At 53.5% G+C, this 59,347-nt stretch overlaps 1 protein-coding gene across 5 annotated transcripts; it reads right to left on the bottom strand.

Moving 5' to 3' along the window:
- Window positions 1-30,783: 30,783 nt before the first annotated feature.
- Window positions 30,784-58,985, bottom strand: LOC105477742 (histone deacetylase 11). Of its 5 annotated transcripts, XM_071092244.1 has the most exons (11): window positions 58,068-58,181; window positions 57,308-57,430; window positions 57,008-57,156; window positions 55,143-55,243; window positions 40,438-40,554; window positions 38,780-38,822; window positions 36,380-36,456; window positions 35,252-35,314; window positions 34,203-34,299; window positions 32,901-33,079; window positions 30,784-32,705 (listed from the first exon to the last, which is right to left on the bottom strand). In XM_071092244.1, the coding sequence occupies exons 3-11, from the start codon at window positions 57,072-57,074 to the stop codon at window positions 32,490-32,492; spliced, it is 960 nt and encodes a 319-aa protein (XP_070948345.1). In that variant the 5' UTR covers window positions 57,075-57,156; window positions 57,308-57,430; window positions 58,068-58,181; the 3' UTR covers window positions 30,784-32,489. The 5 variants fall into 5 exon arrangements, with proteins under 5 accessions (XP_070948345.1, XP_011732741.1, XP_011732739.1 ...); XM_011734439.3 differs by lacking the exons at window positions 57,308-57,430; window positions 58,068-58,181 and adding an exon at window positions 58,723-58,985; XM_011734437.2 differs by lacking the exon at window positions 57,308-57,430 and having other exon boundaries at window positions 58,068-58,222.
- Between the last annotated feature and the right edge of the window lie 362 nt (window positions 58,986-59,347).

Raw genomic sequence — 59,347 nt, 5'->3', positions numbered from 1 at the left:
GACCAGTCTCTTGCTCTCTCTGCCTCAGTTTCCTCATCTAACAGAGGGTGACCCCTGGCCTCCTCCATCACAAACAGTGCCCCTAGATGGCCAGCCTGAGGTTTCCCCCATAATTCCAGGCCTAGGGAGCAGGCAGACCCCAGACCAGACAAAGGGGCCTTGTTCACCGGGCTCTCTGGAGGAAACTTCCCCTCACAGCTTGGCTCCTGCTGAACAAAACCATATGCCAACATGTGGGAGGAGGGGCAGGTGGGCGGCCGGCATCCCAGCATCCCAGCACCCTTCTCAATGTCTGGGCTCCTGCCCAGAATGCCAGATGCCACGGACTTCGAGGAGAACTCCCTTCCACCCCTGCCCCAACCCCGGCTGCACCAGGCCCTCATCTGAGCCCCTCGTAGGGCTGCAGGAGCCAGGCAAAGCATACCCGCTTCCTGTCTCACGCACGGCTCATGCCAATCCGCCAGGCAGGCCCTGCTTTCAGGTCCGTTTTACAGATGAGAAATGAAGGATGCTTGCAAGTGGTGGTGTAAGCCCTTGGGCTCAGCCAGGAGGGGCAAAGGCAGCCTGACCCCATGGCACGGCCACCCCCAAGGCTCCTGCCTGAGACCACAGTGTCCTCCAAAGCTCACAGCAAGTGCCAAATCCCATACTGACCTCCCTCTAGAAGACTGGGCACAGTGCAACCTCTCTGCAGCAAGCCCAAGAATGGGCAGGGAGAGATGTCACCATACGGCCTGCCAGACGACTTCAAGGAAGGAGCGGCTCTCAACCCCACGGCCAACTTCACGCAGCCGAAATCAGCTCCATGCTCCTCCAGGCTCCCGCTACCACCTGCATCCCTTTGCAGAGACTTCAGTCTCCATCCTGCCACTCACGGGGTGTGTGACGTGGAGCAAGGAACTCCTTCCCCTCACCTTTGTGTTGTCACCTGTGAAATACGAACAAGGGTGGCGGGAGGATGGACAAGCTGAGGCTCCACCCCACTGGAACTGCAGAAGAGGCAAGAAATACAGAAAATAACAACTGTGGACAAAGAAGGGAAACCACGGGAATGTTTATCCGCCAGTGGGAGTTTCGGATGATGCGACCATTGTAGGAAACCGTTTGGCGGCAGCGACCAAAACAGAGCATATGTGCGTGCTGTGACCCAGAAATCTCCCTTCTCAGTTTCCACTCAGGAGAGCGTGTGTCCTCCAGGCAGGAGGTGCAAACAAGAAGATCCCCAGCAGGACTGGCCACAGCTCCCCAAACCGGAAGCCACTCCCCACCCACTGACAGTGGAGATGGGCAGGTGCGTCATGGGGCTGCCACACAATTGAATACCCGCAATTCACAACTACTCACAGCAAGGTAGATGTAGCTCACAGACACAGCTCAGAGCCAAAGAAATTAGACACAAAGGAACATACATGTATGGCATACACACTTTGTTCATTTTGTGTGAAGTTCCAGAACAGGCAACCCTCATCTATGCTGTTAAAAGTCAGAAGCAGGGGCCTGGCATGGTGGCTCACGCCTGTAATCTCAGCACTTTGGGAGGCCAAGGCAGGTGGATCACGAGGTCAGGAGATCAAGACCAGCCTGGCCAAGATGGTGAAACACTGTCTCTACTAAAAATACAAAAAAAATTTAGCTGGACTTGGTGGCGGCTGCCTGTAATCCCAGCTACTCAGGAGGCTGAGGCAGGAGAATCACTGAGCCTGGGAGGCAGAGGTTGTAGTGAACCGAGATGGCACCACTGCACTCCAGCCTGGGTGACAGAGCGAGACTCCATCTCAAAAAAGAAAGGAAAAAAAGTTATGAGCAGGTACCCTTGTGGTGGTTGTGCCTGGAAGGGGGGCACAAAGGGGACTGGGGGGCACTGGTCAGGTTCTGTTTCTTGATCTGTGTGTCAGTTCCACAAGTATGTTCAGTTTGTGAAAAGCCAGTGTGCACACACTTATGATACAGGCATCAGTAGCTAATGAAAGATAGGGTTGTGGTGCACTGTTCCCCCGGGTATGTTTGTTTTGTTCTTGGTCTCTAAAGGCATGGCTAGGGTAGTTCAGTGCCGACGACATCCTGCCCATCGTCCTTCAGCTGGTGCTGAAGGTCACCTGCAGCCTCATGGTTGGCTCCTGCACACACAGATGACTTCTCACCTACACCACTGGTTGCAAGAGCTCATCTGGCCCACGTTGACAGGGCAGCCCAGGCATGTCCTGAGTTAGTGCCTCCAGGAGCCCTTCTCAAGCAGTGGGGAGCGGGGCAGGAGGTCTCTTGCTGGGACAATTCTGAGCTGTGCTCTGCACTGTCCCTTTTGATCCTGGCTGGACTGAGCTCCAGCGGCTCCCAGTGATGACATTCATTAACATGCCTTTTCTTATTTAGAGACAGGATCTCACTCTGCCCCTAGGCTGGAGTGCAGTGGCGCAATCATAGCTCACTGCCACCTCAAATTCCTGGCCTCAAGCGATCTTCCTGCTTTGGCCTCCCAAAGTGCTGGGATCACAGGCATGGCCACTGTGCCAGGCCTAACACACCCTTTGTGGGCTTTCCCTGCCTCACACCCTCACTGTGTTCTCTGGAATAAGTTCCCAAATAATCTACTTGCACCCTAATCCTTGCCCCAGGTCTTCTTTCATGTCCCCAGATGTTAAGACAAGAGGGATTGTTCATATCTTGGAATCAGGAGGTGGGAATGCCAGTCTCCGAAGGAATCAGAACATACCACAGGGCCTTGGACAGGTCACCAGCCTTGCCTGAGCCTCTTGCAGGAGAATGAGGTGTTGAGGGAGCCCTTTCCTTTTGCAGGAATTAGTGGCCAGGACCCAAAGTTCAGGACCAAGAAGCAACCAGATGCCCACATTCTAAAGAGAGATAGCAGCCCTTGCCAGCACCCCAAGATCCTCTCCTCAGCCAGCCCTATCAGCTTAAATATGCAGACATCCAGGAAGAGAAGGGGAGCTCAGAAATCACCAGGCTTGAGAACTGTTGCTATGGGGCAGGAGCGGCACTTCCCTTCCTGCTCCAAAAAAAGCCAAAGTAAAGCCCAAAGCCCAATCTCCAGGAGAATGAGGGCACCTGCAAGGCAGGGAGATGGGCACCCCATCTCAGCCTGGGTGTCATCTCATGCAGCAGACCAGCAGTGCTGTCCTGGGCCCATCGGCACAGGGAGAGGGGAATTGGAGAGAGCTGCAGGAAAAGGAGGGGTGGCAGGGTTGGTCCCATGAGTTTCTGCAAGTTAAATGTCACCACAATAGGGAGTCTGGCATGGGCTGTCTCCCTGGTTCTGCACCATAAAGGTATACCCGGCCATGGGGGGACCACAGTAGGAGGGGACCCTGATGGGAGTAGGAACTGAGCTGGTGGGATGGGGTCTAGCCGGAGCCAAATGCAGAGGGGGCCTCTCCCAATAGCACTTCTGGAAGAATCACAAAAGCTCTGGTGGACAAAGGCCATACCAAAGGCATTGTTGGCGTTGATGACTGGTCAGTGCAGCCAGGAGGCTACAGAGACAGAGATTGGCCAGTGGAGTCAAACTTGGCCTCCTCCCCACTGTCTCCAGCCTCAGGGAAAGACAGGCCCCACCCTCCCCACCCCATCCCTGGTGCCTCAGTCTGCATCCATCCAAACCCAGTGGGGAGTGGAGAGCATGGAATTTGACAGAGTCTAATCAGGATTTTCAATCTGAGTGTACTGGGATGTCCCAGAGATAGAGATTAGGGCACACCAGAGTCCATAGAGCCCGGGGGACAGCACCGATAGAGGGAAAAGAGAATTATTTCCCTTTGTCCTCCCAGAGAGTTCAGGCTGCCCCCAAAACTGGTGCTGCTTGGATTGGGAAGCTGCCCTGCATGAAGAAGGAATGAGAGGGGAGCCAGGAATGTGGGGTTATGGGGAAGGGGAGTCTGGCTAAGGCACAGCCACAGGAGCCCCCCACTTACCCACCCACCAGGATGGCCGCTCTCCAGACTAAGGGTAGTCTCCATCACCCTCAGTGACTATGTCCAAGTGGCCGCTGGCCTCATGCCCAGGATCATTAACTCCCCTCCCCAGAGGACCCCCAGCTCATCCCCACCAGGGCCCAGGAAGCTTCACCCCACAGTCCTGGCCAAGCTCTTGGTCTTGGTGCCTAGTCCAGCTCAGATGGCTGAGCTGGTGAGCATGGCCAAGGGCTGGGTGGGGAGCAGGGAGGAGGTGGTTGAGCAATAGGAGGTCGTAAGTTTGAGAAAAGGAAAGCACAGGCCAGCCTCATGCAGAGACACAGACGCAGCACCCTAGGGTACAAACACTAACAAACCCAGGGCAGCCACTTCTGAAGGCAATTCATCACCCGCCAGCAGGAGGTATCCAGGAAGGCAAGTTTGGCTTAACCCTAGAAGAGCAAGGCATTTGGTTTACCAAGGTAAAGGAGGAAAGTGATATGATCACCTCAGTAGAGACAGGGAAATGGGTATAATAAAAGCAACACCAGGCCGGGCGCGGTGTTGTAATCCCAGCACTTTGGGAGGCCAAGGCAAACGGATCACCTGAGGTCAGGAGTTCCAGACCAACCTGGCCAACATGGCAAAACCCGTCTCTACTAAAAATACAAAGATTAGCTGGGTGAGGTGGCAGGCGTCTGTAATCCCAGCTACTTAGGAGGCTGAGGCAGGAGAATCGCTTGAGCCTGGGAGGTGGAGGCTGTAGTGAGCTGTGATTGTGCCACTGCACTCCAGCCTGGGTGACAGAGTGAAACCCCATCTCAAAAAAAAAAAAAAAAAACAAAAAAAAACAGAAGGCAACACCTTACAAGCTAGGAGTGGAAAGAACTGCCTTAATATCATAAAGTATATTTAAATATTTCATTTTCTACAGAAAATTAAAGATAGGGCCAGATGAGTGTGCAGGTCCTATTTCAAGATCAGTTTGCTCTTGCAGGCAAGTGTCCCTCAACACCTCTCATGCCAGGCCCATCACACAGAAATAGCAAGGAGTCCGCCCTGGTGGAACGAAATGTACCTGTCCTGCCTCAACAAGGCCTTGTCTTGTTACAAAGATGGCCGCCCCTGGGGTTGGGGAGCAAGGTAGAGCTGACTCAGTGCCACAAGCCAGCTTCCCGGCCTGCCTTTCCCTTCCTCAGTGAACATCTGCCACTTTTCTTTAAAAGCTGTGGTAAAATACACATAACATAAAATTTAGCATCATAACCATTTTTAAATGTACATTTCAGTGGCATGAAGTACATTCACATGGCCATGCAACCATCACCACCATCAGGCTCCAGAACATTTTCCCCTTCTCAGACTGAAACTCTGTCCCCATTAAACACTGACTCCCGTTGCCCCTTCCCCAGCCCCTGGCACTCACACTCACCATTCTACTTTCTGACTCCATGAATTTGACTCCTCTAGGGATCTCACCTAAGTGGAATTCTACAGTACTTGTTCTTTTGTGACTTGGATTATTCCACTGAGCATAATGTCCTCAAAGCTCATCCATGTTGCAGCATGGGTCAGAATTTCCTTCCTTTTTAAGGCTGAATAATATTCCATTGGATGAATAGACCATATATTTTCTTTATCCATTCATCTGTCGATGGGCACTTGAGTTGCTTCCTTTTTTTGCTGTTGTAATGCTGCTGTGAACATAGGGGAACCAATATCTATTCAAGTTCCTGCTTGCAATTATTTTAAACCATAGGAACCCTGGCTCCTCTCACTAGCTCAGACACTGGGATTGGGGAGATTTGCTGCAGAAGGACTGCTTTCAGTCCTTCTGAGGCTTGTTTTTAAGAAGGGGAGGGATGTGGGTGGGCAGCAGAGTCAGGGGCTGCATTTGTTGGCATCATCCACACGTGCAGCCTCAGCTTATCTTCACAGCAACCCTGATCTGGGCCACAGAAGCATTTTGCTTGCCCAGGATACTTTAAAACTCAGGACAGTTCAAGACTCTGTATTTTTTGCTTTCTGTATTGAAAAGCCAGTGGGTCTGATTTGGCCTGCATTCCCACAGCTGGAGCCACATGGTGGCCCCTTAGCCAGGGCCTGGCTTGCCACTCCCTGCCCTTCCTTGGACTCCTCCATGCTAAGCAGAGGGCCAGATACTGCTGGCCATCCTGGACTCGTTCTCCCTCTCTTGGAGACCCTGTGAGCAATGGAGCTCTTGAGCCTTTAGCTGAGGCTAGGGGAGTGGAGGCCATCGTCTTTCCATTTTTACAGCTGAGGAAACTGAGGCAGAGAGGTTAAGGAAGTGGCTGAGTCAGGACTTGAACCCAGGACTCTCAGGCTACAAGCAGACACCAAATGAAAACCTGGCTGTGGAAGCTGGGACTGGATGCTCAGAGACAAATGTACTGACTCATCCTCAGGCCCTCACCTGCATCCCAAACTGCTCTCTAGTTTGCATCCCAGACTGTAGCCAGGAAGGGTCTTCTGGAGGCATGCACCTGCCTACATTATTCCCCTGCCCAGAAGCCTTCCTGGGCCCCCCGCCCACCCACCTTCTGGATGGAGTCTGAATGCATCAGCCTGGCCTTTAAGGTCCCTGTGAGCAGGCTCAGCTGCTCTGCCTTCCCATTTCCCAACATCTGCCCCTCCAGCCAGACCACACCATCCATACCTCTGCCTTTGCAAATACTCTTCCCTCTGCCTTGGTGCCCTGCACTCACTCTTTCTCCTGGTAAACTCCTACTCACCCTCCAGAGCCCAGTTTAGGCCTTGCCCTCTGCCCTAAGCTTCCTCCATTAGATGTATTCCTACTCCCCTTCTCCTATGAGACTGAGCTCTGCAAGGGCAAGGAACATGTCTGAATCAGGCCTGAGCCCCCATGCCCAACCCAGAGCCTGGCACAGAGTGGGACAAATTGAATCAATAAATGGATAAAGGGAGGGATGGAGGAAGGGAAGGATGAGAAGAGATGGGTGGGTGGAGGAAGGCAGGAATGGATGGATACAGGGAGGAAGGGCTGGATAGAGAGAGGGATAGAAGGAAGAATGGATGCAGGAATGGAAGGAGGGAGAGAAGAATAGCTGGATGAAGGGAGAGAGGGAGAAATGGATAGATGATGGGTTGAAAGAAGGAAGGATGACTTGACGGAAGGAGGGCGGGAGGGATGGAGGGAAAAGGGGATGGATGGATGGATGGATACAGGGAGGGAGGGAGAAAGAGATGAAGAGAGGAAGGAAGGCGGGCACAGAGGGAGATATAGAAGGATGGATGGATGCGGAAACAGAGAGAGGGAGAGATAGATGGAGGGATGGGATAAGAGGGATTTCCTTACCCCAGTGTGTGGTGAGGCCTTTGGGGAGGCAATTAAGTCTTCATCTGACCCAGGGGTCCTCCTTGAAGCCTAGCACAGAGGTGGGTACACAGCAGGAGCTGCATGGAGTGAGGGGTAGCTGGAGCAGGGGTGCGCTGGAAGTGTCACTGGGAGTGGAGAGCGGACTGAGTGATAGTGGTGACTAGCCTAAGGCAGGGGCTGGGGTCCAGGGAGGAGTGGCCAGCCATCAAGAATGAAAAGATGGGGGTCATGGGGACTGGAGCTGTGCTTGGGGGTTCTAACAGACAGAGGGGAAGGGAGCATGTGGGATTGAGAGAAATGTCCAGATACCAGTGGAAAAAGCCAGAGGATAAGGCAAAACCTTGGGGACAGGAAAGTGAAGCCAGCCAGGAAGGAAGCCAAGAGAAAGGGGTGGGGACGGAGTAAAGGGGTGGGGAGGGGGGAAAGGGGTGGGGAAGCCCAGGAGGAGCCCAGGCCACAAGGGGCTGCAGAGAGGGCATTCAGTCAGAGTTCCTTCGCTTCCCTTAGGCCTCCTCTTCCATCCTGTTCTGCCCTTGGGGTCAAACAAATGATTGCAGAGAAAGGATGAAGGAGGTGAGGCATGGGCAAAATAGTTGTTATTTGCAGCTCCAGGGCAGTAGGGCTGTCTGCCAGCAGAAGCAGCCAAGGGTCCTGTTAACAGAGATGCAACGTGCAGAAAGTGGGAGAGGGGTGGCTACTGGCAGACTCCTCCACCCCAGCCTGTTGTGGCACCCCAGCCTCTGTTTGGCCCTCTTTCCCACCCCTGCTTCAGCTCCACCTTCAGCACCCCCTCCCCAGCCCTGCCTTGCCTCCCTGCCCAGACCTGGGGTTCAGAGTCACCTTCTGCGTGGCACACCTCAGGGTCTTGCACCCCATCCGGGTTCTCTCTGTGATTACTCTGACCCAGTGGCAGACATAGCATATTGGACACTCAGAGCAGGTCACTTTTACAAAGTTGCTCTTGGTAATAATCACAAAATGAAAATACCGTATGGATGAACTAAAATGTGCACTAACCAAGCAAAACCATTTCACTCTGCATTTGTTTCAGTGTTTTAAATGTTAAACCCAAATAAAAACTTCATGTGGGCACAGAGAAAGAACTGAAATAACTCAACTTTTGTTTCTTTGTCTTTCTTTTTTTTTTTTTTTTTTTTTTTTGAGACGGAGTTTTGCTCTTTTTGCTCAGGCTGGAATGCAGTGGCTTGATCTTGGCTCACCGCAACCTCTGCCTCCCAGGTTCAAGCAATTCTCCTGCCTCAGACTCCCGACTAGTTGCAGGCATGCGCCACCACACCAGGCTAATTTTGTATTTTTAGTAGAGATGGGGTTTCCCCATGTTGGTCAGGCTGGTCTCAAACTCCCAACCTCAGGTGATCTACCCACCTCGGCCTCCCAAAGCGCTGGGATTACAGGCGTGAGCCACCACACCCACCCATGTTTCTTTGTCTTTCTATTCACTGCACAGTCGCTGATGATTTCAAACCCACTGCCTAAATACAAGAGTAGGTAGCACCACCAGGAACTAGAGACACAAGTTGTATATTAAGCTGCTCAAATGATCCTAAATCACCACAAACAGACTCTCCAAACACATGCTTGTCATTGAATGGGCATGTTTCGGGACTGACTGCATAATCGAGTTCTCCAGGTTTATTAAAACAAAAGTCGGCTGGGCGCAGTGGCCCACGCCTGTAATCCCAGCACTCTGAGAGACCGAGGTGGGAGGATCACCTGAGGTCAGAAGTTCGAGACCAGCCTGACTAACATGGAGAAACCCTGTCTCTCCTAAAAACTACAAAATTAGCTGGGCGTGGTGGAGCATGTCTGTAATTCCAGCTACTTGGGAGGCTGAGGCAGGAGACTAGCTTGAACCCGGGAGGCGGAGGTTTCGGTGAGCCGAGATCATGCCGTTGCACTCCAACCTGGGTAACAAGAGTGAAACTCTATCTCAAAAAAAAAAAAAAAAAAAGTCACCAGAATATGCTAATGTGAGCATGCACATATGGTAGTAAAACTTAACAGTATCTACAGCAATCGTTTAGCACAAGGAGCAATATTCTATCATTCACCTTGTTTTAGATTTTTTAGAGTATGGTGATAATAAAAAGCAACCTGGCTTTTGGCCGGGTTCATTACTGATTCAAATCATGAGCAGTCAATGCACCCCTTACTGGCCGTCGCAGGACAGACAGTTCCCACTTCTCGCCTTAGTCTGCCACACCCCTGGCACTTCATTAGCTGTGAGGAAGGGTCCTGCCCGACGCCCCCAGGCCTAACCCTCTGACCTAACCCACAGATCCTGTGGCTGAAGACTGTTTCATATACGCTGGCCCCCACCTGGAGACACCAGACCACCTCGGTCCTCACCCTGACTGTGTCCCGCCTGGGCAACCACCACCCCTGGTCTGAGTAGTGGCAGGGCTGGCCCGAGGAGGAAGTCTCTGGGGATGAGGACATTTCTGGCTCTGCCCTGTGACTCCAGGAGGACATTCGTCAGGGTCCCTCTCACTTTCCCAGCCCAGATGGCTGTGAGTCCACCCGTCACAGATGTGCCCCAGCAGCCAAGCCTCATACCAGCAGGGACACCGTGCCCGGCAGGCAGCCTGGGCCAGCCCGTGCCTGCCCAACAGACTGGTGACCCTAATCCTGTGTGCAGACAGGGCCAGCCCGAAACCCTCCCTTGCACAAAAGGCCTTTGTTCTGCTGCCCTTCCTCCCTGCCCCCCATGGCTGCCTTTTCTTCAGCCAGGGAGGAAGGAAGCTCCCTGCCGAGCACACCACCTCCAGGCCCGGTGCCAGCCGTCCCTTCCCATCCTCATCCCTGTCCGCAGCTGAGAAGAAACCAGGAAGGCCAGGCGTGGGCTCTGTGTCAAGCCTGAGAGGGTTTGCTCCCGATGCCACGCGCTAGCTTCGCGAGTCTGGGCTTGCTCCTGCCTCTCTGCAAGCCTACTTCTTGGACATAGAGGTGTCCTCCTTCCTGGAACAGATTTGAGCGCAATAGGAGATCACATCTCCCTCCCTCCTTGCTGTGTCTCCGGCTCCCCAAGCCCCATCCAGACTCCAGGCCCTGACCCTCACCAAGCCCCGAGCCAGAGCCCTCCTCCCCGTGCGGCTGGCCCCGATGACACGGGCCCTGATCACGAGGAACACTGAATTCTTACCCAATTTATTTTTCTTCCCAACCAGCAGTTCTCAAATATGTTGCTGTCAGGATCCCTTTACTAGGATCGCTGGATTTACTACACAAATAAAAGCACAGAATGCCCAGTTCAATTTGAATTTCAGATAAATAACAAATAATTTTTTTTAGAACAACTACATCCCAAATATTTATTGCACAGGACACACTTCCATTTTATCTGGCAAGCATATTCTCCATACTCTTAAAAATTACTGAGGACTTCAAAGAGCTGTAGTTCATGTGAGTTATGAAAACTGATATTTACTGTATTCAAAACTAAAATGAATTATTAGAATATTTATCAGTCTGTTTTTAAAAGTAATAAACAATACGTGTTCACATAAAGCGTTTTTATGAAAAAGCTACATTTTTCAAAACAAAGAAATCAGTGGGAAAAGTGGTGTTTTGCACTTTTGCAAATCCTTTTAATGTCTGACTTAATTGAAGACAGCTGGATTTTCATAGCTGTTTCTTCATTCAGTTCGTTGCGATATGTGGTTTTCATTGAACTATGTGAACAAAATCTGGCCTTGCACAGATATGCAGTTAGAAAAGGGAGGAGCATTTTAATAGACTTTTCAGATCGTTATGAATATTTTTCTTTGCTATAACACCAAAACTCAACAAGTGTTAATTTCTTAAACTTTATTCATGATGCAGAATTTGGAACCATATGAAGAGCTTTTCATACTTGGCTACACAAAAATCCATCTCTCTATCTTTTTTGTTTGTTGTTGTTGTTGTTGTTGTTTTGAGACCAGGTCTCACTCTGTCACCCAGGTAGGGATGCAGTGGCGCAATCTCGGCTCACTGCAACCTCTGCCTCCCAGGCTCAAGTGATTCTCCTGCCTCAGACTCCCGAGTAACTGGGATTACAGGCGCATGCCACTCCCGCCAGCTAATTTTTGAATTTTTAGTAGAGATGGGATTTCACCATGATGGCCAGGCTGGTCTTGAAATCCTGACCTCAAATGATCTATCTGCCTTGTCCTCCCAAAAATTCTGGGATTACAAGTGTGAGCCACTGCGCCTGGAGTTTTGTTTTGTTTTTTAAGATGGAGTCTCACTCTGTCACCCAGGCTGGAGTGCAATGGCACGATCTCAGCTCACTGCAGCCCCCACCTCCTGGGTGCAGGAGATTCTTGTGCCTCAGTCTCCCAAGTAGCTGGGACTACAGGTGCGCACCATCATGCCTGGCTAATTTTTGTATTTTTAGTAAAGATGGGGTTTCATCATATTGTCCAGGCTGGTCTTGAACTCCTGACCTCAAGTGATCCACCTGCCTGGGCCTCCCAAAGTGCTGGGATTACAGGAGTGCGCCACCATGCCCAGCCTGTCTATCTTGTTCTTTGAATGGCTTTTTTTTCCACCTTCTGACAAATGGTAACAACATGTGTTGATCATTTAAAGAATATTGGTTCACTCACCTTCCAAATGTTGACATATCTTATTATTCAATAAGTAAACATCACAGTTTGCTGATATTCCTGCCAATCTCATCAGAAAAGTCTGTAAGTATTGGCTTCTGGTGCTGGTACAAGTTTTTGTTTGTTTTTTTGTTTTGACACAAGGTCTCGCTCTGTCACCCAGGCTGGAGCGCAGTGGCCCAATCGCTGCAGGCATGCACGCCACCACGCCCAGCTAGTTTTTATATTTTTAGTAGAGACGGGGTCTTGTGATGCTGCCCAGTCTGGTCTCAAACTCCTGGGCTCAGGCAATCCTCCCAAAGTCCTGGGATTACAGGTGTGAGCCACCATACCTGGCCAGTTTTCTAACATTCTAATTTTCACTTGAAAGCTGGAATCTTTTCACTGGCAACAATTCCTGTCAATTGCTTTCCTTGAAGTGACAGCTCACTTTGATCATTTTCAAGAAAATATCTGCCGCATTGCCAAGTTTGAATAACCATAGCTTGCAATTTTTATGGAAGCCTAGGGTTCTATAAAAACGTGGCTAGTTGGGCTGACAACTCAAACATCTCACGTGTGTCTTTTTTCTGAAAACCATCGCACTTGGGCTTGCTTTATGTGCACTTCCCACTTTGTCACAAAGAATATTCAGAAGATATGCACTCAAGGGTCAGGCTCAACACCTCTGCTAGTCTGTGAGCTTAGCAAGGACGTGGCCCAGGTGTGCTGGTGAAGACTCTAGGGGCCGCCAACCGATGCACCATGGCCCAGACTGTGCTTTTCTCCTCATCTTCTGCATTATTTGAGCAAATGTCAGCAAGGGAAAGGGGCTAATGATATCTTAGGATCATTATGAAAACCATTTGACCCTGTGGATCTTCTTTTTTTTTTTTTTTTTTTTTTGAGACGGAGTCTCGCTCTGTCGCCCAGGCTGGAGTGCAGTGGCGCGATCTCAGCTCACTGCAAGCTCTGCCTCCGGGTTCCCGCCATTCTCCTGGCTCAGCCTCCCGAGTAGCTGGGACTACAGGCGCCCACAACCTCGCCCGGCTAGTTTTTTGTATTTTTAGTAGAGACGGGGTTTCACCTTGTTAGCCAGTATGGTCTCGATCTCCTGACCTTGTGATCCGCCCGCCTCGGCCTCCCAAAGTGCTGGGATTACAGGCGTGAGCCACCGTGCCCGGCCCTGACCCTGTGGATCTTCTAAGAGAGCCTTGGGATTCCTGGGGGTCTGTGGACCACACTTTGAGAAGCTCTGTGTTGCACGGATTTATTTGTGCCTCTGCCACTGGACTGTTGGCCCCACAAAGGTCAGGGTCTTTGTCCCGCATTTCCTGCTGTGGCCCAGCCCCTTAAACAGTTGCCTGCCTCTCCTTGGAACACAGAATGGACAATCAGGTCTTCTCCTCCCTGCCCAGAGAGACCCACGGTCATGAGTTTTGGTGTCTATGCTTCCAGGCATTTTTCTATGGGTTTCTATGCATGGTTACTCCTCCAGGAAATAAATGACATTAATGCAAGACATACTTGCTGAGTGCTGACTATGCACATAGGGGCCCCAGCAGGCAATAAGGCACACAGATCTCTGCTGGCCTGGGGCTGACCTCTGTGTGGGGAGGCCACCAGCAGGCCCGTCAGTAAGCCAACATGCAGAAGGTCATCTGGTGACACGGGAAGCAGGGGGAAGCTGGGCAGGGCTGGCACGAGGGGAGGGTAAATATGAGACAAGTCAGGCAAGGCCTCCCTGAGAAGGTGATAGGTAAGCAAAGAACTGCATAAAATGAGAGAGCGAATCATGGGGATACTTACTGAAAGAACAGCAAGTGCAAAGGCCCTGAGGCAGGAACACGCTGGCTCCCTGTCCTGGCCAACGGCTCCTGGGATTCATTCCACACTCCAGAGACATTCCTGAGCACTGGCCATGTGCCCAGTGCTGCCGGAGACCCTCACGGAGCTCATTCCAGGGAGAGCAGAAAAGCAATAAAAACAAATAGGAACAAACACAGCTGTGTCCAGAAGTGGCAAGTGAAAAAAAAAAATACAATGGGGAAAAAGAAGAGGGAGTAGCAGGATGGCTGTTTTTAAAACAGGGGCCAGGGGAGGCTTCTCTGAGGAGGGGACATAAGGAAGAGGTGGGGGAGCTCTGCTGGCTTCATTCCCATTTCACAGATAGGGAAACTGAGCTTCCAGAGCTCTCCAGCCTACCCAAAGGCACACAGCTGTGCAGGACGGAGTCAGGAGAGGACTCAAGTCTCTCAGGCACTACCAGCAGACACCTGCTGTCTCATGGCAGCAGGGCCCGAACTCAGGGTGAAATCTGCCAGAGCTGAACAGGGCCTCCCTGCACAGCCCAACAACGATAACATCGACAATAACAGTAAGAGCTGGGGCAGCCCAGAGTGCTTCCCCCTCCGAATCCTCACAAGCGCCCTGTGAGAGAAGTGTTAGTATTATCCCCACTTTACAGATAAGGAGACTGAGGCTCAAGAAGGGTATCTCACACCTAGGGCCACAGGCACACTGACTCCAAGACCATAATCTTTATTTTCACAGTTTCCAATACAAAACACCTTATAGTTGAATACTGGCATACTCACATTAACACATAAAGTACACATATTTTTAAAGATCTCTTTATTCATATATAACTCACATATCAGATAATTCACCCATTTAAAGTGTATGATATGGTTTGGCTGTGTACCCACCCAAATCTCATCTTGAATTGTAGCTCCCATAATTCCCATATGTGGTAGGAGGGATCTGGTGGGAGGTAATTGAATAATGAAGGGTGGGCTTTCCCATGCTGTTCTCTCGATAGTGAACGAGTCTCACAAGATCTGATGGTTTTATTTTTATTTTTTATTTTTTTTTTGAGACAGAGTCTCGCTCTGTCACCCAGGCTGGAGTGCAGTGGCCGGATCTCAGCTCACTGCAAGCTCCGCCTCCTGGGTTTATGCCATTCTCCTGCCTCAGCCTCCCGAGTAGCTGGAACTACGGGCGCCCGCCACCTCACCCGGCTAGTTTTTTGTATTTTTTAGTGGAGACGGGGTTTCACCATGTTAGCCCATGTTGGGATGGTCTCCATCTCCTGACCTCGTGATCTGCCTGTCTCGGCCTCCCAAAGTGCTGGGATTACAGGCTTGAGCCACCGCGCCCGGCTGATCTGATGGTTTTATAAAGAAGAGTTCCCCTGCACAAGCTCTCTCTTGCCTGCCGCCATGTAAGATGTGACTTTGCTCCTCCTTTGCCTTCCACCATTATTGTGAGGTCTTCCCAGCCATGCAGAACTGTGAGTCCATTAAACCTCTTCCCTGTATAAATTACCCAGTCTTGGGTATGTCTTTATTAGCAGCATGAGAACAGACAAATACAGTGTACAACTCAGTAGTTTTTAGAATATTTGAAGGATTATACAATCATCATCACAATCAATTTTAGGACACTTCCATCACCCCAACAAAAAAATCCCATGTCCAATAGCACTCACTGCCCATTCACCGCTCCCCACCCTGGCAACTGCTGATCTAGCTTCTGTCTCTATGGATTTCCTGTTCTGGACATTGGAGACAAATGGAAGCATACACTCTGTGGGCTTTTGTGTCTGGCTGCTTTGACTCAGCATGATGTTTTCAGGGTTCATCCACGAGGTAGGGCTCATCAGTCCTTCGCTCCTTTTTATGGCTGAATAATATTCCATTGTGTGCAGATACCACATTTTACTCATCCATTCATCAGCTGATGCACATTTAGGTTGTTTCCGCTTCTTGGCTCACATTTATGTGACATAAAATTGTAAACTAGATTGCCACATCTACACCCATACGGGCAGATCACTTCCTTATAATTAATGTATTCATAGAGAAAACAGTCAGGAACCAAGTCCTGAGTAGAAGGGTTCATGCCACAGTGGGCAGGTGTGTGCTGCGCTCCAGGGTCTGCGCTGTACATTTTTATTTCAGAAAGTTTCTGGCAGAAGTAGAGAGCATGGGAAAATGACCTCCCCACTCAGGAACCCCCCAGGTTCCCTGCCCGGCACAGCTGCTCTTCTCGGCAGCTCTCGCAGTGGCCCGTCTGGGAGTGGGGCTTCTGGCCTGAGAGTCCAGTGTCCTGAGGAGCTGTCAGGAAGGGGTGCTGGCACCAAGCAGTCACCCAGAGTTCCTGGCCACACTGCCAGCCTCCCCCTGGGCCTAGCACTGTCATCTCTGGATTGATACCTGGCTTGTGGGGCTGGAGGGGTGGAAAGGCCTTTGCAGGCAGGGACGTGCAGGTGGGGCGGGGACCCCCTGAGGTGGCACAGCACTGTCTCACCCTAGCAGCAGTTGGGCACCCAGGGCAAGCGCCCTTCCTCCCCTCAGCCTTCTCTGTCCCCCGCCTTGGAGTCCCTTCTATCCAGCAAGTTCCAAGAATAGCCTGGAAGGAGCAGGAGCAGGGAGACAGAGGCCCAGGGAGTATCAGGACTTGTCAGGGCCACACAGCATGTGCAGGGCAGGGACTCCGTCCTTCTCCGTGGGCCTCAGTGTCCCGGTGTAGGTGATCTGGGTGGTCTTCTTCATGACAGAAAAGAGGACATCCCGCGGAGGGGCTGGCGGTCCTTTGCAAGCCTCCTCTTGGTTCCTCCCTCCTATTTCACAGATGAGGAAACTGAGGGTCGGGAAGGAGGTGGGTTTCATTTGGCATCACACAGGGAGGCCAAAACAGAAAAGCCCTCAGGTCCAGTATCTCTGTTCTTCCTTGGAGATAGGACTGAGGTTTCCTGAGGACAGAAGTTCCAACGGAAGGCAAGGAGGGGAAAACACTATGGTGACGTTGCTGTTTTGTTCTTTCACTTTTCCCTTGTTAGCCCTACTCTGTGCCAGACCTTGGGAGAGGGTTTAGCCAAGTTCATGCTGGTGTTTTCCTCACAACAGCTGTGGGAGGAGGAAGGATCCGCCCCGTTTTATAGATCGGGACACTGAGACTCAGAGAGAAAAGGTAACTGGCTGAAGACTAACAGCAAGCAAGTGGCAGAACCAGGGAGGGACCCAGGTCGGGGTCAGGGAAAGACCAAAACAAGAAGAGGCCTGAAGTGGGGAGAAGGTATCCAAAATACCAGAGCTCTGCCCTGTCCTCAGTCTCCCAGGCTTCTAGCCACGGCCACCTTCCACCTCTGGAAGGGACCATGCTCTCTCGTGCCCCTGGGCTTTTGTACATGCTGTTCCTTCTGCTTAGAATGCCCTTCCCAAAGCTTAGCTCAAAAGTCTCTTCCTTCAGGAAGCCCTCTTGGGCTGGAATAGCTCCTTGGGCCGAAAGCCCCTGAGCTTTCAGAGCACTGAGTTTGCGGGGCTGCTCAAGGGTGGGCTAGAGGCTCTGGGGCCAGACACCCAGAGGGTCTGCAGCCAGTGGACCTCTCTAGGAGGAAGGGAAGCTGATGGCTTGATTCTTGTCAGAGCTAGACAACTTGCAAGTTAGCATGGAGTTCCACCCACACTCTCCATGTTCCTGCAGCTGAGACAGGGGCTGTGGCACTCTGAGGTCCATTGGGGTCACTGTGGGTGCCCAGCTCCGGCCCCGCCCCGCCCCAGCCCTCCCCAGCAGCCTCTCCAATGCTCAGGCTGCAAAGGGGTGGGCACTCCTTGGGACCTCAGCCCACTTCCTGACGGGGGACCAAAGGGGAAAGGGCCCCCAGTCTCAGCCTGGCTGCCTGGTGGGAGAGGAGATGTGGGAGAACGGGGACAGAACTCCCACAGTGCTGGGAGAGGCCTGCCAGGCAGCCAGGGAGGCAGGAGGGGCAAAGATGCGGTTTCGGGGTAGGGGCAGTGCAGCCTCAGCCTAATCCTGCATCAGTACCACTGCAGGAGGGCCTTCCCAACAGACACACACACACCACTGTCCCACTCCCCAGACTCTCCGTGTTTATTTCCCTCTTGTCCTCATTAGAATATTTTCCAAACAGTCAAGCCCTGTGTGTCATAGGACCTGGGGGCAAGACTTCCAGTAACACTGGGGCCAGGGTATCAGAAGAGGGAAGGTCACCTGGTCTCGCCCACCCCCAGAGGCCTGGAGTCATTGGGGAGAGAAGAGGGGACTCTGGAGACAAAGTCAGCTGAAGCACTGTCACCAAGCTTCCCCGAATCCAGGAAGCTGCCCCTCCAGGGTCAGCCTCGGGGAAGGGAAGGACCAGCCCTGAGGACGACTCTCGCCAGTCCTCCCAAGGCCTTGGCCCCAGGCCATGATGCCTGGTCCCAGCTCCCAGGCCCTAGACTCTGCCAACCCTGGCAAGATGCCCTCCTCTCCCCTCAGCAGACGCCGCCTTCCTCCCCTAGCCCGGGAATTGCCCCATGTGTCCAGCCACACGAGGAGCTCCCAGAGCTGGCTTTGTCCCAAGCATCCTTCGAAGCAGAACATATCCGCGGCCGCCTGCAGGCTTCCCCAGGCCTCCTGCTGCCAACCCTCGGGGGCAGCCCCAACATGTGTGCTGAGCCCTGGCCGACAGTCCCTGACACTGCCTCTGCAGGCGGTGCCCACTCTTCACCTTGTGCCCAAGAGACCTTGGTAGAACCTGCCCAAGCCTCCACCCTGCGCTTTCTCCTCCCCACCATCTGGCCTACATTCCTGGGATGGACCCAAGTTCCCATAGGCAGAGGGTCCATCCCTGGGCTGGCATCATTTGGGAAAAGCATCAAGGACTCACCTGGAGGTATCCAAGGACTCCGAAGCCAGTGCCAGAGCAAACCCCACCCGTGCCTGCTTCCTCGGGCCCTCTGAATGGATAAGGGGAGGCGGAGGAAGACAGAGGCACAGAGCTCACACTGCAGACCAGGCCTCTGGTGTACATGACAGCCAAGCTTTACCTCCACTGCACTGTGTTGGTGGCATTACTCTCCTGCTTTATAGACGAAATGGAGAAAAAGAGAGAAAGGACCTGCCCGAGGTCACACAGCCAGGAAGTGGTACAGGCAGGATTGAACCCAGGACCCATCTTCAATGGCTGAAACCAGCCCCCCATGCTCAGGGCCTGGGCCTTACTTGAGTGGGTGTGGGAGAGATGGCAGCCTCCTTCCCATCAGCGGGTAGGGCTGGAGGTTGATGGTCTTGGGCCCTGGATTCACAATGACCTTGGAGCCCAAGTCTCCACGCAGTAGCTGCCTCCTCCTGGATCAAGTTTATTAGGCCCTATAACTGGCCTCCTGCCTCGGTTTCCCTTGCTGCCTAGAAGGCTGGATCCTGCTGCTCCTCCTGGTTCAGGAGACAGTTCCTGCGTGGCTCTCCTGGCCAAGGTTACAGATTCCCTGCCTTCCTTCTAAGGTGGCTCCTGGTGCTCACTAAGCACATGTCAGCACCCTAGCCCCAGATCCCACCATGTGCCTCCTGTCCTTTTTCCTAGGCCTTGAGTTGGAAGGGCAGCGGGGACAGAGGGCTCTGCCCCTGGTTTCTCAGTAGAGGTAAAAGATGGAGGCCAACAGAGGGTCAAGTCCTGCCCCAGGCCACCCAGTGCACAAACTGGGTCAGCCAGGGACTGTCCCAGGCCCAGGAGCTGCAGGAGCCGAGGGGAGGGTGGGGCTGCCGGGGGCTGGGGCTGATGACTGCTCTATCTTCCAAACAACAGCAGCAAGGGATGACAGCCAGGCTGTCGGGACAGCCTGTTCCCACAGCGGGGCCCAGGGGAACCTGGCCTGACCACACCTCGGCTATGCCGGGCCTGTGCAGCTGCAGCGAGTGACCCAGGCTGGCCCTGTCCCTGCTCAGTTCTTCCGAGGGCTGCAGCATGGCAGTAGCCCAGGGCCCACGGGTCCACCATTTCCACAGTTGATGAGGCTGGGGGTCCTCCCCAAGGTCAGGGGACCCATCCCCTGCCTCTGGGGCACCTGCCAGGCTGGTGGAAGAAAGAAGGGAGGGAAAGCCGAGGAAGCAAGGGAGGGTGCTGCCACCCACTCCGCTTCTCCTTCCTGCAGCCTCTGTGAGGGGCTGTCACCTCCGGAGGCTTGCTGTGGGTGCACATGGTACACAGAGGCAGTAGACGTGGCTGGTCTGCACCAGGCAGCTGTGTGCAGCAGAACCCTCGCATCCAGCCCAGAGTGCCTATAGCAAGGGTTGCCATCAGGACCACTCGCTTCTGGGCATGGTTCTAAGTGCTTTACATGAGCTGATGCATTTATTCCTCACAGCAACCCCAAGTGGCAGCTACTAATGTTATCCCCGTTTTATGGATGAACTAAACGAGACCGGGGTGGTTAAGTCACTCACCTAAGGTCAAAGGAAAGTGGGCCCTGACCAGTGCCGTCGAGTTTATCCCAGTACCGACACCCCTGTGGATGGAAAGGGTGAAGCCTGTTCCTCCCACGCCCACTGGTGTCTCCTCCAACACCACCCCCTCCGCCCCGCCGGCCTGGCCTGGCTGCCAGCAACTCCTTGGACGCTCCAGGTGGAAAAACAATTGTGGGGCTGGCTCGGGTGGCTGGAGCAGCCGGGAGCTCCGTGCTTGGTGTCCCGCCGATGCCAAGCCACCGGAGCAGGGTGGGGGATGGGAGCACTTGCTCAGGAGCGGGGTGGGGGTTCAGAGGAGACGCCGGAGCCCACCAGGGATGGAAGAAGCAGGCCTCTACCCTGGCCTGGCCAAAGTCGGCTCTGTGCCTGCTGCCCACAGTCAGGAGGGAAGGGGCAGCCCCCCAACAGGGACCAGCCAACTTCCCTCCCGACTGGAGCAAATGACTGAGTCTTTACCAAGCGCCTACTACGTGCTGCAGGCCCTGTTCTGGGGATCGAGTCAGGGACAGACCCAATCCTGCCCCTTTACTGCCCGGCAGGAAGAACAGACAAGGAAACGCAGTCTCAGGAATGCTTGCTTGTTTCAACTCCCTGGGGATCTCAGTTTGCGCTGAGGAAACGGGAGACAAAGTGAATCGCCCAAGCTCTCAGTAAGGCCGGGCTGAGATTCTGAACCCTCGTGCCTGGGCTCTGAACTCACCCAGGTCCCACCCGGGTGCCAGCTGCTTCTCATTGAGCACCTACTGTGTGCTGGGTCATTCCCAGGCCCACCCGACCCCCACAACGGCCCCCCAGGTGGATGTGGCCACTGTCATTTTAGAGAAGTGGTAGCAGAGGCTCCGAGTGGGGGAACCACTTGCTGAAAGTCCTTGCTGGAAAGGGACCCCACCCCAGAGTGTCTGACCCCAGAGCCCACAGCCTCCCCCAAACTTTTTCTGGAAACTCCTGGCATTTAGGGGAGTGAGAAAGAGCTGTCCTGAGCAGGTCAGAGTGGTGTCAGGGATGCTGCCAGGGGGGCCACCTCCTACAATGGGGACAGCTGGGGGCTGGACCTTGGCTGACACCATCCTTTTACAATGATACGTTATTCATCTAGCTTAAGCCCCACAGATGAGAACTCTCTAGATAATTTTGGTCTTTCCTTTTAGACAACAACACAGTTATAATTTAACTATTTTAAGAGGAAATGGAGTCTACACAATGTCTTCTCTGTGTTAATTACCATGGTGAACCATTGTCAGGCCACAGACCAGTACAGTAAAGGTCTTGGTGCTCAGTAAGATAGGAAAGGTTACTTGTACCTACACAAATGGCCCCAAACTGATGTTTTGTTGTCATTCTTGTTCTTATGTCTGCATTTAGTGGTTGTTCCGTCTCTCTCTTATTGTTGAGCTGTTATTTCTGAAAGCACTAAGGGTTTGCTCTGGAAAGTAGAAAATCAGCTTGATGCATCTTGTGGGTGACTGAATTATCAGTGGTTCTGCTGTGAGCAGAACTTAACAACAAAGGGAATTCACCAAAATAATAAATATATACCAAGTACTTATCGAGCTGGGGAAGCTCTGAGGACTCAAGAATTAAAATCAGGGTCTTGATATGGCACAGTCACCAGCCTTTACAGCAATTGTTTGCAAATTAGAGAAAGACGCCACTTCCTCAAAATACTTTACTAGTGTCTGCTAGAAAATTATTTTAATCAATACACAAATCTACTGTGATTACTATGTAACAGCAGCCTCGAGAGTTGTGCAGTGCACAACCTGTGCAGATGCTCATGGCAGCCCTATCTTGACATCTCTAGAATTCCCTCTTTTCCATCATGTTTTTTTCTTTTTCTCCCTTCATTTTACTACTTCATACCTAAGACAGGCTCTCTCTTTGTGGTGGGAAATATGGCTTTTCTAAAACTTGGTAACTCAGAAGATAAAGTCCTTCCTCTTCCACTCAAAATGTAAAAGTAATGTAAGGACTCTTGAGTCACATGATATCTCTAAACCATCCCTATGATCAGGGAAATGGAAAGTGTATCAGCCAGGCTGATATCAGTAAGGTTATGCTGCAGAAACAAACCACCCTTAAGCATCAGGAGCTTAAACAATGAAGGTTTATTTATTGCTCATACTGGATATCAGCCCTGGTTTGACTGGGATACCTGAGTCATCTGGGATTTCAGGGACCCAGACTCTCGGGGGCTACAGCTTGAAATGTGCTCCCTCCATTGCTGTGGCAAAGGGGTGCGGAGAATCGCACGCTGGCTCTTTTTTTTTTTTTTTTTTTTTTTTTTTGAGACGGAGTCTCGCTCTGTCGCCCAGGCTGGAGTGTAGTGGCCGGATCTCAGCTCACTGCAAGCTCTGCCTCCCGGGTTTACGCCATTCTCCTGCCTCAGCCTCCCGAGTAGCTGGGACTACAGGCGCCCGCCACCTCACCCGGCTAGTTTTTTGTATTTTTTAGTAGAGACGGGGTTTCACCGGGTTAGCCAGGATGGTCTTGATCTCCTGACCTCGTGATCCGCCTGTCTCGGCCTCCCAAAGTGCTGGGATTATAGGCTTGAGCCACCGTGCCCGGCCACGCTGGCTCTTAAAGCTTCCACTTGGAGGGCACACAAACCACTGAGCTCAGGATTCATAAAACAGGTACGTGCCACGCCTAACCGTGCAGGGGATGGAGGTACAGGCCTGCCCGGCCTGGGAGAAGCCTGGTCTAGGGTTATCTGAGCTTGAATCACACGCTCACACAGCCCCTGGAATCACAGCCTAGCGGGGGCTGGGCCAGGTGGGCAGAGCACCTGTTCCAGCCTGGGACTGGGGAGAAGGAGCTCTTCAAGGAAGTAAGAAGGATGTCACCTGGCCCCAAGCAACCATGCAAGGCAGTTGCTAAGACTCAGCCAGCCTGGAGCAGCCACACCCAGCCTCTGGGCACTGCAGCCAGAGGAACCCGAAGAACCCAAAGGGACAAGAACTCCAGGGAAGAAACACACACACTCCAGCCCCACAAAAAGCATGGGAGTGGCTGGGCCTGAAGACAGCTCCTCCCCACAAGACAGGCTTCAGATGTGCAGCCCTGGATGTGTTCTCACCCTCTGGGTCTGGAGGCGGCCACGGGCGGGCAGAAGCGCAGGTGAGTAAGGAACAATCATCCACATCCCCTGGTGTGGCTGAGGCCTTCCTAAACTCCTGTACCACAGTTTCCAACCGGATTTTACAGAGCAGGCTACTGGGGCTTGGATGGGTCAAGTGCGCTACTTAAGTTCACAGAGCCAGCTCAGAAACCTGCATGTACCAAGCACCTACCACGCACCAGGCTTCGTTCCATTCTCAGGAGTTCCCATCCCCAGGACACAGGTGAGAAAGCACAGAGGCCGGGTACATCGCAGTCAGGCGGGCCCACCCCCGAAGCATCTGCCCTCCCCACATCACTCTCTAGGTAATGGGGTTGGGAGGGACCCTTTGGGGTTGGGGAGCCGAGGGGAAAGAGCAGCAGTCCTTTTTTAAAGGACGATGAGTGCGACACGTGACCAAGGAACTCGTGCACCAAGCGGGCGTCTGCCGGCTCGTGTTTAAGGCACATTCCTGAGCTCCAAAAGGAGAAATAAAACTGTTCCCTTGTCTGCGAGCTGAAGAGGCAGCAATATTGTGGGGTAACTAGGACCAGATGGGCTCCAGGAATTTCCAAAAGCCTTTTAGCATATTAGACAAAATAGCCTCCCAGACACACACCGTAACTTTGTCTGGCCGCCTGGTATCGGTTACCGAGACAACCGGCGGTCTGCGCACACTGGCTAGAGGGTCCCACAAGGGAGCGGGCCTCTGGCAAGGCCCCTGCACACTCCCCACTGCCGCAGCAGGAGCCCCCCTCACACTTGATCTCTCCCCTCTGGTTCCAAGTCCAGGGCACACCCTGAGAAACTCAGCCTCTCAGGGTTGGCAGGAGCTAGAAAAGTCCCCAAAACTGGAAAGTCCCAGGTGGCTCCCACAGCCTCAAGCCTCCACTTGCACCCCTTTGAGGGGTGTGAGAGGTCACACCTCACAGGGCACCCAGACTGGGGATGACTATGGCCAGCTAGGTGTCAGCGCCGGGCTCTATCACCCTGGCTGGGAGAGCCTTGGCGGGCCATCAAACCTCCCACAGTCCCCTTTCCTCATCTGCAAAACACAGTTATGTGAGGACAAAGCCATTTGATACAAGCATGGCGCCTAGAGTGTGCCAAAACTAGCAAGCGCTCCTTCTGCACTGGCCACTATCATGGTGCTCTGTGCACAGTTCTGGCTACAAGAAAGTCCTTCCTTACTCTGACTTAGGTAATATTATTAACTAATATTAACTGAGCATTTGCCACATGCCAGAGCATCTGATGGGGGAAATGGCTGAGGCTCAAGATGGTAGTTGCCTTACCCAGGGCAGCACAGCTAGACCCAGGCTCTACTCACTGTGGACACCGCCCTGCTGAACTCGCCTCCCTGTGCGTGCGGCCCAAGGCTCCTGCTCTCTCTGGGTCTCAGTTTCCCTGTCTGTGCAAGGAGAAGTTGGACTGTATGTGCCATGAGAGTGGCCTTTCCTTCCCACACTGGCCCTCTAGACCCTCACCCTGTCCTCAAATGACCCAGAGATGCAACAGGTCTGGAGAAACTTGGAGACCAGTAGGAGGGAAGACATGGTCTGTGTCCTGGCACCCAACACAGGGCCGGGCACCCAGAAAATAGCAGAGAGGTCAGAGAGGTCACTGAATACAGCAGGTCCTCAAATAACATCATTTTGTTCAACATCGTCTTGTTGATAAGAAAAAAATATCGATTTCTGGCCATGCCTGCTGTCAGTGTGGAGTTTGCAACATTCCCCCAGTGTCTGCATGGGTTCTCTCCACGTACTCTGGCTTTTCCCACATCCTGCAGATGTGGATGTTACGTGAATCAGTGTGTCTACATGGCCCCAGTCTGAGTGTGGGTGTGTCTGTGAGTGTGCCCTACAGTGATAATGGCGTGATATCCTGCCCAGGGCTGGTTCCCATCTTGTGCTCTTGGGACAGGCTCCAGCCAGCCCAGACCCGAAACTGGAATAAGTGGGTAATTGTCCTGTTTTTACTAGTCTTTCTTAAAGGTATGTAGAGCTCATATTTATTTCAATGTTTAATATTAGAGGTGCTTGGTATTAGGGAAGTTTAGTGTTGTTTTTGTGACCAAAAATATGCTGTAGGAACTTAACTCTTGTTTGTATCAATTAGCCGATGGTAAAATTGGTTTTGTTACAGCTGGTGTGTTAGTCCATTCTCCAATTGCTATAAAGAAATACCTGAGACTGGTTAACTTATAAAGGAAGGAGGGTTAATTGGCTTATGGTTCCATGGGCTCTACAGGAAGCATAGTGCTTATATCTGCTCAACTTCTGAGGAGGCCTCAGGAAACTTACAATCATGGCAGAAGGCAAAGAGGGAGCAGGCAGGTCACATGGCCAGAGCAGGAGCCAGGGAGAGAGGAGGGAGGTACCACACACTTTATCTCATGAGAACTCACTCACTATCGTGAGGACAGTACCAAGATGATGCTACTAAACCATTCATAAGAAAACCACCCCCATGATCCAATCACCTCCCACCAGGCCTCACCTCCAACACTGGGGATTACATGAAATCACTTTTCAACATGAGATGTGGAAGGGGACACAGATCCAAACTTTTTTTTTTTTTTTTTTGAGACGGAATCCCAATCAATCTTTTGCCCAGGCTAGAGTGCAATGGCACAATCTCAGCTCCCTAAAACCTCCACCTCCCCAGTTCAGGTGATTCTCCTGCGTCCACCTCCCCAGTAGCTAGGATTACAGGCACACACCACCATGCCTGGCTAATTTTTGTATTTTTAGTGGAGACAGGATTTCACCATGTTGGCCAGGCTGGTCTCGAACTCCTGACCTCAGGTGATCCGCCCACTTCAGCCTCCCAAAGTGCTGGGATTACAGGTGTGAGCCACTGACCTGGCCTGATCCAAATGACTTCATGTGGTTTCACTTAAAGTTAGTTTCCAAGAACCTATTAAAGACTTAAATATGGACTTACTCTACTGCTTTGCAGGGTAAAGAAAGGTGGGAGTGGTGATTACAGTAATGTTGGCAACCCCTGTCCCTCAGTGATACAAGAGCTGAGACTGATTAGGTGCAGTTCTGATGCTTAAATGGTTTCATTCCTTCTCACAACCACTCTGTGAGGCCGGTGCTAGTGTGAATCCCATTTGACAGATGGGAAAACTGAGGCATAAGGAGCTGTCACCTGTCCAAGGTCACATGGAAGGTAGGGGCAGCAGTGGGACTTGAATCTGCTGCCCTGGCTCCCAGAGTGTGCATGCACTGGTCACACTACCTGCTTCTTTCAGAAGGTCACTGTCAGCCAGGTATGGTGGCTCACACCTATAATCCCAGCACTTTGGGAGGCCGAGGCAGGCAGATCACCTGAAAGCAGAAGTTCCAGACCAGCTTGGCCAACATGGTAAAATCCCGTCTCTACTAAAAATACAAAAGTAGCCTGGCATGGTGGCAGGTGCCTGTAATTCCAGCTACTCGGGCAGACTGAGGCAGGAGATCACTCGAACCTTGAAGGTGAAGACTGCAGTGAACCGAGATCACGCCACTGTACTGAACTTCATCCTGGATGACAGAGTGAGACTCTGTCTCAAAAAATAAAGAACGTCACTGTCTCAGGACCAGCAGGGGTGACCTGCAAATTCTGGATGTGAGGGGGATCCAGACTGGTACTTTACCTGCCTAGGCTCCTTGACCCTCAAGCTACCCTAGGGAAGGAAGGGATTATCATCCCCATTTACAGAGGAGGAAACTGAGGCACAAAGCGTGAAGTGATTTGCCCACAGCCACCAAGAGCCTAGATTCAAACACAGATCCAAGTCCAGGCCTGAATTTTCCCTGTATGGGACCACCCTCCCTGGGGGAAGATGGCTGTCTTCCCACAGGTTAGAGGTAGTGACCTGCCCAGCCCCATCCCCATGGCCGAGGGCGGGGAGGTGCAGCAGGCTTCAGGGAGGCTCCCCAGCATCCCAGGGGCCAGACCTGATGATATGTGTTCCCAGGTCCTTTTAGCTGAACAGACCCTGCGAACTCTCCAGCCAGGAGCCTGGAGCCACGGGAGGGTTTGGGGGCCTCAGGCCCAACCCTAGGCGGGTGCATTCGAGGGCTGAGCAAGCCTTGGCCTGGGGCCCTGCCTAAAAGGGCAGGCCCCACAGCCCACGGGAGGCCCTAAACCAGAAATGGAAACAGGACTTTGGCCTGTTTCTGAGTCAAAGAGGTGATGAGAACAGAAGAGGGTAAAGAAGCCCGTCACATGTCACATGTCACATGTATTATGCACCTGCTGTATGCTAACCTCATTCCCACTATTTACCAGAGTCCTCTATAGAGGAGGCAATGAGGTTCAGGCCGGGGCCACACCGCAGGTATACAGCAGAGGCCGGACTGAAACCCTGGCTGGACAACTACAGAGCTGCGTTCTTTCTCCGGAGACCACTCTCCCCGGAGCTGAGGTCACCCTGAGCCGAGGTCCTGGCTTTTACCTGCCCTGTCCACTGTGCCTCAGCCCTGATAAAATTAGGGAGTTCAGAAGTCAACACCCGGGGTAGTGGTGAAAACTGACCACTCTGCCACTCCACCGTGCGTGGCCATGGGCAAGGGCCTGCAGGCCACTCTGAGCCTCGGTGTACCAGCCTGGACAATGGAGCTCCAGAACCCTGCACAGGGAGGCTGCTGTGAGGATGAACAAGGACCAGGCATACAGAGAGTGGCACGGGCCTCTGTAATCCTCTCACACACATGGCCTGGAACACGGCACACGCTCACCACAGGCACTCCCCTGCAAGGAGGCTGCCAGGGGAGGAGGGGAGGAGGCCAGGGTTCTGGTTTGCTTGCCAGGGGGTGCCAGGCTCCCTCAAGCCCTCCCTGGGCCTTACCTTCCCCATCCACAAAACGACAACGCCGACAGCCAGCACTGGGCCAGGGTGAGCAGGCCTCCTCAAAGGACACCTCCCTTCTCATCCACCCCCGCACGCCTTGTCCAGCTGCAGCGCCGAGGCTGGGCCTCTGCAGGTGGAACAGGCAGGTGGAACAGGTACTCTCCAGGGCCCCAGCCCCAGCTGCATGCGCCAATCCATGATGCATTTCTCAGCTGCCTGCTCTGTTTTATGACTATTTTTAATTCACTTTGTACTTTGAAAGTTCAAGCTGAAAGCCAATGGCCCTTTAGAAAGCCCAGTGTATGTTTTCCAGCTGAACAGCATTTCCAGGGCAGGACGTGGGAGCGCCCGTCTCTGCGGGCCCCAGCCTGAGTAGACAGCCATGTAACCACAGGTGCCACACTTCCCTCCACCAGGCCCTGCCACCACCGCTGAGAGGCCGTGGGACTGCCTTTCCCCTCCGGGCCCCTGTCTCATCTGGACAACAAGGGTGCTGAGGTCTGCCTCTCCCAGGGTTGCTGGTAAGGGTATGAGCTGGGGAAGGGCGTGGAAGTCCAGGCAGCGTGCAAGATGCCATGCTCACCAAGACACTATTTGCCAGAGGGCCTGGCCATGGGAAGAGGGCATCAGTGTTGGAGTCAGATGGATGTGGGTGCATTCCCTGGCTTTGCCATTGCCCGACTGTGCAGTCTTGGACAAGCCATTTCACCTGAGTTTGTTTCCCATCAGTAACATGGTGGTGGTGATGATGGTGATAATGAGTGCCGACAGCCACAATCAAGCATGCTTGAGTGCTTACTCTTGCTTTAAGCCCTTCACAAACATTCACTCATTTAATTCTCTAACACTTAGGAGGTAGGTGCTATCATCCGCATTTTGCAGATGATATAATCCCCATTTTGCAGATGATATCATTCCCATTTTGCAGATGAGTAAACTAAGACACAGCTATCGAGGGGAGGAGGCAGAACTCAGAGCCAGGCTGGAGAGACTGGAGCCCACACGTCCGCTCCCTGGGCCTCTCTAGCAATCACGTGACAGCATCACTCCGAGTGGTGCAGAACCTCACGTGTCGGCCCTGGGCCTGAGCAGGGTGTCCCCAGCCAGTGCTGGCTGAGCTGAATGAAACCAACTCAAGGACAGGCTGCCCTGGAGGAGTTCCTGGCCCTAAACCCCAAACGTTTGGCTGAGCAGCCAGGGAGGCATCATAAAAGTCTTCCTTTAGGTCTGCCTGGGAGTCCCACTAGGCAGGGAGGGGCCCCGTGCCAGCACCCGCCTTTGTTTATGCCTGAGGCAGCAGGGTAGGGATGGTCATGCCTGCCTCTGCCCCCGCTGGGGCCCTATTAGCCTAGCCTGGAGGGGTGGGTCCCGGGCAGGGGCCAGGTTACAGCCGGGCACTGCTGCTTCCTGCTGGAACTTCCCTGCGTCTACTCCGTAGAGAACAGAGCCCAAGATGAAATCTCCCAAGATGAAATCCCTCTCCCCAAGCCTCAGCCGGCTCACTGGCCAGGCATGGTGCAAGGTCATGCCTCCCAAGGTCTCCCCAGACCATGAGTCTGATGGCCAGTCGTCCTCAGCCCGTCCCTGCTCTTACCCAGGGCTGCTGTGCTACCTCTCAGCCACTTCATGAAGCTGACCTGCTCCACTGGGATTGATGTAACTTGTGGTGTAATTTACATACAGCAAAATGCACGGATCCTGCAAACAGGTCCAAACACTTCACCTGGCCTCAATTCTTCCGCCTGACCTACATACAGGATATTCCTCCCCGTCACCCTGACAGTTACCGGGAGCAGCAGAAAGCCACCCAGCATCCTGAGTGCCTTCCAGGTACTGAGGCTCTTATTCCCAGGACAAGCCCTTCCACCAGCATCTTTAAGGAAGAAACAGCTCACAGGTTCTAGAGCTGGGGCCTGGGCTCCAGTCCTCACTCCTCCAATTAGGGGCTGCGGGTGCTCAGCAAGTAACTAACCCCTTTCCTGCCTCCGCTTCTGCATCTGTGAGGTAAGCATGAAAACAGTTCTCACCTCAGAGCACCATAAAGTTCCATATGCAATTCCCAGCCAGAGTCTGGATAGGGCCTGGCCCTTAGTACCACCTGGTCAGCATCAGCCTTTATCAGTCTCCTCACACCCAGCACAGGGCCAGGTGGGACCCCGGCCTGCCACCCCACGTCCTTGTCCCTGGCACCCTGACCCTCAAGGGGCCACCCTGCCCCCCACCCAGGCTGTGCCACTCATACTGGGGATGCTCTGGTCACTCTGCCCAGCCAAGGCTCTGCCTTTCCCCCTGCCTGGATACCCCACCCTCCACCCCAGCCCACCCTCATCTCAGGGCAGCCCATCCCTGTAAGTGCTCCAAAAGCACCCCAGGCCTAGAAGACGCCCCTGCCACCCACTGCCCTGCCAGGGCCCCCTCCTGCTGTGCAGAGCCACCATCACAGCCCAGCTGTGCCTGCCCACCTGTTCCCAGGCTGTCCCAGACCCCGTGACCTTATCCCCCAGGGACCCTAGACCCATCTCTGTCCAGAGAGTAACTCCCCCCACCCCACCCCACTGCCAAGTGTGAGGCAGCTGAGAACTTTTACTTTGGAATCTGGCAGAGCTGGATTCAAGCCTGGCTCTACCACTGTTGAGATCTGCTGAGAGGTGTGGCCTGGGGCAAATTTCTCACCCCTGCCAAGCCTCAGTTTCCTCATCTGTGAAATCGGAATCATTACCAACTCCACGGGACTCAGAGGATGGAATAACACACTAGCATTTATTGAGCAGCTACCCACGTCAGGCCTTGCACCACAAGAACTTTCCATTTTCATTTCCTTCCACCCCCAGAAGGTCGGGATTCTTCACCTCCAGCACACACAGCAGCCTGGGCCAATCAAGCCTCTAGGGTTCTCTAGGAACAGAAGCTCAACAGTGACAAATCATGTCTGTGGCTGAGCCCCAGAATTCGCTGGCCTGAGTTGGGTGTGAACGGATGTTAGGTGCCTCGAGTCAGCGACAGAGACCAACAGCAAGGGTAGGGATCTCAGAGTGCATTGTTAGAGCCTCGGGGTCTGGTCCAGGAGGCCAGCGTTGTTGACAATTTGTGATCTTGGAACCCTTTCCCTGCAGCAGAGGGAGCATGAGGGAGGGCGGGAGACAGTGGGAGCCCCCCTCACTGTGATGAACATAAGTCCTGTAGGGGGCTGATGGAGCAGGGACATCTCAGCGGACCCACTTTCCCTCCCCAGCCCCTGATTTGGTCAGGGCCACAGCTGCTGGCTAGCAGGGGTGGATGTTCCCCCGCCCACTTCCTGGAGGCCCCTGAATGTCCCCATGAGTAGGGCTGAGGAACAGGCCAGAGACCCAGCCCACCTGGGAGCCCTGGGCACGGACAGGGATCGGGGCCCAGGCACTTTGGTGAGGCCAGTGGAGGCCACAGTCCCACCCAGGGCCCTGCCCCGGCTACCTATGCTCAAAACCCCCAGGCCGGATAGAGATCCTCACTGCCCTCTCTCCGGGAAACCCTGCCCCACCTCACCAATACCTGGGTCCCTCCCTGGGCCTGGGTTCCTACAGGACCTGGCTTGGCCACCAGCCTGCATCTCTGATTTCCACCTGTGAGCCTGGCCTGCTATCTCCCACCCTTCTTCTGCCCCCTCCCCACCTGGGTCAGCAGCCCCCTGGAGACAACAGGGCTGAGGCCTGTCCCTGACCTAAGAAGTCCTCCCCTAAAACCTGCCCCTTGCACTGAACAGGCAAGACTACTGCTAAGGCAGTGATCCGGGGCTGCAGGCCTTCCCACCTTCAGCCCCAAAGAAGGGCCTGGGAAGGCAGGTCCAGACCTTGCTTTATTGAGGGAGAACTGCAGATGAGGGAACCCACCTGTACCCCTTCCTGACCGCCCCTCACCTCCAGGCCCAGGGTTTCCACCTGCTGCCTGGGAACCAGGTCCACCTGGAGGTCTAGCTGCAGCACCTCCCGGGCCATCCACACCAGCACCCGTAGCTCTTCAGCTCTGGGGCAAAGAGGGCAGCAAATCCCACGACCAAGGGGAGGGAGGGAGGCCAGTCAGGATGGAGGTGGAAGCTTCCTCACTCTGACCTGGGTCTGCCATTCTCAAAACCAGAACACCCCAAGCCCAGGGCCCTTGCTGTGCCTGGGACCTAGCCTGTCCTCTCCGATTCTCAGTGAACTGCCTGCCTCCCTCGACCCATGGACCCGTGACTCCGTGTGGGTCCCCCTGGGACACAGGCTCTGCCTTCTGCCCCCACCCATAGAGGCCTCGAGCCCCTCTGGCTTCCAGCAGGGAAAAGTGGAGGAAGGGCCAGCTCTAGGCCTCAGCCAGGGATGGCCCTGCCCCTCCATGCTCACTGAAGGCTGCCTCCACCACCCCATGAGGTTAGAAAACAAAAAGCACTAAGGGGCGGATAGGCGGGGCCAAGTGACAGGCGGGGCAGCGAGGGTCAGGGCACTGCAGGGGGAAGCAGCGGTGTGTCTGAGTTCTGTGCTGAGATGCTGGGTGACTCAGGCCCAATGAGCCCCAGGCCAAACAGATTAAGGATGGAGTCAGCAATGATGCGGGCTGTGCGCTTCTGGTACCCGCCTGAGGTCACCATAAGGATGGGCACGTGGCGGCCACGGACCATCCGGAACACAAGCTCATCCCGCTTCACAATGCCCTGTTGGGGGAAGAGGAGGGTGACTCAGGCAGGCCAGACCCCCATGGTGTCAGGAAGTCCTTCTGCAGGGCCAGCCCTGCTCCAAACTGCTGTTGCTTCAGCCCATCTCCTCCCTGACATGAGGCCGACCACCTTTCCTGCTGCCGCTGAGTCCACAGAGCAGACCCTCCCACAGTCCCCAGAGTCAGGACGTACCGCTGGGCTGATGGACAGCCCCCCAAGTCGGTCCCCCTCGAGGATGTCGGTGCCTGCATTGTACACCACCACGTCGGGCAGGTGCTCCTGGAGGGACTTCTGGATGTTCCTCTCCACCTTATCCAGGTATTCATCATCCTCTGTGCCCCACTCCAGCTCCACCTTCCGCCTGATGGCCTCTGGGAGGGAGACATGGATGGCCTCAATTTATAGAGAAGGGAAACTGAGGCTCAGGACAAGACTGTGGACACCAGGCAAGACTGGAAACTGGTCTGTTGGATTCAGCACTGCTCGGTCTCATTCCACCCAAAACTAAGCTGAAAAGAGCACCAAGAGCTGCAAAAAGGGGGACTCAAAGGAGAGAAGGGGCATTGAAGCTGAGACACTGCCCTGGGGGTGTGGAGATCTGTGTAGGCAATGTAAGATTTCACTGCCTCCTCCAGGCCTTCGCTACACATGTGGACGCCCTGCCCTGCCCTGCCCTGCCCTTAAGCCCAGGCTCAGCACATGTGAGCTTCTGTTGAGAAACTGGTTCCTTGGGCCATACTAGCTGCTGACTTATCCACACCAGACTCACCGCAGCTGGTGCAAAAATGTCCCCTACCTGTGGAGGTAGCAGCCCTGTCTTCAAATCTCATCTGAGAGTCTCTGCCTTTTCATTGATGAGTTTAATGCATTTTCATTTTAACAGTTATATGTGAATTTCTTTCTTTTCTTTTTGAGATGGAGTTTCGCTCTTGTTGCCCAGGCTGGAGTGCAATGGCGCGACTTGGCTCACCACAACCTCCGCCTCCCAGGTTCAAGCGATTCTCCTGTCTCAGCCTCCTGAGTAGCTGGAATTACAGGCATGTGCCACCACGCCCGGCTAATTTTGTATTTTTAGTAGAGATGGGGTTTCTCCATGTTGGTCAGGTTGGTCTCAAACTCCTGACCTCAGGTAATCTGCCCGTCTCAGCCTCCCAAAGCGCTGGGATTACAGGCATGAGCCACCACGCCCGGCCTATGTGAATTTATTTCTTATTTCATATTTTCAAATTTATCCTATTCTTTTTTTTCTTTCATCCTTTCTGGTTTTTTTGCCAGGCAGATGCATGTTTATTGGACAGGGTTATGTGATCTTGGGTGGGTCGAGTGACTTCTCCAGGTCTCGGTTTCCTCATCTGTAAAATGGAAAGGATCACCTCATAGGGATGCTGTGAACCACCGCAGTGGCTTCTGCAGGGCCTAGCAGGCAGGAGACACTCAGGAGAGAGCCTCACCCACAAGGACACCCTCAAGACGAGGGTAGGGGCAGCAGCTTACGCTTGGCAAAGCGGTCCCCGGGGTAGATGTGGCGGTTGTAGACATCCATGATGTATACACGCTTGTCGTCCATGAAGTCTCGCTCATGCCCATTGCCCTGTGGGGAGGTCACAGTAGCCGCTCTCAGGCAGGTGCCCTAGGCAAGGCTGGGGCTCCGCCACCCCGCCGCCATGCCTCAGGAAACTCATTTGCCAGGGCAGCACGGCCTGCTCTCGGGGACAGCAGGTCTCACGGCTGTTAAGGAGCAGAGCTGGGATTCAACCTTAAAACCAGGCCCCGGCACCTTCTAGCATGGGCTTGAGCAAGCCCAGGCCTCTTAGGTTCCCTAACAGAGGAAGAAATTCGGCTCTGCTGCCCTCTCAAGTCTGTGGTGGGACTGGTTGGGATCAGGGATGTCAAAAGCAAACTATAAAGGACTGTCTACATGTAACCTGGCTTAGGAGTTCAGGGTCACAAGAACCCAAGGCATCTCCCCAACTAGCACAAAGCCATAGCAGTAGCAGTGCGGGAGGTGCCTTCCGGAGCCCACCGGGTACCCTTCCTGTCTGACCAGAGGCACTGGCCTCATTAGCGGTCCTGAGGAGGGGGTAACCCTCTGCTTTGTTTGATGCTTTACTCCCTAGGCGCCGAGTTCTTAAATGGCGACCCCAGGTGCCCGAGCCAAGCCATGTGTGTGGGCATCCACCCGAGGGGCAGGTCGCCAGTGCTCAGCAGCTCTGGGCAGGGGGCAGTGCCCCAAATTATTCGTAAGCAATGGGGACCCATAGCAGAGCTCTGCACACGAGAGCAGTCCCATCAGAGTGGGCTTCAGGAAGAGCCTCATGTGGAGGCAGTTGGGAGGAGGGAGGGAGGCCCCTCGGGAGCAATGAGGAGGACCTACTGTCCTGGACAGAGTGAGAAAGACAGACCCTGCATTTGTAGCCCGAGAGACAGAAGACAGAAGCCGTGAGAGCCGTGGGGACATGAGGAGGAGACTCTCCTGGCCCGGGGAGATTCTGGAACTGGGGATGGCAGGTCCCCCAAGAGTCTAGCCCCTGCAGAGCACTCACCTGATGGGCATCAAGATCAATGATGGTAGCCCTGGAGATGCCCTCCACACGCTCAAACAGAAACTGCCAGGGAGGAGAGGGTAGATGTGAGGACCTTGGGAGGCCAGAGGACCCAGCCCTAGAGCAACTCCCTGACGGCGGGGGTGGGGGCCTAATGCTTGTGGGTATCAGGCCACCCAGCAAAGATGTCACTTGCCAGGGAGAGCTGTGCAGCGCCAGCTGTGGGGCTCCATGTGTGCATGCAGGTGGTGGTCAGGGAAGGCTCCCTGGAGGAGGGAGCATGTCCTGTACCCTGAAGGGTCATAGGTCAGGAGGTAAATGGGTCACTCAGGCCCTGCATTTTCCCAGATTCCCTAGGAAATGTGTAGGGGTTAAGGAGAGAATCCCCACAGCCCTGGGACTTCATTCCCCAACCTCTGCCTCATCCTACAAGGCCAAGTCCTAACTGCCCCCTCTTCCAGGAAGCCTTCATTCCCTCCTCCCCAGGAAGGTCTCCTGTGCTTCCCCCTTCTTCTAATGGCCTGCCTCCCCCATCAGTCTATGTGCCCCGTGAAAGCAGGGACACATAGGAACAGGTCAGCCTGTTCCTGATGCCCAGCACGAGGCCAGGCACAGAGTGGCAGGGGAGTTGTGGGGCCCCACAGATCAGAGGCCAGCACCAGTTCTGCCCCTGCTAGCTGCATGCCCTCACCTCTGTGGGCCCCGTCTGCCTGCGAGGATTCAGGGAGTAAGTCCTGGAGCACAGCGCGGGTTGGAGCATGCAGAAGTGCCAGCTGCTATCAGCACCATCATTCTTTCCACTCCCTACTCCCTTTGCCAGCCATGCCCTTCTTCCTACAACTTAATATGTGGCTATACAGCAGATCCTGGCCCTGTCTCATCCCCTGGCTGTGGGAGGCTGGAATAACTCCCTTCCACCACAGGCAACCCTTCTAAGCAACATGGAAGAAGAGCAAATGTCAGATCTGGATTCTGTTCCAGCCTGGCTGAGCAATCCAGACAAGCCCCCTCCCTGCTCCAGCATAGGCCCCTTGTCTATAATTCAGGGTGAGCACAGTTCATTTGGAGCTGTGGGGAGGATTCCAGGAGGGCTCTTGGAGGTGAGACCCCACATGCTCATAGACACACCTTGATGGCGAGTGTGATGTCCGCATAGGCACAGAAGCCCCCGCCACGGTCACTGGAGCAGTGGTGGAAGCCACCCCCTGCAGAAGAGCAGAGAGCGGTGCTGCTCAGAGCCAGGCTCCCAGGCTCAGTCCAGGAGCTCCTCCATCCCTTCACCTCCCCCAGCATCCTCCCTGCTCAGCTCTCAGGGACCGGCACCTCGGACTCTGGGTTGGCAAACCGAGCTGAGTGCCGGGGCAAGTCACCATCCCCAGGCCAGAAGGCAGCCACGTCTTCAGGGTGTCCCCAGCAAGTCCCCAGTGCCACTCACACCCCCAAGCAACAGAGAGCTCATCATTCCTGAGGCAGAAAGCTGCTTCTTGTCCCCACCAAGCTGGGCCTGCCTCCATGTGGCTCCCGAAACCAGGAAGGAGTGGTGGCATGGGGGCCACGCGGATTCTGCCAGTGGCCAAAGCGGATGGTCAGAAAGGGCACCCTCTGCTGGTCATGACTGCCTACAACCACGAGGAGGGCCCTAGAGCCTGGGATCCATCACCCCTCAACCCTGAGACATAGCCTCAGAGTCCCAGGGCCCACAGAGACCCCTTCCCCTGCAGCCCCTGGGATAGCCTGAATTGCAGGGGCCCTCTGCAGTTGAGCCCAACAACTGATCCATCAGAGAGTGGGCAGCTGGCCCCATGGATACCAGGAACTTGCCTCTCCCACCCCCCAGGAGGCTATTGTTGGCTCATAATGATGAGACGACAGCCACAGTGAACACCTGACTGAGCACTGAGCTTGCTGAAGATTCCCTCCAGCCCTACAAGGGGCATTAGTATCACCACCCCCATTTTACAGATGAGGAGACTGAGCCACAGAGGAGCTCAGCAACTTGCCCAGGGTCACACAGCCAGGTAATGGCAGAACCAGGATCAAACCCAGGGTGTATCGGGATCCAGGCTCTTAACCTCTACCAGGCAGTAACACCTGCCATGGGGAGGGCCATCCGGGCCCTCCTGGGAACCCTGCTGTAGACACGCAGGGCACAAATCACTCCCATATCTGACGTGGGATCCTTGTCTAAGGAGGTCCCCGGCTGGCTCCCCAGCCCCGCCTTTGCACACTTCCAGTGGCAGGGAGCTTCCTCCCTTCCAGAGAGCCTGTGCCATCCCTGGGCAGCTCAGCATGGTCTGAAGCCTGCCTTGTGTCTTCCCTGAAGGACTCCACCTGTGTCCTGGGGCCCAGGACAGCCCACAGAGGCTTGGTCATGTTGGGTTGGGTGCAGCAGAGTACCATTACATCACCACTATGCCAGACCTAATGCTAACCAAGCTCCTAGAGAGTGGGGCTCCCCCTAACTGTGCAGTGGCCCAGGGTGGCCTCTCCCTTGCAGAGTTCACAGCCAAAGGCTGGGGGACCCTGCTTTAGGGCTCTACACAAGCCAGTAGGCATCTCTCCATGTCCATTTCCTCATCAGTGAGACAGGCCTGACAATTATGCCCAGCTCAAATAAGAGTCTGGGTGAAGGCCGGGCATGTTGGCTCATGCCTGTAATCTCAGCACTTTGGAAGGCCAAGGCAGGCATATTACCCGAGGTCAGGAGTTCAAGACCCAGCCTGACCAACATGGAGAAATCCCATCTCTACTAAAAATACAAAATTAGCCAGGCGTGGTGGTGTATGCCTGTAATCTCAGCTACTCAGGAGGCTGAGGCAGAAGAATTGCTTGAACCTGGGAGGCAGAGGTTGCAGTGAGCTGAGATCATACCATTGCTCTCCAATCTGGACAACAAGAGCAAAATTCCATCTCAAAAAAAAAAAAAAAAAAAAGAGTCTGGTGAAAAAGAGCTTTCCAAACGTCAAGTGCTGTGCCTACAGGAGGGACAATGACAGGGACAAGGGAGACTCGCGTGCAGCCCTCCCATGAGACAATCTTGTGGGAGAGTCAAGGGGGCTAGGGAGCATGGGCCCTCCAGACCCTTGAGAAGGTGGTGGTATTGATCCTGGGTATACCCACCCAGCCCAACATGACCAAGCCTCTGTGGGCTGTCCTGGGCCCCAGGACACAGGTGGAGTCCTTCAGGGAAGACACAAGGCAGGCTTCAGACCATGCTGAGCTGCCCAGGGATGGCACAGGCTCTCTGGAAGGGAGGAAGCTCCCTGCCACTGGAAGTGTGCAAACGCAGGGCTGGGGAGCCACCCGGGGACCTCTTTAGACAAGGATCCCACGTCAGATGGAGGCACTGGTCAGTCTCTCCCAGGTACTAGGAGGCTACATATCAACCTCCAGGCCACTTGACTAGGGGACACCAGAGCTTCTGAATTCACAGCTGCCACCTCCAGGATCCTCCTGCCCTCCTCCAGCCCCCTTTCAGGCCAGTTCTACCAATGGCTGGACATTTCTGGGGACATTCCCAGCACTCACCCACGTTGATGGCCCAGCCTCGCTCCACGGCCAGCTTCCCCGCCTTTGGAGACAAGCAGAGGGTGAGTGGGCACAGGCAGCCCATCTTCCACTCATTCATTCACTGATTCATGCACTCATTCCGTAAACACTGCTTCTAGCCAGCTCTGGGGGAAGGATGAGCTGAGCTACAAGGTAGGGGTATAGAAGGAACTCCCTACCCCAAGCAACAGTCTAGGAAGTAAGTGCCAGGTTGGCTGGCATATGAGATGTACAGTGCATAAGCACCTTTGCAATTGTGCAAGGAAACTGGAAAACTTAACAGTACTTATCATCCATCACATATGAGCTGACAATAATTTTGACGTGGCTTTCAAAGGGAAAATAGGCAAAGTTTTGCTCATAGAAATATAGTAGACTGGGCCAGGCACAGTGGCTCACGCTTGTAATCCCAGCACTTTGGCAGGCTGAGGCAGGTGAATCACTTGAGGTCAGGAGTTCAAGACCAGCCTGGCCAACATGGTGAAACCCTGTCTCCACTAAAAATACAAAAATTAGCCAGGCAGGTTGGTGTGTGCCTGTAATCCCAGCTACTTGGGAGGCTGAAGCAGGAGAATCACTTGAACTCGGGAGGCAGAGGTTGCAGTGAGCCAAGATGACACCACTGCACTCCAGCCTGGGGGACAGAGCAGGACTCTGTCTCAAAAAACAAACAAGCAAAAGAAGAAATAGAGTAGACTGAATACTGAAATCTTCTAGGAAATCATAGTTTTGGGGACAGGCAGTAATATTCTACTAAGCTAAAAAAAAGTACAAATTTACAAAGATAACAGAACAGTAGGGGATCAGTAGGTAGTGATCCAGGGCTGGGTTAGATCCTCATACATTTGCATGTGAAACATTCCTCTATCTGCAAATAACTAGGCAGTCTGCGGCACATTTTTTTAAAAAAAACACACACACAATGTGAAACCTAATTTTGCTGCAGGGATTTTTTGTTGCCACACCCACGGTGGGGGAGAGGTGGAGCCTTATTCATCACTGAAGTCATGGAGGATCAGTTCTCCATCTTAATTTTGGGTGTATTAGGGCTGGGTGTGGTGGCTCAAAGCCTGTAATCCCAGTGGATCATTTGAGGTCAGGAGTTCGAGACCAGCCTGGCCAACATGGTGAAACCCTATCTCTACTAAAAATACAAAAATTAGCTGGGCATGGTGGTGCACACCTGTAGTCCCAGCTACTCAGGAGCCTGAGGCAAGAGAATCGCTTGAACCTAGGAGGCAGGGGTTGCAGTGAGCCGAGATCACGCCACTGCACTCCAGCCTGGGCAACAGAGCGAGACTCTACTCAAAAAAAATAAAAAATTAGCAGGGGGAGGGGGTGTGCATTAGAGCCATAGTGCTAGGGTATCCGATTTGGTGGGTGGAGAGAGATATTATATACTAGCAATTACGGTAACCAATAGGAGGTCATAGGAGAAAGAACGATGAGAATGCTAATGTCCCAAGATGTGGAAAAAAGGCTTTTGGAGAAAGGGTCATTGTTGCCGAGCCTTGAGGAATATTTAGGATTCTGTTCAACTACTAAGTGGGAGGAGGGCATTCCAGGGCAAAGGAAGTGAGAAGGACCATGCGGTATGGGAGCCCCCAGCCCGGCCGCGCCCCCCCCACCCCACCTACCATTATGGTTCCTCCTGTCTGGGTCCGAAGGGGCCTCAGCACCTTCCTCTGCACAAGGAAGTTGGGGAGGAAGATAACAGGGGGGATTTCTGTGATGGTAGCAACAGCAAAGGACCACTGCGGAAAAAGACAGGGGCTGTTGGCCTCCGCTGCCCCACCCCGGGGCAACCCGTGAGAAATCAGATCCCCAGGAAATGCCTTGAGGACAGTTTCCAGGTACCCTTGGATGAACTCCCTGGTCAAGCACACTTCCTTTGGTAGAAATGAGAGCCAGAGCCACAACCCTACCAGGCTCCTGAGCCACAACCCTACCAGGCTCCTGACAAGCTCTGGGCTCAGTAAAGAGCAGTTTGCACAATGGGTTTCTTTTTTTTTTTTTTTTTTTTTTTTTTTTTTGAGACAGAGTCTCGCTCTGCCGCCCAGGCTGGAGTGCAGTGGCCGGATCTCAGCTCACTGCAAGCTCCGCCTCCCGGGTTTACGCCATTCTCCTGCCTCAGCCTCCCGAGTAGCTGGGACTACAGGCGCCCGCCACCTCGCCCGGCTAGTTTTTTGTATTTTTTACTAGACACGGGGTTTCACCATGTTAGCCAGGATGGTCTCGATCTCCCGACCTCGTGATCCGCCCATCTCGGCCTCCCAAAGTGCTGGGATTACAGGCTTGAGCCACCGCGCCCGGCCTTTTTTTTTTGAGACGGAGTCTCGCTATGTCGCCCAGGGTGGAGTGCAGTGGCCGGATCTCAGCTCACTGCAAGCTCTGCCTCCCGGGTTTTTACGCCATTCTCCTGCCTCACAGGCGCCCACCACCTCGCCCGGCTAGTTTCCTGTATTTTTTAGTAGAGACGGGGTTTCACCGTGTTAGCCAGGATGGTCTCGAACTCCTGACCTCGTGATCCGCCCGTCTCGGCCTCCCAAAGTGCTGGGACCACAGGCTTGAGCCACCGCGCCCGGCCTACAATGCGTTTCTTAAAGCTAGTGGGCCAGGGTTCCTCAGCGTTCTGAGGCCCTTGGCTGCCCTCTTGTGCCCAGAACAGGAGCTGCAGAGGGCTCCAAGTCAGCAGCGCAGGCTGCTGCTTTGGGATAATTGGTCTAGACCATCCACTGTACAGAAGGGGACACTGAGGCCCAGGCAGTGAGAATCTTCCCAAGGCCACACAATGAGTCACTGACAGAGCTGGGACGGGAGCCCTGGCCTCTTGCTCCCTCACACTGCATTGCCTCTTCGTCCATTGGGAATCAGACCTTCCTGGCAAAAGGGATGCACTACCCTCATCTCCAGCTGCTGGGGCTGGGGGGTCTAGGGTACCTGAAAGGTATCAGCACTAAGATCAGGACAGAGTGTGCCCTGTGACCTCCAAGTCCACCAGGTAAATATCCATAGCACTGGCTGCCCAGCTGCACCCAAACCCCAAGCCATCTCCTGGCTGAAAATGCATCCCTGCTCCCCACCCACGCAAGGCAGAGCCACTCACTTTGTAAATATTTACTAAGTGTCTGCTAGGTGCCCCAGGTGGGCACTGGTGGGCCCATTCTCATGCCAGGACACTTGCAGGCACTTATTTGCAGTGTGATGAGTGTGGTGATGAGGAGGAGAACTGGGTGGGGGTTATTAGAGAGGCTTTCTGGAGGCGGTGGCATCTGCAGGAGGTGAAGAGCGAATAGGAGTTATCCAGGTGCGGAGGTCAAGGGAAAAAGGTAACTGGGCAGAGAAGTGAGTCCATGATCCAGAGAAGGTGAGTGCAGCTGGAACAGGGCAGGCTGAGCTTATCACACAGGGCCTGGTCTGCTAGCACAGGCTCACACATTGTCGTCAGAGCAGTAGGGAGCCATAGATGGTGCTATCTCAAGCTGCTCTAGCTGCAGCAAGGAGAACCAATTAGGGGAACAAGGATAGAGAAGCAGCAGCCCCAGGAAGGAAGTGTGAGATAAGAAGGGTCTGGGGTGGTAACAGGGGCAGGTGTTAGCCGGCAGCATGTGGGGACAAGGGGTGGAGGGCTCAGGTGTCGAGTCTGGGGCCTGTGAGGGTAATGGCACTCAGAGGTGAACCTGAAGCAGGGCAGAGATGGCACTAGGTTCTGCTCTCCATGGGCCAAGTCAGCCCCTGGGGCAGCCAGGTGAGACAGCTGAGGTTTAAGTGAGGCTGGAGCTCAGAACAGCGGTGGGAGAGTGGGAGGTGAAGGGCTGGATTGGGACTGCAGGATTCCCATGCTGAAGGGCAAGGCCCAGACAGAGAACCCCCGGGGACAATCAAGGGCTTCCCTGGGACAGGGTGAGGCGTGGAAAGACCTGAGGCGCAGTGCTCAGGAGGCCAGGTGGAGAGAGGGTGGCTGGGAGGAGCGGGTGGAGGGAGGCACCAAAGCTGGGGAGACATTCCATGAGAGGAAAATGGGAAGTGTGGCCATTGCGTTCACCAACCAGGAGGAGGAGTTTTAGGATGAGAGAAACATGAGCATGTTCAATGACAGAGAGCAGGCAGCAGGGAGGGAGAGGGTGGCTAGGGATGGTGTGATGGCAGAGTGGGGACAAACCTCAGAGGGCCAGGAGGTGCTGTAGCCAGGCCGCTTGGGGCCGGACAAGAGGCAGGACACACCCTAGGTCAGGCCCCAGGAGGGGCCTCATGGCTTAGGCCCTGGCCACCAGGGGAGGCCTCCTGTCATGGTCCTAGGGGTGCCAGGCACCAGGCTGCTGGGAAATGCCCGTGGCCACCGGCCTAGGCCTGTAAGGGCAGCTGAAGGCAGGGGAAGCTGGCATCACTCCCTTACTCTGGTAGAGAAGCCAGTGAGCAGGGTCCCACTCATGGTCGGGAAGGAGAGGTGCCCATGGGGCACCACTTCCACAAGCCCAGGCCCTCTGGCTGTAACATGGAGGCATCGCAGGGCCTGGGAAGGGGTGAGAGTGTAAGAGCTGGGACCAGCACAGCTGAACAGTTGCAGGACACACCCATGAGTGTGTGTATGTGTGTGCATGTGTGTTGTGTATACGTGTGTGCACAGGTATGTCCGTGTGTGTGTGCATGCATGTGTGATGCGGGACAGACCCAGAGAAGGAAGGTCCCTGCCCGAGGTCATCAGTTCCTCTTGTTCACCACACTCATCCCACTGCCCAGCACAGGTCCCACGTGTGGCCGACATGGAATCACGGTTTTCCATGAATGAATGAGCAAACAAACGAGCTGCTGAAGGAGCACATGGAGTCACAGCCTCCCTCCCTCCCTGGGAAGCCAGCAGCGGACAGAGACTGGAAGACAATGCAGCCGAGAGCCCAGCATGGACACCAACCACGAGAAAGGCATTCTCTCATGTGCTCCACAGCCACGGGTCTTGCACAGCGCTCCTCAAGAAGGCTTCCACCGGCAAGTCGTTTGGGAAGCACCCACTGGCAAGTCTTTTGGGAAGCACCAGCTTATGCCACCTGCCTCCTGGAGATTCGCAGCGCACCCTAGCATGCTAAAGGCTCTGAGAAGTTCTGCGGCAAATAATCCATTCTAACTTTGCTCCCCCAAGATGTCAGGAAGTCTGCCTGCCCTCTTTGCTTTTTAAGTCACACACACTAACCTTCTGCAAAACTGCAGTGGTATGGGACACACTTGAGAACCTCAAAGAGGTTCCTTGGTATCCTCCACAGACTGGGCCTGACCTGGTCCAGGGACCAGGTGCAGCCACCCAGGAGCATGCGTGGGACTTGGCCACCAGGACCAGCCCCCACAGGAGAAAGCATGTGTGTTTGCTGTGCCAACGTTCCTGGGAGATGAGCCCCTCGGCGGAACAGCAGGCTTCCGGCAGTGAAGAGGAGGCTGGCACTTGGGCCTTCTCCTGGTGCAGCAGTGGTTTCTGCACAAGGCAGTGATGTGGTTACCAACACCCTAGACCTGAGCACCATCCAATCCACTGGCTGCCAACCACAGGTGGCTACTTACGAATGATTGTAAATTCATCGAAATTTTTAAAATTCAAGTTTTGTTCCTCAGTTACACTCTCCATATTTCAAGAGCCATGTGTGGCCAGTGGCGACTGGACTGCACAGAGCAGGTCTGAGCATTTCTATCATTGCAGAAGGTTCCACAGGGCAGCACTGCTCTAGGAAAAACCACCCATCAGTGGCCAAGGTGAGAAATAAACAGAGCGGATGGGGTGGACTAGTGGCGGGGCCCTGGGTGAGGGGAGGAGAGGGAAGAGGGCCTGGGCTAGAGCAGGGTCTGTATGGTCAGAGGAGGTGGCAGGTAGGAGGAGCTCAGGGCACCACCAGGTGACATCTGGAGATTCACTTTCTGACCAACACTTCCAGGAATAGCCCTGGAGGGAGCTGTGGATGGGGCGGGTGGGGGGTGCAGCGCTGCTGACAGATACCTTATCTGGGACGTGCAGCAGGCTGCGGTGGGACTGCCCAGATCTGCCAGCAGGTCGGGCTCCCTGATAGTCTCGCCCTGGGCAAGGGCACTGTGGGTGAGGCTAGGACTGGTGTGGACAGGCCCAGAAGTTCCCCAGAGTCAAACCGGTCCAAGTCTGGGTTCTGCCACTGGGTATGTGAATTTAGACTTCACTTCTCTGTGCCTCTGTCTCATCTACAAAATAAGGCTTTGGATGAGGACTTAGAGGTGGAAACCAGTCAGAGAGGCCTATCCTCGCCATTTAATCTAAAATGCCCCCACCCAGCCAGGCTTGGTGGCTTACGCCTATAATCCCAGCACTTTGGGAGGCTGAGGCAGGTGGATCAATTGAGGTCCAGAGTTCGTGACCAGCCTGGCCAACATGGTGAAATCTGGACTCCATTAAAAACACAAAAATTAGCCAGGCATGGTGGTGGTTTCCTGTAGTCCCAACTACTCAGGAGGCTCAGGCAGGAGAATCGCTTGAACTGGGGGGCGGAGGTTGCAGTGAGACGAGATCGCGCCACTGCACTCCAGCCTGGGTGACAGAGTGAAACTCTGTCTCCATAACATAACATAACATAACATAACATAACATAACATAACATAACATAACATACCCCCACCCAGGGACCCCTGGAGCCCACACCTTGGCTTCGTCTTCCCAGATAGCACTTTTCTCCCTGAGGCTACAGACTGTCCTGATTAGTATCTATCTCCCTCAAAAGGATGCCAGCTCCAGGAGGACAGCATGCGTCTGCTTACTGCTGTGCAGACAGTGCGGAGGCCACGCCTGGCACACAGTAGGTGCTGGCCATGCATGCCATTGATTCTCTTTTCTGGCTGGTGCACCAGAGCCCTTCTCCTGATGGAGGCCACCTCACCTGCACCATCCCGGGAGAGCCATGACTGACAAGGGCCTGTAACAGCCAGGCCACATGCTTCTGGGCAGGGCAACCCTGTGGTGACAGTCACACCCCAGAGCTCTCCGTGGAATCAAGCTGAGGCCACATCTCCAAACCCACATCTGTACCTAGCTGCTCACTCTGCCCGCTCCACACTGCCTATGCCTCTTGCAGATTTCATCTGAAATCGCCTGCACCATCTCAGACTCTGCTTCCAGGGATGTGGTTCTCAGACCAGCAGCATCATAGCACTTGAGAATGTGTTAGAAATGCAGATTCCCAGTCTCTACCCAAGACAACCTGGATCAAAAACTCTGGGAGGGGTCCAGCCGTCTTCTGGAACAAGCCCTCCAGTTGTTTCGGATACTTGCTTGGGTTTGAGAGCCACCATCCTAGGGAATCCGACCTAAGGCAGTGCTGGGTGAATGAGCACACTATGTGAGCATGAGAGGTCTGCCCCAGACTGATGCCACCACCTGCCAAAGGGTATGGCCTGCATGTGGCCAGCTATCAGGGCCCCCATAACACGTCAGCCTCTGAGGGACCCCACAGAGAGCAGGACATGACTGGGGCTGGCCACACCTCTGGTACCTGCTGCCCCATCCACTCAGCTCCACAAGCCTCCACCTTCCAGACACGTGGTTTCCTCAGGCGGACCCCCTACCCTCAGAGGTTCAAATCAAGAACCGCTCTCAGAGAAGAGCTAGGCTGCAACCCTTCTAGGGCCCCCACTGTTTGCTTTAGGTGGGTCCTTTCTACCAGTAGAAGGGGAGCAAAAGCAGAGAAGGGGAAAACACAATCTCTCAGTTGATGCACAAAAAGCCTTTGACAAAATTCAACAGCCTTTTGTGATAAAATCACTCAAGAAACTAGGAACAGAAGGAAACTCCCTCAACATGAAAAAAGGCATTAAAAAATTTAACCCCGCAGCTGACATTATATTCAACCGTAAAAGATGGAAAGCCCTCTGTCTAAGATCAGGAATAAGACAAGGATGCCTGCTCCATTACTGCTATTTAACATAGCACTGGAAGTTCCGATCAGAGGAATTAGGCAAGAAAAAGTAATAAAAGTCATCCAAATTGGAAAGGAAGCTACCTCTCTTCACGGACAGTATGATGTTACATATAGAAGATCCTAAAGAATACACACACACACACACACACACACACAACTATTAAAGCTGAGAAACAGGCCAGGCACAGTGGCTCATGCCTGTAATACCAGCACTTTGGGAGGTGGAAGGCTGAGGTGGGCGGATCATGAGGTCAAGAGATCAAGACCATCCTGGCCAACATGGTGAAACCCTGTCTCTACTAAAAATACAAAAATTAGCTGGGCGTGGTGGCGTGCACCTGCAGTCCCAGCTACTCGGGAGGCTGAGGCAGGAGAATCGCTTGAACTGGGAAGGCGGAGGTTGCAGTGAGCCGAGATCATGCCACTGCACTCCAGCCTGGTGACACAGCGAGACTCCATCTAAAAAAAAAAGCTAAGAAACAAATTCAGCAAAGTTGTAGAATACAAGATCAACACACAAAAATCAGTTGTATATCCTAGCAATGAACAATCTTAAAAGGAAATTGAAACAATTTCATTTATAATAACATCAAAAAGAATAAAATGCATGGGAATAGATTTAACCAAGAGGTGCAAGATTTGTCCATTGAAAGCTACAAAACATTGCTGAAAAAAATTAAAGACATACATAAATGGAAAGACATCCCATGTTCACGGATTGAAAGACTGATTACTGTCAAGATGGCAAAACTCCCCAAAGCAATTTACTCAATGCAATTCCTATCAAAACCCCAATGGCCTTTTTTGCAAAAAATGGAAGTTGATGCTATAATTCACATGGAATCTCAAGGGACCTCAAATAGCCAAAACCATCTTGAAAAAGAACAAAGTTGGCCAGGCACAGTGGCTCACGCCTGTAATCCCAGCACTTTGGGAGGCAGAGGCAGAGGTGGACAGATCACGAGGTTAGGAGTTCGAGACCAGCCTGACCAACGTGGTGAAACCTCATCTCTACTAAAAATAGAAAAATTAGCTGGGCGTGGTGCCGGGTGCCTGTAATCCCACTACTCAGGAGGCTGAGGCAGGAGAATCACTTGAAACCAGAAGGTGGAGGTTGCAGTGAGCCGAGATTGCACCATTGCACTCCAGCATAGGTGACAAAGTAAGACTCCATCTCAAAAATAAGAAAGGAAGGAAGGAAGGAAGGAAGGAAGGAAGGAAGGAAGGAAGGAAGGAAGGAAGGAAGGAAGGAAGGAAGGAAGGAAGGAAGGAAGGAAGGAAGGAAGGAAGGAAGGAAGGAGAGAGAAAAGAACAAAGTTGGAGGCCTCACAATTACAAATTTCAAAATTTGCTCCAAAGCCACAATAACCACAGTAAGCCACAGTAAGAATACCAAAATAGTGTGGTATTGAACAGACATATAGATCAAATGAATAGAATTGGCTGGGCACAGTGGCTCACACATGCCTGTAATCCCAGTACTCTGAGAGGCTGAGGTGAGCAGATCACTTGAGGTCAGGAATTCAGGACCAGCCTAGCCAACATGGTGAAACTCCATCTCTACCAAGAAACACAAAATTAGCCAGGCATGGTGGCACATGCCTGTAGTCCCAGCTACCTGGGAGGCTGAGATGGGAGAATCGCTTGAATCCAGGAGATGGAGGTTGCAGTGAGCCGAGGTGGAGCCACTGCACTCCAGCCTGGGCTGTCGAGAGAGTGCAACCCTTTCTTAAACAAACAAACCAAAAAAATGAATAGAATTGAGAGTCGTCCAGAAATAAATCCATACATCTATGGCCAGTTGACTTTCTACAAAGGTACCAAGACCATTCAATGGGGGAAAAGCAGCCTAACAAATGGTGCTGGGAGAACTAGATATCTGAGTACAAAACAATGAAGTTGGACTGGCCTCACACATACACAAAAATTAACTCAAAATTTATCAAGGCCTAAATATAAGTGAAAACTATAAAACTCTTAGAAGAAAACACGTGGGGTAAACCTTCATGACCTTGGGTTTGGCAATGGATTCTTAGATATGACACCAAAAGAAAAGGAATAAAAGAAAAAAAAAAAGATAAATTGGACTTCAGCAAAATTAAAATTTTTTGTGCATCAAATGACATTATCAAAAAAAGACAACCCACAGAATGGGAGGAGTTATTAACAAATTATATAATATCCAGAATATCTAAAGAACCCTACAACTCAACGAAAAGGCAAGCCAATTTTAAAAATGGGCAAAGGACTTGAATAAACATTTCTCCAAATGAGATATACAAATAGCCAACCAGCACATGAAAAGATCCTCAGTGGGCCGGGCGCGGTGGCTCAAGCCTGTAATCCCAGCACTTTGGGAGGCCGAGACGGGCGGATCACGAGGTCAGGAGATCGAGACCATCCTGGCTAACCCGGTGAAACCCCGTGTCTAGTAAAAAAATACAAAAAAATAGCCGGGCGAGGTGGCGAGCGTCTGTAGTCCCAGCTACTCGGGAGGCTGAGGCAGGAGAATGGCGTAAACCCGGGAGGCGGAGCTTGCAGTGAGCCGAGATCCGGCCACTGCACTCCAGGCTGGGCGACACAGCGAGACTCCGTCTCAAAAAAAAAAAAAGAAAAGATCCTCAGTGTTAATTAGCCATTAGGGAAATACAACTTAAAACCATGAGATACCACTACACATCCAGTAAGATGGCCACACTGGGGAAAAAAAACAAAACAGAACAAACAAACAAAAAAAAACACCAGAAGACTGGGACCCTGGCACATTACTGGTGGAAATGGTGCAGCCCCTGTGGAGATCACCTTGGCGGTTCTTCAGAAAATTAAACAGAATTACCATGTGACCCAGTAATTCTACTCCTAGGTGTATACCCCAAATAACTGAAAACAGGTATTCTAATAAATACACGTATGCACATGTCCACAGCAACACTACTCACAATAGCCAAAAGGCCTATAAACTAATGAAGGGATGAACAAAATGTAGTGTTTTTTATTTATTTATTTTTTTTTTTTTTTGAGACAGAGTCTCGCTCTGTCGCCCAGGCTGGAGTGCAGTGGCCGGATCTCGGCTCACTGCAAGCTCCTCCCGGGTTCACGCCATTCTCCTGCCTCAGCCTCCCAAATAGCTGGGACTACAGGTGCCCGCCACCTCGCCCGGCTAGTTTTTTGTATTTTTTAGTAGAGACGGGGTTTCATCGTGTTAGCCAGGATGGTCTCGATCTCCTGACCTCGTGATCCGCCCATCTCGGCCTCCCAAAGTGCTGGGATTACAGGCTTGAGCCACCGTGCCCGGCCCAAAATGTAGTGTTTTACAATGGAATATCATTCAGCTGTGAAAAGGAATGAAGTACTGATACATGCTACAACACAACACAGATGAACCTTGAAAACGCTGTGCTTAGTGAGATAAGCCAGACACAAAAGGTCATATACTGTATGACTCCATTTATATGAAATATCCAGGATAGGCAAATCCATAGACAGAATGCAGGTGAGTGATCACCAAGGGGACTTGGGGGAATAAATGGGGAGCAACTGTTTAAAGGACACAGCATTTCCTTTTGGAGTGATGAAAATGTTTGGGACTAGAGATGATGGTTGCACCACTTTGTGAATGGACTAAACACCACTGAACTGTACACTTTAAAGTGGTTAATGGCTAATTTTATTATGTAAATTTTACCACAATTAAAAAAAAAACTTTTTTTTTTTAAAGGAGAGAGGAGCCCCTCTCAGGGAAGAAGAAGAGAAAGAGAGTTGGAGACCAAGAGGAGCTCATTCCCCTAGAGACTCTCCAGGGTCCCTCCAGGTGCTCCATGGAGCTATGGTCTGTGTTGCCTCTCCACACTATACTGGAACTCATGGGAGATAGTTCTGCCCTGGGATCTTTGCACTTGCTGTTCCTTCTGCTTGGAATGCCCTTCCCCGGATGACCACATCACCCACTCCCTCACTCCCTTCCTGTCTGATTACATGTCACCTGTGATCACGGTAGTACACCCTTTCCTGACACTGGTTTAAAACTGCCACCCTCTCACCAGCTCTCCCCACCCTCTTTCCTGCTGTCCCTTCCTTTCTTCACGACACTTAGCACCATCTAACATATTATCTCATTACTTAATTATTACATTTATTATCTGACTCTCTCACCTAAATGCCAGCTCCACCAGAAAAGGGATCTTGTCTGTTGCTCCACCCCATCCCTGCAGCACCTAGATCACAGAGGGGTGCCCTCTGAGCACTTGCTGGATCCATGTGTCCTGAGCACCGTCCAGTGCAGAGTGCACAGGGGCAAGATGTCAGATGCTGTCCGGCACTAACCCACACTCCATGGCAAACTGTCACCCAAGAATCAACCAAAGGCAAGAGCCCAGTGCTGGGGTGTTGGGGAGCTCAACCGCCACCCTCAGAGGGGCCAACCCTGGACCTTGCACACAGTAGGAGCTTGATAAACATAGGTTTCCCTGAATTGACGTCTTGCAAACATCAAGCTCCTGCTTCTCCTTCAGTGCCCTGTTTATTAAGTATCAAAGGCCACACCAGCACAGAGTCAGGCATGAGCCCTAGGTAGGGGATGAGGGCAGAATGGGATGAGGCAGGGGAGAGGGTGGATGTTACACAGTACACACAGAATGACCAGGGAAAAGCAGCCTGAGAAACCTGCAGGACTCTCCAGGGTACTCTCTGGACACCCACAGCAGAGGAAGGAGAAAAGAAACATTGCAGACGTCTGCGGGGAGGTGGGAGATGTTCCTGAGCTGCAGCCCTAGCTGCCAGATGATGTCTGAAATGGGCTTGGGTCCCACCTGGGCAGCAAGGGCATGTCACACCATATCACCCTCCTGCTGAAAACCCTCTTGTGACTGTCCAAGGTCCCTGGAACAAAAGGTACACTCCTCCCACGGCCTGCAAGACTTATGTGGCCTGGGGCTCTGGCCTCCCATGGCTGTGCCATGGTACATGACTGTGCCATGTACAAGTACAATGTTTTATTCCCTTCCATCCAGCCTCCCAAGCATTCTTCTCCCCTTTGGGAGATCAAGTCCCCTCCACCCTCCAGGCCTGGGATTCTGAAACATTCTTCCTTCAAAGCTATACACGAGGGCCAGGAGTGGTGGCTTACACCTGTAATCCCAGCACTCGGTGAGGCTGAGGCGGATGGATTGCTTGAGGTCAGGAGTTCAAGACCAGCCTGGCCAACATGGTAAAACTCCATCTCTACTAAAAATGCAAAAATTAGCTGTGTGTGGTGGCAGGTGCCTGTAATCCTAGCTACTTGGGAGGCTGAGGTAGGAGAATCACTTGAAGCAGGAGGCAGAGGTTGCTGTGAGCCAAGATCACACCACTGTTCTCCAGCCTGGGCGACAAAGTGAGATTCAGTCTCAAAAAAAAAAAAAAAAAAAAAAAAGGCTCTACATGAGTATCACCTGCTCCTTTGTTTTAGTCTCAACTCAAACATTACCTCCTCTGGGAGACCCTCCCTGACCACCCAATTACCCTCTATTTTTCACTTTCTTCACAGCCCTTGGTGCTCTCTGAAATGCTCTTGGGTGGTCACTTCTTTAATTTTAATCTTCCACAACTCAAATGCAAATCCATGGTGACAGGGAGCCTTGCTGTCTTATACTCTCTGTACTCAGCACACAGTTGGCATTCAATACAGACGTGTTGAATGACTACTTCTTCATCTTTTTTTTTTTTTTTTTTTTTTTTTTTGAGACAGAGTTTTGCTCTTGTTGCCCAAGCTGGAGTGCAGTAGTGCGATCTCGGCTCACTGCAACCTCTGCCTCCCAGATTCAAGTGCTTCTCCTGCCTCGGCCTCCCGAGTAGCTGGGATTACAGGCATATGCTACCATGCCTGGCTAATTCTGTATTTTTAGTAGAGACAGGGTTTCTCCATGTTGGTCAGACTGATCTCGAACTCCCGACTTCAGGTGGATCTCCCCACCTCGGCCTCCCAAAGTGCTGGGATTATAGGCGTGAGTAACTGCACCCGGCCTACTTCTTCATCTTAATAGGTGCTATAGAAACCATTATGTTTCTCCTTTTGCTCTGGCTGCCAGGGAGCTCCAAGCCAAATATGCAGCTGGATCACCATCTTGGTTAACTTTCTCAGTGGACATATCTGAATTCTCCTCCTACCCTCGACCTCAGTTTTCTACTTGGGACTCTACCTGTTAATACTTTTATTGTTTTATTTTAAGAGACAGTCTCACTCTGTCATACCAGCTGGAGTGCAGTGGTACAATCATAGCTCACTACAGCTTCAAACTCCTGGGCTCAAGGTCTCCTGCCTCAGGCTCCCAAGTAGCTAGGACTACAAGTGCATGCCACTACACCCAGCTATTTTGTATTATTATATATCACATAGTAAGCTGCTTTCAGGCTTTTGGGGGACCAAGGCCAGGCATGCGGCCTGCCCTACAGTTCCCCTGAAGGCCCCTCAAATGGGTGGGACCCTGGAGCCTAGGTCCCCGCCCCCAGCCTGATTCACTCATACCCTGGCCCCATTCTGTTTTGGTTTCTCCCTGCCCCAGCTGAGCGCCTTCTGTCCCTGCCTTCCCCTCACCCACGGGACTCTGGCAGGCATGTCCTCCTGGCCCAGCCCTAGGCTGCGGACTGTGACCACGCATGCCTGGGCCCCAGGAAACCAGGGCAGCCAAGCACTGGGCTTCCTGCCAAGGCCTCACACCCCTCTCTCTCCTAGAAGCCAGGTTTCAACCTCTTCCTGGTAATCTTTCATGCGTTCACACTGTCGTGGCCCTATCTAGAATTCTCACAGCTCAGGCTGGGGTTGGAAAGCAGGGAGGCAGCAGCCCTGACTGGGAACCTCGAAGACTGGACTGGATGACCGTCCAGGGGTCTCCCCTAGGCCCGGCCAACTTCCCAGGTGACCTTGAGCAAGCACAGTCTCTTTCTGGACCTAGGCTTTTCCACCTGTGGAGCAGAGAGGCCTGCTGGCCTCAGGCATCCACTGTCGCTCTGAGTCTAAGGTGAGCCCAGCCAGGGAGCCTGGGGGTCGGGGCTCCCACACTCTTGGGGCAGATAACCTGAGGCATCCCTGACCGCAGGGCAGGCTGGCAGCACCACATTCCAATGCAAGCCCCTGCCCCAACCTCCCCTCTGTTCCCACAAAGAGCACTGAACTGAATGCCTCAGCCCTCAGAACTTCAGCCACTAATGGGAGCTGTGTCCTCCCCTGGAAAGAGGTCACAAGCAGGCAGTCAGTGTGCCCAGTTCAGTCTACAGGTGGGCTTTTACAATCTTATAATGAGTGCCACATTAAGAAATCAGAGCCAGGTGTGGTGGCTCACACCTGTAATTCCAGCTACTCGGGAGGCTGAGGCAGGAAAATCATTTGAACCCAGGAGGCAGAGGTTACAGTGAGCTGAGATTGTGCCACTGCACTCCAGCCTGGGCAACAACAGTGAGACTCTGTCTCAAAAAAAAAAAAAAAAAAATCAGGAAATGTCACTTAATAATCTGGATTCCTGGCTTCTCTTTGAAGACCAGGTGCTCTGGCCATGCCGGGTCCACAGTGGAGCTCAGTAGCAGCCCCTTGGGAAGGGGCAGGAATTCTCCAGTTCACCCCAGACTCTACCACCAGCCCTCCCACTTGTTTCTGTTCTCTGCTGAGCCCTGAGGGTTTCAAATTAGTTTTTAGACCAACAATTTCAACAAATCTTTAGCAGAGGTACTTAGATCAGAGTCTTAAACTTCAGCCCAATATAAAAAATCGGGTGGGTGCAGTGGTTCACGCCTGTAATCCTGGCACTTTGGGAAGCCAAGATGGGCCGATCACCTGAGGTCAGGAGTTCAAGACCAGCTTGGCCAACATGGCAAAACCATATTTCTAATAAAATACAAAAAAAATTGCCAGGCATGGTGGCACACGCCTGTAATCCCAGCTACTCACTCAGGAGGGTGAGGCAGGAGAACTGCTTGAACCCGGGAGGTGGAGGAGCTGAGATCACGTCACTGCACTCCAGCCTGGGCAACACAGTGAGACTCCATTTCAAAAACAAAAACAAAAAATAAATGAACAAACAAACAAAATAGGCCAAAGTGAAAGAGCTATGGTTGGAGGAGGACAGGGGCTGGGGTCTCTGAGGCCTGTCGACAGAGCACAGCTTGAAAGTCATAATGTAGAGCCTAAAATCCTATGAAGGCTTTCATATGCCCTGGAGAAGGGGAGGTCACCACCCTCAGAGTGGCCTGGCCCAAACTGAGGTCTGCCTTTTTATGACCTCTCTCCTCTTGGGGACCACAGACTCCCATGTTTCCCGAACACTAGGGACATGAACGGGTGCCCTGTGGGACTGTGCTTCCCCAGGCTGAGCCGCCTCCTGCCTCTGGACACTCCTGGCCAGCAGCCCCCTGCCCCAGGCCCGCAGCCCCCCAGGCCCGACATCCTGTACCTTGAGCTCATTAAGATAGCGCCTCGTGTGCACCACCAGCAGGTCCTCCTCCGAGGCCTCCCGCGCCTCCACCAGCATGCTGTCAGACAGAAGCTTCTCTTCTGAAACCACAGAGGGAGCACCCTGCTTCCCCACTGACCTCAAGGCCAGGGCCAGCCCCAGACCCTCCCGCAGGCTGCAGACTTGGCCTGTGGCAGCCCCTGCCCCAGGGGTAGGTGGGCACTGCTGGCTTCTGGGCCTTCTGAGAAGGGGCAGCCTCCACAGCCATTGTGGACAGTGGCCAGTCCCTCTGGCCAAGGAGCATCGAACATTGTACACACAGCGATCCCCATGTTTCCCAAACCACTAATAGTCACAAGGAGGGCTCAGGTGTGCCAGACAACCTTCAGGAGCAGGTGACACAAGGGTCAGGGATGTTGACCCTCAGAGTGAGAAAAACTCTTCTTAGGAATTCTCCCTCCACCTTTTTTTCCCTTTTCTTTTTTTTTTAATTCCTTTAAAGAGACAGGGTCTTGGCTAGATGTAGGGGCTCACGCCTGTAATCCCAGCACTTTGGGAGGTTGAGGTAGGTGGATTGCTTAAGCCCAGGAGTTCAAGACTAGCCTAGACAACATAGTGAGACCTCATGTTACAAAATATCAAAAACTGAGGTAGGAGGATCACTTAAGCCAGGGAGGTTGAGGCGGCAATGAGCCTTGATTCCACCACTGCACTCCAGCCTGGGTGATGGGAGTGAGACCCTGTCTCAATAAATAAATAAACAAATAAATAAATGTGAGACAAGGTCTTGCTCTGTAGCCCAGGCTGGAGTGCAGTGGCACAACCATAGCTCACTACAAGCTCGAACTTCTGGGCTCAAGTGATCCTCCTGCCTCAGCATTTCAAGTAGCTAGGACTATCCCAGCCAAGTTTTTTTATTTTTATTTTGTAGAGACAGAGTCTTGCTATGTTGTCCAAGCTTGTCTCAAACTCCTGGCCTCAAGTGATCCCCTAGCCTTGGCCTCCCAGAGTGCTGGGATTACAGGCATCAGCCACTGCACCCGGCCTCCCTCCACCTTCTGATGATATCACAGGAGGCTCAGTGAGGCATGGCCTCGCAACACCTGCTTGTGCTTTGCTCATCTTCCGTTCAAACCACCAATCAGTCTCACAGCCTGCAGGCAATAGTAACCAGCCTGGATTAAATTATACTGTTGTTTTCATTCCATTTATTTTTTTTTACCATGACCTATTTATGGCAAGTGAAACTGCCTTTTCCCATTTTGATGACATAATGTTTCCTTTTAAAACAAGTTTAAGTGAATTTCCCAGCTAAATCAGGCCCCTTGATTACAAACCACAGTTAAAATGATGTGCTCTTTGAAGCATCATTTTGCTTAGGGGGATGAGCCCTAAAGGTGGGGAGCCTGGAGCTCTGAATTCCAAATCCAACTCCGCCTCTTAGTCACTGTGTGACTGTGTGCACGTTTCCTAATCTTTCTGGGCCCCAATTTCCCCCATCTGTAATCAAGGGAGGTGCAGTGGAGGTGCTCTACCTCCTGACTCTCTGAATCTTAGGGAATGGACTCCTCCAAGCTTCACCTTCCCTGTGCCCATCAGTAATCAGCTGCCTTTCCACTAGGCCTCTTGGGCAGAAGCGGGACTTAGGTCCACAGCATGGGGAGCCAAGGAGAGTCTGAGCCAGGGACATCATATCATGCTTAGGAATCTGTTAAAAAAATCCTTTTGGGCGGAAGCATGGTTGGAAGGCAGTCCGAGGGCTGAAACTGAAGATGGGAGAGCCTGAGGCTTATGTTGGGGATGAGGACGGAGAGGACAGGTGGGTTAGAGGAAGCAGATGATAGTCCAAGGGGGGTCTTCCATACCTTTTAGGAAATTGATCACTTTGCCCCATTTTCCGGCATCAAAGGGATGCAGCTTCTCCAGGCCCATGAAGGTGATGTTGTAGCGCGGCGAGTACACGATTGGCCAGCGTGTCTCTGGCACATGCTGGTACAGCTGGGTTGTGTGTAGCCTACCGTGTGGAAAAGGACAGACGCACAGCTGGGACAGCCTCAGCAGAAAGCAGCTCCCTCCCGAGCCCGCCTGTACTGACCCACCAGCCTTTGTCCAGCACCACTAGCCCCTCAGCCACAGACAAGGGCCGCTCAACAACAGCTGCTTACACTGGTTGTCTTTTCCTGAACCCAATTCCAATCCGGTCCTCACAGCAGCCCTGGGGGTAGGCACCACAATCGCACCAGAGGCTTAGAGAGCAGACCAGGTGTGCCCAAGGTCACAGTGCAGGTCTGTGGAGAAGCGGGCGTGCACTCAGGTGTGCCTGGCTGCAAGGCCTCCGCGCATCACCTCTGCACTGTAATAACTGCCCCCACAGCTGTGTGGCACAAGGCTTCGGCTGCAAAATGTGTGGCTGTTGTGAGGACTCAGAGAATGCAGCTGAGGAGCCGAGCACAGCAAGCGCTCAGAAACGCAAATCGGGACCCAACCGGAGCCAGGGCGGGGGTCAGGGGTCCCCTGGCCCCGCTGCGCGGCTGACCCTTCCCATCACACCCTGGCAGTCGTCACTCAGAGACAGAAATCCGCCCCCGTGGCTGCCTCCGTGGGGGCGTCCGCGCAGCCAGGGGGCTGGGCAGCGCAGACGTCAGACCCGCGCACGTCGCCCGACCGCTCCGGGTCTGGTCCCGGGCCCGCGGCCGGCGCGCGTCCCTTGGACCACCGAACAGGGGCGCGGGGCTGGTCTGGCGCGCCGAGAGGGCCTGGAAGTACCCGTCCCGAGCGTCCCTCACCCGCAAACCTAGGCCTTCACCTGGCGCGCCCGCCCGGCCGTCCCCGCCCTCGCCCTAGCGCGCCCGCCCACCGGGACCCCTGGGAGCCCCTGGGGTTGGCCCGGGCGTCCCACCCCCGCCCTCACCCCGCGGCACTCACATCCCGGGGCCGGCCCTCCCAGCGCTGGCCGCGGCTCCGCGACCGGGCGGGGCGGGGCGGGGCGCGGGTGGGACCAGCCCAGGACACGCCCCCGGGCTTAGTCGCGTCCTCTGGGGGCGGAGCTCTGGCCGACTTGGCCCGCCCCGCCAGTATCGGCGTCACAGAGGGCCCGCCCGCCAGGAGGCCACCCCCAACGCCCATCAAGCCCGAAGTCCCGCCTCCGCAGGCAAATACCCGGTGGAATCCCGCCTGGCTTGGAAGCTCCGCCCCCTGGCGGGAGGGCCCAGCGGGTTTCACACTGGCGTCGCGGAAGGGGCGCGATCACCCTAGGTCCTGTTCCAGCGCCCCCCAAGCTGGGCAGAAACAGCGAGAGGCTGAGGGTTAGAAACGCTAGGTTCCCGGCGGGCTGTGCCGGGGCTTCGCTGTGTGACCTTGGGCTGGCGTCCGCGCTCTCTGGGCCCTTGTTTCCGCGGGTTAAACGTAGGGGCGAGGGAGTTTCTCTGGCCCTGCCGCCTGTGACCTAAGGAGCCCCGTGACCTCTCCGACCCGAGCCCACCCCCGGCCCAGTCTGCAGGAGCTCCGGGACAAGCACTTCCGGCGAAGGCATGTAGGCTCCCAGAGCCTGTGTTTCCTTCTGTAGAGCAGGCCTAATTACCGTCTTCAGGGTGCACGCGTCTTCGTCCCCGACCCGCACCCCCACCGCCGGGAGAAGCTGAGCCAGGCCAGAGGAACAGCTGGGGGTGTCCGCGGGGCTGCAACCCAGGAGGAGGCCCCAACAATGGAGCCCCAGAGGACAGAGACAATGGGCTTCTCTGTCGGCCCAGCTGTCCCCGCCAACCAAACAGAAGCAGCTGACGAAGGACTGCCGGGCTGGGATCCCTCGGCTCCGCAGGGGCGGCTGTGTGCCAGGGCGGGGCACAAGGGAAGCGCACAGACGTTTGAAGAGTGGCCCCCGTGTGCCTGCCGTGGTTGCATGATGGCATTTGAGCCTCACAACCTAATCCTGATAGAGGTGACATCATCACTCCAACTTTATCATGAGGGAACTGAGGTTCGGGCCTGGGTTAAACCCAGACTCGGCCACCCGTCAGCATAGTGGCTTTGGGCAGTTTGCTTCAGCCTTCTGGTCCTTCATGTCTGCATCTGAAAATGAAGTACTGGGCCGGGTGTGGTAGCTCACGCCTGTATTCCCAGCACTTTGGGAGGCCGAGACCAGTGGATCACCTGAGGTCAGGAGTTCGAGACCAGCCTGACCAACATGGCGAAACCCTGTCTCTACT

The sequence above is a fragment of the Macaca nemestrina genome, chromosome 2, assembly GCF_043159975.1.
Source record: "Macaca nemestrina isolate mMacNem1 chromosome 2, mMacNem.hap1, whole genome shotgun sequence".
Taxonomy (NCBI): domain Eukaryota; kingdom Metazoa; phylum Chordata; class Mammalia; order Primates; family Cercopithecidae; genus Macaca; species Macaca nemestrina.
This window is presented reverse-complemented; position numbering and strand designations above follow the sequence as displayed.

Coding starts and splice junctions, on each gene's coding strand:
- LOC105477742 (XM_011734437.2), bottom strand. Junction 38,823..40,437: donor AGACAGGAGGAACCATAATG/GTAGGTGGGGTG, acceptor TTGTCTCCAAAG/GCGGGGAAGCTGGCCGTGGA. Junction 34,300..35,251: donor TTGATCTTGATGCCCATCAG/GTGAGTGCTCTG, acceptor ACCTCCCCACAG/GGCAATGGGCATGAGCGAGA.